At 35.2% G+C, this 71,391-nt stretch overlaps 7 protein-coding genes across 12 annotated transcripts; 2 read left to right on the top strand and 5 right to left on the bottom strand.

Annotated features, from left to right (window-relative positions):
- Positions 1-23,296: 23,296 nt before the first annotated feature.
- Positions 23,297-24,634, top strand: LOC141685190 (diaboline synthase-like). The gene has a single exon (XM_074490308.1). The coding sequence runs from the start codon at positions 23,297-23,299 to the stop codon at positions 24,632-24,634; it is 1,338 nt and encodes a 445-aa protein (XP_074346409.1).
- A 1,348-nt stretch (positions 24,635-25,982) lies between these two features.
- Positions 25,983-31,336, top strand: LOC141706876 (cellulose synthase A catalytic subunit 7 [UDP-forming]). Of its 2 annotated transcripts, XM_074509753.1 has the most exons (12): positions 25,987-26,226; positions 26,316-26,717; positions 26,833-26,935; positions 27,023-27,152; positions 27,337-27,603; positions 27,707-28,052; positions 28,122-28,385; positions 28,628-28,840; positions 29,004-29,217; positions 29,320-29,516; positions 29,753-30,106; positions 30,496-31,336. In XM_074509753.1, the coding sequence occupies exons 1-12, from the start codon at positions 26,152-26,154 to the stop codon at positions 31,075-31,077; spliced, it is 3,147 nt and encodes a 1,048-aa protein (XP_074365854.1). In that variant the 5' UTR covers positions 25,987-26,151; the 3' UTR covers positions 31,078-31,336. The 2 variants fall into 2 exon arrangements, with proteins under 2 accessions (XP_074365853.1, XP_074365854.1); XM_074509752.1 differs by having other exon boundaries at positions 25,983-26,226; positions 29,004-29,516.
- On the bottom strand, positions 28,714-35,767 carry LOC141706877 (pentatricopeptide repeat-containing protein At4g30700). 2 transcript variants are annotated; one of them, XM_074509755.1, is made up of 3 exons: positions 33,378-35,767; positions 31,625-31,691; positions 28,714-28,848 (listed from the first exon to the last, which is right to left on the bottom strand). In XM_074509755.1, exons 1-2 carry the CDS (start codon positions 35,709-35,711, stop codon positions 31,644-31,646), a joined length of 2,382 nt encoding a protein of 793 aa, XP_074365856.1. In that variant the 5' UTR covers positions 35,712-35,767; the 3' UTR covers positions 28,714-28,848; positions 31,625-31,643. The 2 variants fall into 2 exon arrangements, with proteins under 2 accessions (XP_074365856.1, XP_074365857.1); XM_074509756.1 differs by having other exon boundaries at positions 28,794-28,848; positions 33,302-35,767.
- A 564-nt stretch (positions 35,768-36,331) lies between these two features.
- LOC141706874 (AUGMIN subunit 8) lies at positions 36,332-42,533 on the bottom strand. Of its 4 annotated transcripts, none has more exons than XM_074509750.1 (7): positions 42,263-42,533; positions 39,243-40,782; positions 38,851-38,970; positions 38,257-38,373; positions 38,093-38,182; positions 36,906-37,013; positions 36,332-36,662 (listed from the first exon to the last, which is right to left on the bottom strand). In XM_074509750.1, the coding sequence occupies exons 2-7, from the start codon at positions 40,668-40,670 to the stop codon at positions 36,576-36,578; spliced, it is 1,950 nt and encodes a 649-aa protein (XP_074365851.1). In that variant the 5' UTR covers positions 40,671-40,782; positions 42,263-42,533; the 3' UTR covers positions 36,332-36,575. The 4 variants fall into 4 exon arrangements, 3 of the variants coding, with proteins under 3 accessions (XP_074365851.1, XP_074365850.1, XP_074365852.1); XM_074509749.1 differs by lacking the exon at positions 42,263-42,533 and adding an exon at positions 40,881-41,362; XM_074509751.1 differs by lacking the exon at positions 42,263-42,533 and adding an exon at positions 40,955-41,362.
- Positions 42,534-45,734: 3,201 nt separating this feature from the next.
- On the bottom strand, positions 45,735-47,565 carry LOC141706873 (geranylgeranyl diphosphate reductase, chloroplastic-like). Its single transcript, XM_074509748.1, has one exon. The coding sequence runs from the start codon at positions 47,383-47,385 to the stop codon at positions 46,027-46,029; it is 1,359 nt and encodes a 452-aa protein (XP_074365849.1). The 5' UTR covers positions 47,386-47,565; the 3' UTR covers positions 45,735-46,026.
- Positions 47,566-47,701: 136 nt separating this feature from the next.
- LOC141706872 (uncharacterized) lies at positions 47,702-53,443 on the bottom strand. The gene is made up of 13 exons (XM_074509747.1): positions 52,986-53,443; positions 52,464-52,526; positions 51,899-52,342; positions 51,277-51,348; positions 51,062-51,187; positions 50,745-50,957; positions 49,938-49,985; positions 49,592-49,738; positions 49,121-49,282; positions 48,672-48,765; positions 48,485-48,603; positions 48,360-48,404; positions 47,702-48,099 (listed from the first exon to the last, which is right to left on the bottom strand). The coding sequence occupies exons 1-13, from the start codon at positions 53,307-53,309 to the stop codon at positions 47,866-47,868; spliced, it is 2,091 nt and encodes a 696-aa protein (XP_074365848.1). The 5' UTR covers positions 53,310-53,443; the 3' UTR covers positions 47,702-47,865.
- A 554-nt stretch (positions 53,444-53,997) lies between these two features.
- On the bottom strand, positions 53,998-56,901 carry LOC141706871 (uncharacterized). The gene is made up of 4 exons (XM_074509746.1): positions 56,742-56,901; positions 55,273-55,458; positions 55,072-55,111; positions 53,998-54,298 (listed from the first exon to the last, which is right to left on the bottom strand). The coding sequence occupies exons 1-4, from the start codon at positions 56,742-56,744 to the stop codon at positions 54,213-54,215; spliced, it is 315 nt and encodes a 104-aa protein (XP_074365847.1). The 5' UTR covers positions 56,745-56,901; the 3' UTR covers positions 53,998-54,212.
- Between the last annotated feature and the right edge of the window lie 14,490 nt (positions 56,902-71,391).

Below are 71,391 nucleotides of genomic sequence, written 5' to 3'. Positions count from 1 at the left end.
TGTCAGTTCATTGAATAGTATTATTTATGTTAGATGCGCATAGTATGAGGCATTCAAAGCCAGACAGAGATTGTGAAAGTAAAGCCTGATTAATCGTAAGGAGACTAGTGAATTCAGAATAAAGATAAACTTGAAATAGCGATCGTTAAGAAAGGTCAAGTGGCATGTCAATGGAAATACAGACACATAAGGACTGAGTGATATGGAAAATAGTTAAAGATCAGAGGGTCACTAATTGAGGCAAGTATTCCTAACCTTTCTCCTTAAATACTGCAAATATTTATTCGCTCCTATTCTAAGTTCAGAATAGTTAAATGTTTTATATTTCGCTGCAATTACTCTTATTATGCCAGTTCTTTTCATTATTATTCCTATATTATTGATTTCTCTCTTGAGCAAATACCCATTCGTTCGGGTTATTTGCGAACCCTGATTTGGGATGTTTTGAAATCAAAATGATTTGACATCAAAATACTTTACTGGCTGGACGGTTATAATGAGGACCAGTGATGAGCTAAATCCTATGGGTCAGGGATGGACTGGACCCCTTTAGGCCATAGTTGCCTGGGTACCCCATATGTTGGTTGGGTCTATGCAGTTGGGTATAGATCCGCACTATCTCCTGACTGATCAGCAGGTTATAGTGCATATGTTGGTTTCTAGTGTCCAGTATAATTTATTGTTGATCTCCATTAACGGCATTCCTTTCCGAGTAGTTCATAATTACAAACTCACACAAAGATTTAATTCAAAAGGATGAAATATTGAAACGATTACTGTCCTTTACGGAGAAATGTGATTTATGATTAAAGGTCAATGAGGGCCGATGTTTTATTCGCTCAACTATTTAAATATGTAAAGACGTTTTTAAAATCATTCAACAATCGTTTCCAGGAGTTTTCTGATCTGATACCTGGAAACCATTTATGATACTTGCTGGGCATTTTTGGCTCACTCATACTTTGTGAACTCTTATTTCTTTCAGTATCAAATGAGGGCAAAGTGAATAGCTTTTAATAGACAGCAAAAGTGGTGAGATTCCAGCTGAAGAAATTTGGAGATGTTGGAGCGACCAATACAAGGAAATTAGTAGTGAGGTAATGAAATTGTATTTAGAAAAACGTAAATTTTAGAAGGTTAGATTCTTGTTTCATACTATAACTTGTAAGCGATCCTGAATATGAGGGGTTATCTGTATATTTATTTTAATATACAGGTTTTTATTATTATTTAAAGTTGTGTAGTGACACCCAATCCTGACCCCGGATTTGGGGGCGTCACAGTTGGTATCAGAGCTACAGGTTATTGGTCACTGAAATAAGAATAGGTGAGGGTAAGATAGGAGTGATAGATCATATGAGATAGGAAAGACCCTAGGCATACTCATTTTAAGTTCGAATTGAGTGTGAATGAGGATTGGCAGGTCCGATACGGAATTGGTAAGCCAAATTGTTGGGGAAGCGTAAGGCGAATATCGCAACGCTATAGGTATATTGAGTTCTCCGATCATGCAGTGATGAGGAATCAATAGATCGACGGAGACTGGATATGTTACCCTACGTTTCATACAGTTTTGAAGAAGATGCGATTGAGTCTTGTAAGAACTTCGCGTAAGAGAGGCTAGGTGAGTTTTAGGTACAATTTCAGTTAGAATTAGGCAGTAGGACGAGCTTCACGCTGGAGGCAACAAGTTGATGGAAGCTGATGAAGAACCAATGTTGCACGTTTCGAAGGCACCATCGCTACGAGAAGATTCCTATCACTTATCGGGAGCTGCGCAAGGAATGATATCTACCTTACTAGGTATAGGTAAGAATAGCAAGAATATGCGACCCTATCTATCGACCGAACATCGAACCGCCTGCGTGGTTGTAAGCATAGTATCAAAAACGATGGCAAGAATAACAAAGACAGTACTAAATGTCAGTGTTGCGGTAGGATTGCGAATAAAATGATATATGGCGGTAAATGAAGTCTCGTCGACTAATAAGTGCGAGCAGAATCCAATAAAGAGTAGAAGATGTACCAAAATGAAGAAACCCCTATGTGGGCATTCCTTTAATTAGATATTTCATTAGCGGATTAAGAGAATAACAAGTAACTTATATAGTAATGACGACCAAATAATTGATTTTCAAAATTTTGAAATGAGATTTCGGAGAAGATTTTCTTAATCAACTTTCAGAAGATTTTTGTATGAAATGAGTTTTACAAGTTGGTTGTCGAATTACTATTAAAGTTTTTGTCATTATAAACAGAAAATGACCTAAAAAGAAGAATGGATATAGACTCAGTATTGTTAGTTCGAAGTACTAAGTAGACCCCTCCAGAAGGGAGAAATTTTAAAGTTTTCGTGAAAGACGAAAGTAATCTTTATTTAAATAATACCAACAATTGAATGAACATGTTAAAATATTATTTACCCAATTCATAAAATTATTAAAATTTAATGAGATTCATAATTTGAACGGATAGCGGATGACTGAAGGAAATGGAAGAATCTTCCAGATAATTGGAGAATACTAGAATTCCTATCGACGGAGTTGAGACGTTGCGGGATCGACTGTTATCCTACGTGGCATAAAGGAAATCGGAAATAAAAATTATAAATTTCGTAGGAATGCAATTACGATCAAATCATTAAAGCATTTAATGTGGAGGCATTTCCAGACGACATTTCAAAGTTATAATGTGAGCTAAACTGTGAATCTCTTATTCGATGGTTTTTGAAGGCATACGTAGGTGAAGCGTGGAAGGTGATCAACATCAACATTCCTTCTCTTAATACGATAACATATGTTCTTCTTGATTCTTGAATACATATGAGCTTCTTCTATGGATAAATCATATGAGGCGAAGATGAAAGAAAATTTATTGTATTCCTTCTGAATTGTTTCTCTTCTTAAATTACTGATTCCTGATTCAGACAAACAGTGTTGTGGTATGACGCTTTGTCGAAATAATGAAGAGTCGGGTGGGACGCCACCTAATCATGTGTTGTATGCCATATAGTATGAAAGACTGCCATCTTGAGTACGAATATGGTTGTCTCATTCACATCTAAATCTTCACTCATTCTTCTTCCTTCAATTTACTGAATTACAAATTCTCCCAATCGTTTGGTATTGTTATTCTTTATTCAGTTTTTAATCAAAGTCATATTTGCAAACTCTCCTCTTGCGTAGAGTCTGTTCTCTGGCGATTTCAAAAGAAATAAAATAGTGTGGCACGTGGAATCATGTAACAAACATAGATACAACTGCAAACCGATAAATGGTGGACATCTGCGGGTAAGAAAAAAAGGAATTCATCGATAACATGGATGTGGCGAACACATCAATTCAAACAGTTGTTCGTGTTACGAGGATCTCATCAGTATGATAGATTGTGTTAACATGGCGCGCTTCAAATCAGAGGATTTCGACGTGAAATGAATGGTTAGCGAACCGTAACAAATAAGTTAGTTCTAAAATAAGGAAGTAAGGCTGTATGCAAAGCAAACGAGTGTCGGGACAACAATCGGAGATCAAGGGAATTCTGAACACTTACTCAAACAGGAAATTAATACGTGAAGCATCCATTCGTCGTGAAAAGATATTTATCGTGAAGATTCAAGATCAAAGAAATCTTAATCGCAAACAAATTTTGAACGTGTTCTTCAAGAAATTATGAAGTTCTCTACCTTGAGTAAATAAGTCACGGATAATTTAATACCCATAACTGGATCGGTGATGAAAGTTCGATACGGGAGCATAAGTGGAGATAAAGTAATGGTGATTCGACTGCGAGACCTTATAAGAAATGACGAACTGAGGATGGAATTTCCACCCGATTGTGATGATGATAATCAAGACCTTGCGTGGTTATTAAAAGATCAACAGACTCACCAATGAAATTAAGTGTGTATTGTCAAAGAATGAGTATTGGTGTAGTTCGTCGAAGGATGTGGCATAATTTTTAAAGGTAATTATACACAATTAGTAACGACTATAAATAAGTTAAAATACTCGCGAAATAAAATTTTGAGACACGAGATGTATTTTAAAGCTTACTGATAAAATTTTGTAATATTCTGAAAGAGCTGGGAAGGGAGTGGTTATATTAATTGTTGGTATAAGACCTTAAATCTCATTTCAAAAGATATATGTTATGCCAGTTAATCATACCTATACTAATCAGAATGATATAGTTCGAGCTATGGCGGATGGATGAATTTGGTTGATGGAAGTGGATGGATGTGACTGTAGATGATTTGGTAGATTTATGGTGTCGGCTTGAGTCCGACTGGTAGTCGATTGTATAGGGGAGGTGCTGCCCAAATTTTTAGAAATTACCCTACATGTAAGGATAAAGGAGTATATTTTCACTCCCAGTTGTACCCCGAATGGTTGTGATTTCGGTTCTTGAGAAAGAATGTTATATGATCGAACTGACTTTATGTAATTGGTCTTTGATTCTAGTTAGTTAGTCTTCACTTGGTTAAGTGATCAGTTAAAAGAGTTAATTGATTAACTTTACCAACAAAGGGTTAGCTAAATGGAGATCGATTCCAATTAGATTGAGTCAAGTTCTAACATGATTTTCAGATCCAAAAATCAAAACGGTTAGCAAGTTGAAGGAAATGATGGCATTAGCAGGAATCGAAAGTTTAGTAGAATTAGCGTGATGTTACCATAGACATGTGCGAGACTTTATCTAAATGAATACGCTCTTTTCGATAAACAAGAGGAACATAAAGTAATTGGTACATGCTAGTAAGAAGAAAATTTTCCAGAACTGAAGGTTCAAGATAAAGCAAAGAGATTCTATCATCTGTAATAGCATTCCAGGAAGGACTTGAAAGTATACCCATATCGAATGGCGATTGAATAAAAGTATTCGAAAGCTCGCAAATCCAAGTACCGATGTAAGACGAAGACTAACGAAGTACACGTGAACTTGGGAAGAAGAAATGTTGATCAATTGGAAAAAGCCTTTTATTAACTTCAGAAATGGCTTAGCTAATAATGCACATATTAATATTATCAAGAAAAAAGGCATTCCTTATGTTAGAAGAGTTAATGAGTAATGAGAATGAAGAACTAAATAAGAAAAGAAGTGGAATCAAAAGGATGATAAAGAAATGTTATAAACTAATCCAGGATATATGTTGTGAACATCAGATATGCCAGAACTAATAAGGGAATGAAGTAAAACACCGGCAATTGAAGACAAAAAATCATTCAAAGAATGCGCGTAAGCGGGGAAGATTAAACAACAGTATTTTTGGAAAACTATTAGAGAAGAACGATACAATGAATCTCATAGCGGAATTCTCCATAATTAAAGTGAAGTCCCGAAGATTCTAACAAATGATTTACCAAGGTTACCTCGGAAAATGAGGTAAGAATTTTCATCAGTTACTGTATGAGTTGAGCTGTGTCAAAAGCCCTGTATCGTATAACCCAGTAGAAATGAGATATTGAGTGAAGGAAAACTTCAGAAATGTGGAATGCAAGAATAATGAAATAAAGGGGTACTTCGCGTCACACATCGGTTATCAACAATTACAAGTCTGAAGATTAAATGAACATGGTGTATAAGGAGTAATTGGATAGTGTGATTGTATTAGTAACATCCTCGCCCATTCAAGGACTAAGGAAGACCAAGTTGAACACCTGAAGATATGCATGTGAAGGGTGAAAGATTAGCAACTGCGTTCTAAGCTTCAAAGGTGTGTACTCTGGTTATAATTAATTATGAACTATGGAAGTATGGTTTATTACCAACCAAGCAAGATCCATTCAGAGACAGATGTCTAGAGTAGAAAAGAAAAAGTGAATATCACTAAGATTGCTGGGGAGTGGATAAAGGAATTGGAAAAGTTAGAAATTGAGACCAGGTTTTGATCCGACTTTTAGATTATACTGATATTTACTTTGTTGTTAGATATTAAAGGTGGTATTAATATAGATGATTGATGTTGACTTCAATATGAAATGTTGTGAGCATCAAAGTTCATATTGATATCTAATTTGGTATGACAACAAAATAAATATTAGTACCAAGAGTTCGGTTTTGAATAAAATTATGATTCATTCAGTTCTAAACTATTATTTCCTTTCAGATAGTAAAGGATTTTCACTCGATGAATATACTTAATAGTGATTGAAATGAAATTGAAGTATACTACAAAGTGGTAAGTGGAATGCAATTGTCGAGATTTTTTTTTGATTTTTTTTTAGTTTTGAATAGATTTAGAATATTTCGAAGCATCAGACGCCATGAATTCAGTATATCGGGCACAGACGGATGGAAAGTACCAAATACCAGCTAAAGGTTCTCGAATACGATTGAAAATGATCATATGCTAGTCTAACCAAACAAAAGGAGACGCGAGAAGTAAAGTAGAACAGTCGGAAAAAAATGGAAGGTTTATAAACACAAATTATTAGAATTAGAAAGAGAAGTAGATTAGTATAAATTAAGTTGGTCTATTGAGACAATAAGATAGATAGAACGGTTATGAATGGGTTGACCCTGTTGTTACAGGCATAACGAGTTCATAAGATGTTCAAATGTATATGGCTAAGAAAGATAATTTAGCTCCCTGCGTATAAAATGAAGGTTGATTCAGGTTACGTGAGTAATTGAAAGATTTGAGGTCGGTAAGAGACCGTGAGTTGTGATTAAAGTAATGAGACCCGAGGGATTATAGGAAAGATACTGGGAAAATATCATAGTCAACGTTAGAAAGTAAATACGCCCTGGTCTCAGTGCATCATCTACAAATAAAGAAAAAGGATTACAGGGACGGTTAAAGAGCCTCGAGTGCGATGGGAAGCGATTACCAATTAGGTTATTTGAACGAAGAAACATAGGAGGATGAGGTTTAACACCGAGTAGTAGTTGGAAACGCACATAAGCACAAATTACTAAAATTAGAAAGAAAAAGCGAATTAAGATGTGTTATGCTGGTCCCTCCTAGATAGTAAAATAGACAGGATAAATAGAAGTAAGTTGCCTTCACCGCTACCCGTATAGCAGAAAGAGTAAGTTAGCTCCATTATATATAAAAGATGGAGATTTGAATTGAGATATATAAGCAACAAATAGAATATGTTTTAGCGAGAGGCTATTAAGGAAATATTGATATTATGCGTTAAAGTTATAAAAAAATTATAAGGTTGAAAGATTCACCTGAGAGAATGAAAGTGATATACTTAAAAAGTATCAGCCTTATTCCTTAGCGTCATTCTGAGGACATAATCCTTTTAAAGGGGGAAGGATGTAACATCCGGGAAATATCGTATAATTATTTGTATCAATATATGATTATTATGTGAATATTATATGAATTTTTGGTGAATTATATGATGATTGATAATAATATTTGGATGTTTGTATGTAATAAAATGTGAGTATGTTAATTTTAATATGTCCAGAATAAAATATAGATAATTAAGGTATTTTCCTGGTAATTTTTGGAGTGTTAGATGATTTTATAATGAATTATGAATTATTAATTATTTTCTGAATAATTATAAAATTATTTTATAAAGCCGGGAATCGTCCGACTTCAATCAGTTTTACGTTTTAACAACTCGAAATTCTTCCGAAAACTCCTTCCTAACCTAATCTGGAAATTCCGGACATTTTCCGTGTTTTGACTTTTTCGATCTGGATTACGGTTTGACCCGTGCGTGGCCCGGCGCAAGATTTTCGATACGATAATCATTTCGGTGAATCAACGAAACCCGTATTCTCGAAAGAAGAGATATTATTACATTATTTTCGTATAGAGTGTTTTATAAAAAGCCCGGTTGGGATAATTATCCAAAAACTGATATCAAATCGGATCGTTATTGCAGTTACTTAGCGGCTAAACAACTAATTTAACGATCCAAAACGATCCAGAACGAACCAATATTCCGTAAATATAAATAGCATATTTCTTATTTCATTTTATTCGTTTATTCATTTACAACCAGTAAAAAAATACAGTAAATACAGAGAAAAACCCTAAAAATGATACGTTCCTGAGAATTAAACGCACGAACGAGGACGTTACCGAACTCCGATTCAGGCGTGTACTATATCAAAACGAAGCTCTCGAAAAGTACTTTCTGAATCAATCAACCATTTTAGTGCAGCAATTAAGGTAATTTTCTTATTTATTTATTTATATTCGAATTATTTGAGGATTAATATATGAATTTTTGTTCTTGATATTGTTGATATGATTTGATGATTCCATCGTATAGATAATATTTTTCTGGTCAATTTGATATAGTATATGTCAAAAACCGATTTCTATAACATATAGAAATTGAGGTTTGATTTTTTTGAAAATTTAAAATTAGGGTTCTTGAATGTTCTTGAGTTGGAATTTTAGGGATTTTTGATTCTTGAATCGTTTGTTGATATGGATGTTTGAATAAGCTTTATTACATTATTTGCAATCATTTGGCACACTTAATTGACAATTACAACCCCCGGAAGTACTAAGTCGAGTTCCAAGTTTTTATCTAATTTTATCTTTGATTTTTCGACTGGATTATTGATTGTTGCATGTTATGGTTGTGGGGATTAGATTCTACGTGTTCTGAACTTTAATTCCCCGTGTAACTCGTTGATTTCGGTTTGGGTTTTGTTGAAGTCGGAATTTTCCGATTTGTTCATCGGATAAATTCTTGATTTGATCGGAGATCGGGTTCTGCAGTTGTATTGGTGATGTTATGATCGTTTTTGGATTCCTGGGGGCATGTCAGTCAGATGGGCAGTGAAAACGGAGGAGAACCGTACTGTTTTGGCTGCGTTTACGACGCCGAAAAATGACCGGAAATCGACCGGATTTCTGGGTTTCCAGAAACCGGCGACTTGTTCGTCCTTTTTCCGGTTGTCTTCCCCAGAAACACCGCCCTTCAATCTGTTTTTGCTGAGTTACGGAACCACAAATCTGTTTGTGGGAATTTTATTTTAGAAAAATTCAAAAAATTCTGTTTTTAATTTTTAAAATTCATTATTTATTTCTGAAAATTATTTTTAATTCTAAAATAAATCTTAATTATTTAATTAATTAATTTTAGTTGATAATTAATTATTTAATTAGTCAATTAATTTAAATATTAATTGATTAATTCATTTAATTAGTTATTAATTAATTTTAATTGATTATTTAATTAGATTTAATTATTTAAAATTGATTTAAAAATTCGGAAAAATAGTTTCGAGCTTTGAAATATTATTTTAAATTATTTTCAAAGCTCGATAATTATTATAAAATTATTTTAAAGTCATATTCGAGTATTCGAACCCTATCATTTAATTATAAAATGATTAGGAGACCCGTTTAATTCCGAAAAATGTTCAAAAATTCATAATAAATCAACCGTTCGTCCGTTTAATACGAAACGAACGCCTCTAGACTCAGAAAAATATTCTGCTTCTATTAAAAATATTTCCGAGACCTAAATTCCTTTGTATCTAAAGAATGTTTGTTTTATAGATCATTTTGAGTCGGTTATTGATCGATAAAATACTCTTTTTGATCCAATTTCAATTCTAAACGTATCGAGACCTATCTTGTGACGATTCAACTTATATGCTACATGAATTACGTGATTATGTGTTATGTGAATAAAATGATTACATGCCCTATGTGTACGTGTTATATGGATAATGAGTCAGCATGTCTTTTAAACACTATCTGATTGAGATGTGATCTTTATTTGTTATTATCGGGCGGGTAGATAATAAGAATAAACGTATAGACTAGACAATTATATATATATATATATATATTGTCAGTTCATTGAATAGTATTATTTATGTTAGATGCGCATAGTACGAGGCATTCAAAGCCAGATAGAGATCGTGAAAGTAAAGCCTGATTAATCGTAAGGAGACGAGTGAATTCAGAATAGAGATAAACTTGAAATAGCGATCATTAAGAAAGGTCAAGTGGCATGTCAATGGAAATACAGACACATAAGGACTGAGTGATATGGCAAATAGTTAAAGATCAGAGGGTCACCAATTGAGGCAAGTATTCCTAACCTTTCTCCTTAAATACTGCAAATATTTATTCGCTCATATTCCAAGTTCAGAATAGTTAACTGTTTTATATTTCGCTGCAATTACTCTTATTATGCCAGTTCTTTTCATTATTATTCCTATATTACCGATTGCTCTCTTGAAAAAATACCCATTCGTTCGGGTTATTTGCGAACCCTGATTTGGGATATTTTGAAATCAAAATGATTTGATATCAAAATACTCTACGGGCTGGACGATTATTATGAGGACCAGTGATGAGCTGGATCCTATGGGTCAGGGATGGACCGGAACCCTTTAGGCCATAGTTTCCTGGGTACCCCATATGTTGGTTGGGTCTATGCAGTTGGGTATAGATCCGCACTATCTCCTGACTGATCAGCAGGTTATAGTGCATATGTTGGTTTCTAGTGTCCATTCTAATTTATTGTTGATCACCATTAACGACATTCCTTTTCGAGTAGTTCATAATTACAAACTCACACAAAGATTTAATTCAAAAGGATGAAATATTGAAACGATTACTGTCCTTTACGGAGAAATGTGATTTATGATTAAAGGCAAATGTGGGCCGATGTTTTATTCGCTCAACTATTTAAATATGTAAAGACGTTTTTAAAATCATTCAACAATCGTTTCCAGGAGTTTTCTGATCTGATACCTGGAAACCATTTATGATACTTGCTGGGTATTTTTGGCTCACTCTTGCTTTGTGAACTCTTATTTCTTTCAGTATCAAATGAGGGCAAAGTGAATAGCTTTTATTAGACAGGAAAAGTGGTGAGATTCCAGCTGAAGAAATTTGGAGATGTTGGAGCGACCAATACAAGGAAATTAGTAGTGAGGTAATGAAATTGTATTTAGACAAACGTAAATTTTAGAAGGTTAGATTCTTGTTTCATACTATAACTTGTAAGCGATCCTGAATATGAGGGGTTATCTGTATATTTATTTTAATATACAGGTTTTTATTATTATTTAAAGTTGTGTAGTGACACCCAATTTAGAGAGGCTTCCATTGTAGTCAGCCTTGTATCCAGAGAATCCACTTTAGTGGCAAGATTAGAGTTCTTCCTTAGCTGTCTTTTAATGTCAAGCATTGTTGCATCTGGAATTTTAGCATCCAATCTTTCAGAGACATATATTTCTTTACTTGGTCAATCTCTGTCTTGATGGAAGTGATATCTTGGTTATGTTGAAGAACTTGGATTTGATGGAGTTGTAGTGAGTTAAGATGTGCCTGTAGAAGCTTCTTGGTGCTAGCATTGGTAGTGGCGTGAAGAGCATTATGTGTCTGTTGGATGATGTGAAAAAGGGTGGTCTTGAAATGATGTTTATCACACTCTTTAGAAAACACCCAAGAGGGAATGTTTGATCTAGAGTTAGGGCCTGCTTCCCCCCTATGTCCATAAGCTCTTCACTATCACCATCGTCTCCAAAGAAATCTACAGACTCACCAGTGTCATAGTCAACATCATCACCAACTCTAGGTGGCATGGCTGTGATGGCATCATTAGCTCTTTGAATTGATTGAGTGGTATACACCAAGTTTAGCATCTTCTCTGCATTTTCATTGCCCTGTCCAGACAAAAGTTGATATGTTGGAACAGGATGAGTAAATGCCTCAGCATCCAAAGAGATGGAATCTATGACAGCTTGATCATGCTGAGATAGTTTCTCTCTGTCTACATCATTGGCATTCATTGACTCACTAACAATGATGTCCAACCTTATTTCTCATGTACCTGTATTTCTCTCATGATCTATTTGTTCTTGCATCAAGGGCTCCCCTTGGCTTCCCACCCTCACACGATCACCTTCACCATCTAAGGTGGGACTCCCCTCACTCACTTTTGCTAGACCTGAAGAAATGGTCTGCATAGGTTCACTCTTTTTCTCTCCGTTTTCCTGGAAGCAACCCAGCCTCTCATTCAATTCACTCACTGCCCTCATTCCTAAGAGTGATTGTACTACTACTAGATCATCTGTACTTGTGACAATTTTTGGGATTTGAAGTTGTGCAGAGAGTACCGATGGATGTTCTGCAGAGAGTACCGACGGATGAGGAACATCCATCGGGATAGTAGTTTGGCTAGCCGACGGATGACTGCTGTAAGGCACATCCGTCAAGATACAATCACTACTCGACGGATGAATAATATCCATCGGGATAGAAGAAGTGAATGAGTTTAGAGTGGAGACTATTGTAGACTCTGTGCAGATTAATGAAAATTTGGACATAGATGTCTCAATAAAATCAGAAAGAATTGGCAAGTGAGCCAACAAATCATCTAAAAGATGATGCTCACTTGTTTGGATTTTTGGCTTCTCCAAGAGAGTTAAAGATGGAGAATTTGGAAGTGATGTATGAATCATGTCTACATTCAGTGAGTGTGTGGGTGAATTTGGTGTTTCAGGTGCTTCAATTGTCAATGATTTTGGCTGTGACTCCACATTTATTGGAGCCACATCAAGCTGACTTTGAGATGGTGCAGTGACTGAGTCTTTAGCTCCAGTTTGTACTATGTGTGTTCCCTGTGCATCTCCAAGGGTTTTAGATCTTTTCTTTCTGGCATAGGTCTGTGGTGAACTTGTGTCCCTAACCCTCTTGGCCTGTGCTCCTGGTTGGGAGCTTGTTTCAATAGTAACATCCTTTTGGGAGGATGAAACTAGAATTGAGCTTATTTCCTTATTAACAACCATTGTTTGTTGGGAAACTGTGGTGTGTCTAGTCTTGGGTACACTAATCTCACCAGCCTTATCCTTAGGGTTTCTTTGATTTTCACCCTGTCCCTCACCTAGCTCACTCTCCTTCACACTCCCCTCTTTGTGTTTGGTAGATTTTGCAACTGGTTTCTTTTGAGAGAAACCAGAGGGGGCTTTCTTTGTTTTGGGTTTTGAAGTTGTTGTTTTGGTAGCTTGGGTAGGCATCTGTTGGGTCATTAACACAGATGTCATAGCTACACTTGAAGGCAAAGAAATTTGTGAGGTTGGAAGAGTGGAGACAGTGGTGCTTACCTCACTTACCTGAGGGCCCTCCATGATAGGAAAGTAGAAGAGGGGCACCTCTTTGTGGTGACTTGCTCTATTGAGATCTGCAATGATTCTCCTTTTTTCAATAAGATGGTTAGCAAGCATCATAAAGAATCTAGCATAATAGAAACTTTTACATCTCTTATTAAGTTCCCCTAACTTATAACCTAACTCAAACATGATCATGTCACTGAAGTTAAAGTACTTATCAGTTATAAAGCATGTTAAGCATGGAAATGTTAACAAAATCAAAATTACTCACTTTACCAGAAAATACCTTAGTTACCATATCACACAAATAACTTCAATCCTTTCTAAGACCTAGCCTTCTAATCTCACTTAACTTAGAAATAGGAAGTGCATAGCCCATAGAATTTAGCATGGTAACTAAATTAGCATCAGTGTGTGAAACAGTAGTAGTGTTATCTGGAATTTTAAAGCATGCTTTGATAATGTCACTATTGATGCAGAACTGCTTACCTTTGAGAGTGAAAGTTATGACCTTGTCCCGGCTGTACAATATTCAATTTAATGAAAACTCTCTGCATTTGTCAAAAAAAAGGATTAGCACAAGAAATGAATTTTAGGGTAAAAAGTGAGACGATAACGTAATTAACAAACAAGTTCATGAATACAGTTAAACCTCGATGAAGTAATAATCGATAAAGTAATAACCTCGCTAAAATAATATTTTTCACCGGTCCCAACATAATGGACACAGTGTATTTTTACTCCCGGTTAAGTAATAAACTCGCTAAAGTAATATTTTTTTTTGGTCCCGACCCTATTACTTTAAAGAGGTTTAACTGTACATATTTTTCATTCGTAAAACTATGTCACCATTGTACATAACAGTAGTCTAGCATAAGTGATACGTGTATAGTGGTGTAAATATATGCATATTTTATTTCCTTCTTAAAGATGAACTTATAGTAATACTAGTCTCAAATGTGGTAATCACATAAAATTAAACACCTTCCAGAAACAAGCTGAGGTTTCCGATCAAGGGCCCCTATGCTAGATTTTTGTCAGGAACTCCTTGTTCATCAATGTTTTGTTTCTAAGTTTTATGATTATTTAAGGCGCTTTTTGTGTGTTTATAAGGTAGGTTACAGTAAACAAGAGGAATCAGAAATATGTTGGCTTTAGTAATATAGACCATTAATCGGTCACTTACGAGTGAAAGTATCACATAGATAGAAAGACATGTTTTAAGAGTAAGGTAGCAACTATGTTCAAGTGATCTGATAAAGTGACAAATATAGTTCGATTTGGCTATATGGACAGCTTGTTGGGGACTTATTATGGTATATTCTGAACGGTTGGATCGTCGATTTGAGCTTCTGATCGAGAGTTATGGTTGTTCTACTACTGCTGGCAGGTTCTTAATTATTGGTGTTACTTTCTCATTTTGTTGGTGCGTTGTGAACCTTTCTAAGACTGATCTGGGTCACTTTGACCCTCAATTTTATCATAATTAGAGAAGAAGAAAGGGTGGACTCCTCACACGTCCCGTGGTTTTTACTTTTCACACTGAAGAGGTTTTTCACGTATAAAATTGTTGTGTTATTAGGTTTTATGCTTATTAGTTTTCTGTATTGCATCGTTCTTCATTGATAAATATTTGTGGGCATAGAAGTATTATTTTCTTGGTAATCTAACTACTTGAATCCCTATAACGAGCAACAAACTTTAAGACTTTGTAAAGTTTGTGATCGGCAATTGCAGATAAGCTAATTCAACTTAAGAGTAACTCCAATGGTGGGTGTCAAGAGTGGTGCCAATGCCATGTGGCACGACGTGACGTGACACCCTTGTTAGCTCTCCATTGGAGTTGTTGGGATGTCATGAGATGCCAAGTGAGGTGTCAATTTGGGGTGCCAAAAGTTGGCATCCTATAAAATATGATGTCAATTTTATTTGTGGTCCCAATGGTGAAAAAACTATTATGACAATTTCATTTGTGGTTCCAATAATGAATAATTTATTATATTTTTAATTTATTTATATTACACATTTTTTTATAATTTTAGTGAAGTTGACATCTATGGGTGTCAACCATTAGACTGTTTTGTGAAAAAAGAGTGTCAAAATCGATGTGGAAGAAAGAAACGATTAAAAATAATATTTTTTACTATATGGCAGAGTTGGCAGGGTGCCAATAATTGAAGATGCTATAAGGGTGTGTCCATTGCCAAATGCCGATTGGTTTTGTTTTTTTTTTGTTTTCATATATTATCAACCCCTTGATGTTTTAAATAAAACTTGCCATAAGAATTTGACTGTTGCATCAAAAAAATACTGAGATAAATTCGTGAAATGAAAGAAAAAAAGAAAAACTCATTATGTTAATGTAGCAAACAACATTAATCCACCTGATTATATCTAAGACAATGACGATAGTCTAGGCCTACTCTTCCAACCAGGCTCAGGGTGGGATGGATTGAACATGATTGATAACCAATGACTGTCAGGATAACACATAGAATTACAGACGATTGTGGACTATCTAGTTGCACACTGGGCAGCTGTGTCTAGCCAATCAGGAAAACAAGTTTAGTCTCATAATGCTTCCTGGCCATCTGTTGATTCGGACATATCACCAGTAGTATCCTGCTCTTTGAAAAAGAGTTGGATTACTAGAAGGTTTGTGTTCCAAAACTCGAGCTTAGCGAGCATCAAGGCAGTGGTTGTTAAGCAGGGACTCGAGAATCCCACAGGAGTTGAAGTTTTGACAACACTCCTTTACAAATCATCAATAGCTACTTCACATTTTGGTTCTAGTCCCTCGGTGCTAATCCAGGCTCCAACCATCAGATATGCGGTCTAGACTAATGGTCCCAGAAACTGCTATTGGAATTTTCTACTGGCGGTATCTTGTAGAGGTGAATAATGAGAATGTGGCGCAATTGCATTTACTGAACCATCAAATCAAGAAAGGGAAGATGGAATTAAAGAACTCTGGTTGCCTTCATATGAATACTGCCATAGTTTTTTTTCTCAATTTTCATGATAAAATTTCATGTTTTTATATATGAATGCTGAGAAATGAGCTGGTGCCTGTAAAAAGTATATGAAGATATGAATCAATAGATACCATTCTGGTAACTTTCTGTCGGAAAGTACATAGTAACCAATTTTTATAGCAGGTCCATTACTTACTACCAGCAAAAAACACTACTTTGACAATTTTAACGACAAATTGTCGAAACAGCCGTAGTAATTATTCATCATCACTTCAAATGTAAAATTTGCTTTATCTTGTAGTATTTTTATTTTAATTTGATAATATCATAGGCTTGTTCTTGTAATATCATAATAGAGTAAATTATAAAGTGGTGGTCGTACTTTAAATCAATTTTCATGGACAAATTTTCAAATTCCCATTATAGTGGCCAACTTTTCATGCCGCCTTTAAAAATGTGGCTACCGTTAACTCCCGTTAATTCTGTGCCGTTAACTAATATATTTAAAGTGTAAATTACACGATGGTTGTTGTACTTTAAGGTTATTTTCAGAATAGTGGTCAAACTTTCATAAATTGCTAACATCTTTTTTCGTATTTTCGAAAAAATGGTTTTGTAACGTCCGTACCCTTACTCGCACCTTTATTTCCACTAAAAATATATGATATCGTTAAACACACAATTCAAAAAATGATTAATTTTTTCACTTTTTCCAAATTCAATTAAATGCCCGGTTTCCACTTTTTTCAAACCGTCTCAAACAAGATCACGAATCAAAATTTCAGCAAAATTATAGAGAAGTGCATCCACCCATTTTAGAAAAAAATATAACTAGTGTGATCACGGAGACATTTGTTAATCGACGCCTAGTATTAGAAATTAGTCTAAGAAACTAACCTGACAAAAAAATATCTAGGAAACTCTCTGAAAATCTTCCACAATGATGATTTAAAATGTAGACATTGTTAGATATTTTAGTGTAATTGGATTAACTAGTTGACCAATGTGATTGTAATATTTCATCAAACAAGTCGGGAGAGTGCGGAGTGCATGCTTATTTGAGTTTATTATGATTTTCGATATTGGCGGGGGTCGGTGTTTATGTGAAAAGACATGTATTTAGACACAACCGCATACCTTAAAGGACGTGTCTTAGGACATGTCTTTTGGACATGTATTGATGTATCTTAGGACATGTCTTTTGGACATGTATGGATGTGTCTTAGGACATGTCTTTTGGACATGTATGGACGTGTCTTAGGACATGTCTTTTGGACACCTATATAATACTTGCAACAGATTTGGTCATCTATATAGAAAAAAAAACAAAAGGTTGGTTGTTGAATTCACATAAAATACATCATTCTCTGTTCTTATATTCTGATTTTATCCGGTTGAAAAGTTTGGATAACCACCAAATTGTTTCAATCTGAAATTGTTTGTCAGGACTTCAGAATAATTTAAGTTATCCTTATCTACAACAAAGATTGAAACAAGTTTGTTTTCTGAAGATGGCGAACAACGAATCTGTAAAAGACATGACTAGCAAGTTTGCAAAACTAGACAAGTTTGAGGGACATGACTTTAGAAGATGGCAAAAGAAGATGCATTTCTTGTTAACCACATTAAAAGTTGTGTACATTTTGAGTACTCCAATGCCAGAAATGATTGAGGAGGAAACTGTAGAATAGACTAGAAGACGCTGTAAATGGGAGAATGATGACTACATCTGTCGGGGTCACATCTTGAACGGTATGTCTAATTCTCTTTTTGATATATACCAAAATGTTGAGTCTGCAAAAGAATTGTGGGATTCCCTTGAATCAAAGTACATGGCTGAAGATGCTTCTAGCAAAAAGTTTTTGGTTAGTAATTTTATTAACTATAAAATGGTTGATAATAGACCGGTCATGGAACAGTATAATGAACTGTTAAGGATTTTGGGACAGTTTGTTCAACACAACATGAAAATGGATGAATTCATTTCGGTTTCTAGTGTTATAGACAAACTGCCACCCTCATGGAAAGATTTCAAACACACCTTAAAACATAAAAAGGAAGAGATGACTTTGGTTGAACTTGGAAGTCACTTCAGAATTGAAGAGGCTTTAAGGGCTCAAGAAATTGAGAATAATTCTAAGGGAAAGAATCAAGTCGGTAACTCTTCTATAAATATGGTTGAAGATGGTGGATCTTCTAAGAATTCTAACAAAGACAATGGTAAGAAGAGGAAGTTTAAAGGAAATAACAATCCTCTTCCAACAAGAAACCAAAATTGGCATGTCGGAAGTGTGGCAAACCTGGTCATTTTAAGAAGGATTGTCGGGTTGGTAAAGGCAAGCATAACGCTGGTCCAAGTGGATCTAAGGATCCAGGAAAGCAACAAGGTTAGATTTTAGTACAAAATTATAATTCTGGATAGAATTATGTGTCACTAATCTCTGAGGCATTTTATGTGCAGGATGATAATGTTGCATGGTGGATTGATTCTGGAGCAACAAGTCATGTCTGTAAAGATCTTTGTTGGTTGAAGATTTTCAACCAATCGAAGATGGATCTATATTAAAGATGGGAAATGTTACAACTGAACCAATCAAAGGACTAGGAAATGTAAAGCTTGTTTTTACTTCTGGAAAATATGTATTATTAAATAATGTGTTGTATGTTCCTGGAATTCGAAAGAATCTCTTGTCTGGTGTTGTATTGACTAATTGTGGTTACAAACAAGTGTATGAAAGTGACAAGTATATATTGTCAAAGCATGGTACTTTTGTTGGCTTTGGTTATTTATGTAATGGCATGTTTATGTTGAATGTTAATGTCTCATTTGATGATGAATCTACTTGTATGGCTTCTAATAGTGCTAGCAATAATTCGAATAAATCCGAATTGCGGCATGCTAGACTGTGACATGTACATTATAAAAGAATAAAGGATATGTCTAAAATGAGTCTCATACCTGCTATTGATATAAACAATGAGAAATATAAAACATGTATGTTAACTAAGATAACCAGAAAGCCTTTCAAGGACGTAAACAGAATATCTGAAGTGTTGGAACTGATACATAGCGATTCATGTGATTTTCATGCTACACCTTCGTTGGGAAATTAAAAATATGTCATTACATTTATTGACGATGCATCTAGATATTGCTATGTTTATTTGTTGAATACTAAGGATGAAGCTCTTGATAAATTTAAAATCTATAAAGAAGAAGTAGAGCTACATAAAAGTACTATGATTAAAAATCTGCGTACTGATAGAGGAGGTGAGTATTATGATCCAGTATACTTTCAATCTACTGGTATAATACATCAAACCACTGCTCCTTATACACCACAACAAAATGGTGTGGTAGAAAGGAAGAATAGGACTTTGAAAGAGATGGTTAATTCCATGTTATCCTATTTGGGTTTGAATGAAGGTTTTTGGGGTGAGGCTATTTTAACAGCCTATTATTTGTTAAATAGGATTCCTACTAAGAGGAATAAATTTACCCGTTATGAACTTTGGTATAAAGAGCCACCAAAATTGAGTTTTCTGAGAGTTTAGGGATGTAGAGCAGTTGTAAGGCTCACTGAACCCAAAAGGAGAAACTTGGGTGAAAGAGATTTAGATTGTATTTTTGTGGGGTATGTTGAGCATTCCATTGCATATAGGTTCTATGTATTGGAATCTAATGATTATGTATCTGTGAATACGATTATCGAGTCAAGAGATGCTGACTTTGATGAAAATAGATTTACATCTATACCTAGACCAAGATACATGATTCAGAATTCTTTCAGTAGGAACCCGGTTCAAACTGAAGATGTTCATGGACCTTCTGAACCAAGGAGAAGCTTTAGAGCTAGAAAAAACAAATCATTTGGACCTGATTTTCAACTTTATTTGGTTGAGGGTTCAAGAGATGAGGTTGAGATTGAGTCTGAGTACCAATATTGTTTTATTATTGAGGAGGATCCAAAAACATTTAATGAAGCAATGACATCAAGGGATGTTGCATTCTGGAAAGAAGCTATTCAGGATGAGATGGATTCTATCATGAATAATAACACATGGGAATTGAGTGATCTACCTCCTGGCTGTAAAGCATTAGGAAACAGATGGATCTTCAAAAGAAAAATGAAAGTGGACGGTTCCATAGACAAATTTAAAGCCAGATTGGTTATACAAGGCTTTAGGCAAAAAGAAGGGATTGATTACTTTGATACTTATACTCCTGTTGCTAGGATTTCTACTATCAGGTTGTTGATAGCACTTGCATCCATACACAACCTTGTAATTCATCAGATGGATGTAAAAACTGCATTCTTGAATGGTGAATTAGATGAGGAGATTAATATGAAACAACCGGAAGGGTTTGTTATGCCTGGTAGTGAGCACAAGGTGTGTAAGTTGAAGAAATCTTTGTATGGTCTTAAACAAGCACCAAAAGATTGGCATCAAAAATTTGATAGTGTGATTTTGTCTAATGGTTTTCTTCTTAACCAAGCAGACAAATGTGTATATAGCAAGTTTGATGCTTCTGGTAAAGGAGTTATAATTTGTTTATACGTAGATGATATGTTGATTTTTGGTACTGACCAAAATCAAGTGGATAAAACCAAGAAATTTTTGTCATCTAATTTTGACATGAAAGTCTTGGGAGAGGCTGAGGTGATTCTTGGTATAAAGATCAAGCGTACGAAAAATAGTATTTCAATTTCTCAATCTCATTATATTGAGAAGATTTTGAAAAGATTTAACTTTCATAATTGTTCTCCAGTTAGCACTCCTATTGATCCTAGTCTTAATCTAGTTTCTAGTAAAGGAGTTGTAGTATCTCAACTTGAATTCTCAAGAGCGATTGGTAGTCTCATGTATGCCATGATAAGCACTAGGTCAGATATAGCCTATGTTGTTGGTAAGCTTAGTAGGCTTACTAGCAAACCGAGTTCACATCATTGGAAAGCTTTAAGTCGAGTGTTCAAGTACTTAAAAGGAACCATGGACTATGGTTTGACTTATACTGGATTTCCTTCAGTTCTTGAAGGTCATTCGGATGCAAGTTGGATTTGTGATAAAGAAGATCATTCTTTCACGAGTGGTTGGGTATTCCTTCTTGGGGGATGTGTTATTTCTTGGGCATCAAAAAAAACAGAGTTGCATTACTAACTCAACAATGGAATCTGAGTTTGTAGCATTATCAGCTGCTGGTAAAGAAGCTGAATGGCTAAGAAATCTGATTTATGAAATTCCATTGTGGCCTAAACCGATATCTCCCATATCTATCAGATGTGATAGTGAGTCTGCCTTGGCTAATGCTTATAGAGAAGTGTACAAAGGCAAGTCTAGACACTTAGGTGTTAGACACAGCATGATTCGAGAGCTTATCATGCATGGTGTTATATCAGTGGAGTTTATAAGAACTCTACATAATTTAGCCGATCATTTGACCAAAGGGTTGAGAAGAGATCTTGTGTACAAATCGGCTGCAGGGGTGGGATTAAAGTCCATCTAAAATTTCTCATGTTGAGATACCCAATTCCCATCTAATATGACATTAGATGTTGAATTCAAGGCGGAAAAGCTTAACATCTAGAGATTGGAACACATTAATAGTATCATCCCAAGGTATGTGTTCAGACCTGCAAGTTGAGGAGGTTGAAGTTTATTTTCTTAATAGTTCTTTTGAAAAATTGCATATGCAGGTGCAAGAATAAAAGAGCTACCTATGTGAGCATGAAGTTTAGCCGCTTCAAGAAGTTAGGACTTGACTTTATTATGCTTATGAAGGATTAGGACACAAGGCTAGTAAAAGATAGTGTCAAGTGAGAACATTTGAGAATGTAAATTTATGTGTATATTATCTTCATGTATTCATTATGAATAACAGAGGTTCAATCAGTTGTGATACCTTGATATTCGAATATCTGGGATGTGTAATATACTAATATGAAATTCAATCGTCATGATATTTCATTTATGCATAAATTTGGTGTTTGTTGTGATTTTATTTAGTTAATCATGGATTACGCTAAATGGGGGAGGATTGTTAGATATTTTAGTGTAATTGGATTAACTAGTTGACCAATGTGATTGTAATATTTCATCAAACAAGTCGGGAGAGTGCGGAGTGCATGCTTGTTTGAGTTTATTATGATTTTCGGTATTGGAGGGGGTTGGTATTAATGTGAAAAGACATGTATTTTAGACACAACCGCATAACTTAAAGGACGTGTCTTAGGACATGTCTTTTAGACATGTATGGATGTGTCTTAGGACATGTCTTTTGGACATGTATAGACGTGTCTTAGGAAATGTCTTTTGGACACCTATCTAATACTTACAACAGATTGTTTGTCAAGACTTCAAAATAATCCAAGTTATCCTCAACTTCTCTACAACAGACACTATATTGAAAGTAAGTGTAAAGTACAATCATCATTCTGTAATTTACGGTTTAAATATATTAGTTAACGGCTGATACTTATAAGCAGTGTGATCACGGAGAGATTTGTTAATCAGCGCCTAGTATTAGAAATCAGTCTAAGAAACTAACCTGACAAAAAAATATCTAGGAAACTCTGAAAATCTTACACAATGATGATTTAAAATGTAGCCACAATATTGAAAGTAAGTGTAAAGTACAATCATCATTTTGTAATTTACGCTTTAAATATATTAGTTAACGGCTGATACTTAATGGTAGTTGACGGAAGCCATTTTTTGAAAAATAAAATAAAAAGTTGGCTATTGTTTTGAGAATTTGAAAATTAGGCCATTATTTTAAAAAAATCGGTGTAAATTATAGCCACTATTGTGTAATTAGGGGGAGATACTCTATCATAATACGCCAGGCCTTTTGCAGCGTAATTGTCTGCAAAAACCTTTCCTGCCATAACCTGTACATAAAATTTTATCCGTGTTAAAGGCTAATGGCAATTACCCTTATTTTCCTGCTCCATAACCTTGTTATGGTTCCCATACTAGCTATGATATATACAATATTGTAAACAGTTGTGGAGGTAGCTAGTTATTGAGAATGGCTCAGTAATAGCAGCATGGCATCGTTTAATGGTTATGGGATTTATGATTGAATACATAAACCATGAGTATGGTCTATGAGCTTCAAGTTCTATACCAACTTGCATTATGGCTTCATATATTAATAAGACTAGCTAGCCGATTTAACCAAGAAGTTCTGTCTTCCTATAAATTGGACACTTAAAGAGCATTGATCCATAGTTTCAAAGAAAAAAGATTTACCATCTATGATGAAGAGCAGAGTTGCCTTACACTCAGCCACCAGGCAGTTTCGTCCGATATTAACTGCAATCTCACAGACAACCGTTAGACCTGCACTCGCAACCCCTCATGCTCTGAAAACATATAATCTTTCTCCAATAGATGTATATACTCCTAATACTTATACTCCTCTCGTGCTCTTCTTCCCCTCCTCATCAGCCTCTCATCGCGTTCTTGTAAACAAAACGAATCACATTGAGCGTTTAAAACATTCACTGGCTCAATCTCTGACCACATACTATCCGTTTGCAGGAAGAATGTCTAGTTCTGGATCTCGTATCTGTTGCAATGACCACGGTGTGCAATTTTTGGAAGCCCAAGTGAACTGCAGCATGTCTGAGATAATTGAAAATCGAGTTAAATATAACAACAAAGATGATAGCTTTGGCTTCCTCTTTCCACCAGGTACAGTCTGGGATGAACTGAACAACAATTCTAGCCCTTTAATGGTTATTCAGCTCAATCATTTCGACTGTGGTGGAATTGCAATGGCTGTTAGCATGACCCATAAGATCACAGATGGCTATGGTATATGCACTTTCCTCGAACACTGGGCAGCTGTGTCAAGTCAATCAGGAAAACAAGTTCAGCCTTATTTTCTTTCTTGGCAATCCAATGATTTGCCTGAAAATATTCCTCCTCCACCAAAAACAAAGAATGTCACCAGGAGGTTTGAGTTCAAAAACTCGAGCCTAACAAGCATGAGGGCCAAGATTGCTAAGCAGGGACAATTGGAGAATCCCACAAGAGTTGAACTTTTAACAGCACTCCTCTACAGAGCATCAATAGCAGCAGCTTCTGACTGTGATTCGACATTTACTCCCTCAATCTTGATACATTTAGCAAATGTGCGGTCACAATTAATGATCCCCATGACTGCTGTAGGGAATCATTACTGGAGATATATGGTTGAAGTGAAGAACGAGAGTGAGGCAAGTTTGAGTTTGCTGATGACACAAATAAGGAGGGGAAAGATGGAGCTAAGGGCGACGGAAGCTAGTAAAATGAACAATGCAGAAAATTTGATAGCACCTGCATATGAATACACTAAAAAAGGTTACAAGCTATACATATGTAGCAGCTTGTGCAATTTTCCATTTCACAAAGTGGATTTTGGATGGGGAAAGCCAAGTAAAGTGTGCATTGCTGAAGGAGCGTGTGCTAATCACCTAATCTTCACCGATACAGCAGATGGTATTGAAGCAATGGTCTGTCTGGAGGAAGATCAGATGTTAAGTTTCGAAAATAATGAAGAAATCCTTGCTGCTGCATATATTACTGATACTAATACTGCAACTGGTGTCTAGGCATATTCTAGTCTCGTAGGCGGTTCTAGTCTCGTGTTACTTGTGAATTTAGTGATTCTTGTCAATAAATCTATCATTCGAAAATAATGACCCTAATAGATTCTCTTGACAAGCTGCACCAGAATGATACTTGAGACGTTTTAGATGAAATAACAGGGACAAGGAATAAGCAAGTCTTTACAGCTTTACTTGCTGGTGAGAGGTTGCTAATCTCTTGAGACTTGAGAGTGAACTGCCAGCTTATCAACAACCAAAGAAAGAGCTATGTGATTTTCTACTGGTGTTTTAAACGTAACGTTAGGATGAAATTTTCTGATATTACAGTTATTATAATATTAAACTATTATTAATAAAGTTATATAATTCAACCAAATTTATATAGTATTGTCATTACAAAACAAGTAATTTCATGTTGGGCAATTAATATCGGCACATTTCAATTAAATCTCGTTTTTAACAATTTTTTCGTAAAACTAACCGTATAGATAACATATGGAAATATTATGTCAAAATAAGTAGATATACAAAATTTTAAAATTTCCACTGAGAATCTTGTTATTTCTAACATTGTATTTAATATATCATCTATAATATGAATGTGACATGCCTAGATTTTGTATGTTATTTCCGAAATATGAATTATACAAAATGGTACGAATTTCAAGAAAATTAATCTATACAAATTATAGAGAACAAGATTGTTGTGGCTTACAAATTATACAACAAAATTGATCAGAACCCTTACAACAAATTTGGTCAGAACTCTCACGTTATTTGTGAAATCGCTTCGTGTAGCCTACAAGTTACAACTAGCCAAAAATGTCAAACAACACTTGACATGGAAGCCAGAATACTAGAAGTTTAACACCACCAAACTCTAATGTTTCAAAAATCAAAATAAACATCCAATAAGAAAATACTATTGTATTGTCATTTTATCATAACATCCTTCAATAAACTATTTTGCAAGTTTGATCACTACTGTACAGTGATATCCGTATTTTCTCAAAAAAAATGGATACTGAACACAGATGGTAAATAATTTTCTAAAAAATGAGCGTGTTTACTTTTTAATTCGAAATTGAGTTTTAGAGTGAGGGGCAGTGCTTAAATATAAAATAAGATCCAGGTTCGTTTTTAAGATTTTAGATGAGATATTTATTTAATAAATCGAAGGTTTTTCGGCTAATAATAAACAGAACTCTTATATATAATATAATTTCAGTGTTTAGGGGACGGGACATGTTAGTTGGAAAAGGATAGAAATAGTAGTTGAAACAGAAGGACGAAGCTTAACTTCAAGGCAATGGAGACTCCACAACTAATTACAACAACAACGCACCTGTTACATTATTCTGGCGATGATGAGTCCACACAAAGCAATCAGTTTAGTAGCATGCACCTGCATTTCTTTTACCCCGCTTTCATACTTTCATTTATAAAGAAGCCTCCGCGAGCTTACATTTTCACAACACTCCTTGCATTTGTCTATCAAGCTACTCTGAACAAGGGCCTCCATGGAAGCCAGTGCCGGACTCGTTGCAGGGTCTCATAATCGTAATGAACTCGTCGTCATTCATGGTCACGAAGAGGTTTGTCATCAGACGTAGTTGTGTATATATGTTTTGTTTATTTGGTTCTTGATTGACTTCTAAATATGTGCTTGTGTTGTATGTTGCAGCCTAAGGCTTTGAAGGATCTGAATGGCCAAGATTGTGAGATATGCGGAGATGAAATTGGTGTGACCGTGGATGGGGACTTATTCGTGGCATGCAATGAGTGTGGTTTTCCGGTTTGCAGGACTTGTTATGAATATGAGAGGCGAGAAGGGACTCAAGTATGTCCTCAGTGCAAGACTAGATACAAGCGTCTTAAAGGGAGCCCCAGGGTGGAGGGAGATGAAGATGAAGAAGACGTGGATGACATTGAACATGAATTCAACATCGAAAATGAACAGAATAAGAACAAAAATATAGCAGAAGCTTTGCTTCATGGGAAGATGAGTTATGGAAGAGGACTCGAAGATGAGGATGACAATATTAATGCTCAGTACCCTCCGGTCATAGCTGGTCGATCACGCCAGGTTTGTCACAATTGTGTTTGTGCATGCGTGCGTGTGTGTGTGTTCGTCCTTGTCTTTCGATTTAATTGTTACTTCCGATATTGATTCCAAAATTGTAAATATTGCATGCATGCAGGTGAGTGGTGAGTTTCCAATATCAAGCCAGGCATATGGAGATCAGACTTTACCTTCTACTCTTCATAAACGAGTGCATCCATATGATCCAGTTTCGGAACCAGGTCAGTAAGTTTTGAATAGGTTCCTTATTTACTGACATTATATAACAGTTAATGAGCTGATAATCCATCTGATCACTAAACCTACAGGAAGTGCAAGATGGGATGAGAAGAAAGAGAATGGAGGGTGGAAAGACAGAATGGATGATTGGAAAATGCAGCAGCATGGCAATCTCGGGCCACACGAAGCAGATGACTCTGCTGACGCTGACATGGCCATGTATGTAGATGTGTAAATTCTTTTAGCAAGAGTAGATATAATCATTCCAATATATTTACCAGAAAACAGAAGAACAATTTAAACTAGAAAATATTAAATTCAAGCGACATAGTTAGCAAAAAAGAATAGTAAAACATTTAAGTGACATACGTACAGTGTGTTAATATGTGGATGCATACTACAGGTTGGATGAAGCCAGGCAGCCACTCTCAAGGAAAGTTCCGATTGCATCTAGCAAGATCAACCCTTACAGGATGGTGATAGTGACCCGACTTGTTGTTCTAGCTGTTTTCCTCCGTTATAGAATCCTTCATCCAGTGAATGATGCATTTGGACTCTGGCTGACATCAGTCATATGTGAGATCTGGTTTGCAGTCTCGTGGATTCTTGATCAGTTCCCCAAGTGGTTTCCCATTGATCGTGAAACTTATCTGGACCGTCTTTCTCTAAGGTGCATACACTATAATTCAGAAACATCGGTAAAAGTAATTTTCTGGATGCATATCTGAACTCAATCAAGCAATTATAACAAAATTGATAAACTTGTGATGCAGGTATGAGAGGGAAGGTGAACCAAATTTGCTATGTCCAGTAGATATCTTTGTCAGTACTGTGGATCCCTTGAAGGAACCTCCACTTGTTACAGCCAACACAGTTCTATCAATTTTGGCAATGGACTACCCAGTTAACAAAATCTCATGTTACATATCTGATGATGGTGCTTCAATGCTTACCTTCGAAGCACTATCAGAAACGGCAGAATTTGCTCGAAAGTGGGTTCCTTTCTGCAAGAAATTTTCCATAGAGCCTCGAGCACCGGAGATGTACTTCTCACTAAAAATCGATTATCTCAAGGACAAGGTCCAGCCAACATTTGTGAAGGAACGTAGAGCTATGAAGGTTTGACTCTGATTCTTAAAATGTCAATTTTTCTTTCAGTTGGAACTTACTCGGTGGTATTTTTGGCAGCGAGAATATGAAGAATTTAAGATTCGAATTAATGCACAAGTAGCAAAAGCTCTGAAAGCTCCTGCAGAGGGGTGGATCATGAAAGATGGAACGCCTTGGCCAGGAAACAATACAAAGGATCATCCAGGCATGATTCAAGTATTTTTAGGCCAGAGTGGCGGCCCTGATGCAGAAGGAAACGAGCTTCCTCGCCTTGTTTACGTTTCTCGTGAAAAGAGGCCTGGGTTCCAACATCACAAGAAAGCCGGTGCCATGAATGCACTGGTAAGAATCCATGTATAATATATTATTTAGTCTGCAGATGTTACCTTCTCCGGATTTTTCTTATATGTCCATTTGCATCAGCAAGTCTCACACCGGGAGACTTTTTCATGTATCTAGATACTTTTGGATGTGCCGCAGACTATCTAACATGAGCTATTCATGACTGTTCAGTTCCCGTCACATTAAAGCAATCACCTTTCCCAATTCTGATCCAGCCTCACATGTTTGTTTGATCTCTACAGGTACGTGTATCTGCAGTCCTTACAAATGCTCCCTTCATGCTTAACTTGGATTGCGATCATTACCTGAACAACAGCAAGGCTGTTCGAGAGGCAATGTGTTTCTTGATGGATCCACAAATTGGCAGAAAGGTTTGCTATGTCCAATTTCCCCAAAGATTTGATGGGATAGACAGGAGCGATAGATATGCAAACAGAAACACAGTCTTCTTTGATGTAAGTTCCTGCAAATACATTAAACAATAATTAATATACCAAGAACATGTTTCCTGCCCTTGTGACCATTCTTCCAAAATTGACACAAGAAAGTATAAAGAACTTGGTACATCGCATTTATCATAAATGTGCAGCTTTACTAATATGTTATCACCTTTGGTAGATTAACATGAAAGGTCTAGACGGAATACAAGGCCCAGTATATGTCGGAACAGGATGTGTCTTCAGGAGACAAGCTTTATATGGTTATTCACCTCCAAAGGGCCCTAAACGCCCAAAGATGGTTAGCTGTGATTGTTGTCCATGCTTTGGACGTCGCAGAAAGCTTGATAAATATTCAAAAGATGGTGTGAATGGGGATGGTGCAAACATTCAAGGTCTTTTTCAGTGTTTTATATCACAACTAGCTTTTAATGTTAGCCTCTCTTGTAACATAGTATCCCTCAATTACATAAGGGTTTATATTTGTTCTGCAACAGGATTTAATGATGATAAGGAGCTCCTGATGTCTGAAATGAACTTTGAAAAGAAATTTGGGAAATCAGCAATATTTGTAACTTCGACTTTGATGGTCGAAGGTGGTGTTCCACCTTCTTCTAGCCCCGCAGCCCTGCTAAAAGAAGCCATTCATGTGATCAGCTGTGGCTATGAAGATAAAACTGAATGGGGTTTGGAGGTAAATACTACCCCTCTTAAAAAAAAGGCCTTTTAAAATGAAAAGAGGGACAAACACGCTGAAGTCCATGCTTGTCCATGCTTGTAATATGCACTGCACAGTCTTGAATAGATACATAATGCAAAATTATAGTTCAATAACAAGGAAGCTTGACATTATTCACTCGTGTGTTAGATATGCAATAATAATTTAATAAGCATGCTTATATGTATTAATAAACACTCCTCACCATGCAGTTGGGTTGGATCTACGGCTCAATTACTGAGGATATTCTAACTGGTTTCAAGATGCATTGCCGTGGGTGGAGGTCCATCTATTGTATGCCAAAAAGGCCAGCATTTAAAGGATCTGCTCCTATTAACTTGTCTGATCGTCTTAACCAGGTGCTACGTTGGGCTCTAGGGTCTGTTGAGATCTTTTTTAGTCGACATAGCCCTCTATGGTATGGTTACAAAGGTGGAAACCTTAAATGGCTAGAGAGGTTTGCTTATGTCAACACAACTGTCTATCCGTTCACCTCCATACCTCTGCTTGCCTACTGTACCCTCCCTGCTATCTGCCTGCTCACAGGAAAATTCATTATGCCAGAGGTGAGATTTAAAGTTGCTTCACAGTTCACACTAACACTAAATGCATGCATGACTGGAATAGAACAATTTTCTTTGATTAAGGAGCCAAGACATCTTTTATGCTATGTTTGAGAAAATGGTACTGTCAACAAAACAATATGTTTGATAACTAGCACTTGCACGGTTACTCCTAAAGATCATGTTGACTCGTGCACAACATATTTTAGTTTGTCTACAGAAACAAGTGTTTGTAGAAATTTCGAAGGAAAGTGATCTCATTTTTCTCGAAAAATAACTGCACGACTTCAACCTACAAACATTTATGTCAGATACACGTTACTTGTCATACCAACATCAAGAATATTTCTTGCTTTTTATTGTACTTGCTCATCCTCTTGATCTTGATCCAGATAAGCACTCTTGCAAGTCTATTTTTCATAGCTCTGTTTCTCTCAATCTTCACGACTGGAATCCTTGAGCTAAGGTGGAGTGGAGTGAGCATTGAGGAGTGGTGGAGGAATGAACAGTTTTGGGTAATAGGTGGCGTGTCTGCACATCTCTTTGCTGTTGTACAGGGGCTTCTGAAGATACTGGCAGGAATTGATACCAACTTCACTGTTACATCAAAAGCATCTGACGATGAGGATTTTGGGGAGCTATACGCTTTCAAATGGACTACCCTACTTATCCCTCCAACCACTCTTCTAATCATCAACCTTGTTGGGGTTGTAGCTGGAATCTCTGATGCCATAAACAATGGATCCCAGTCATGGGGTCCTTTGTTTGGAAAGCTCTTCTTTGCCTTTTGGGTGATTGTACATCTCTACCCGTTCCTAAAAGGTCTCATGGGTAAACAGAACAGGACACCTACAATTGTCATTATATGGTCTGTGCTATTAGCTTCTATTTTCTCATTGCTTTGGGTCCGTATTGATCCATTTGTGTTAAAGACCAAGGGACCTGATGTTAAGCAATGTGGAATCAATTGCTGATTTATTGGATTTTGTCCTCTTTGAAGATCATGGAATCATTAAAAACAGAGCTGCAGAAGGAATAAATCTTAACTGAAATGTAATGTTTTGATAGATGATTTTTTTGTCAGTTTTGTATGTGAAACATAGGAAAGTTACATTGAGAAATTTGTGAGAGTAACTCTACATGGTATGCAAATTTATTAAACTCTTTGTCTATGGTCCTGCAATTAGTCCCTGGACTATTGGATTATTACTTCTATCATTTTTAATGTTTTTAGCTCATTGCTCACAATATCCTAAAGAATTCAGCAAGCTCACATTCTCTAAGAAGAACAACAATCAGGCAGGGAATCAGAACTATAATTCTCAGTATTTTACACGAAAAAGCAGGCACATGAAGAAAACGTTAGAAAAAGCAGGCACACTAAGAAAACGTTTAAACGTAAACAGACAAGGCCACTACAATAACAAATGATAAACACATGCATAACAAATTCAAAACATGGTAACACTACTGAGTTATTAAGGGTGACAAAAGGGATTGTAAGAATTTAAAACGACATACCTTTCAAATCCCAACTGCACTAAAGGTCTCCTCTACTGCACCAATAGTTTATCCACGAGATGACTGCCTTTGAAACACAAATCAGTGAAGGTAATGTTACAATAGAAAGAATGAACAAAGAAAAAGAAAGACGGTTTCAAACAAATTTAACAATTTTTACATCATCAAAAGTTGAAGAATATAAATTTTCTTCGCTTTGCCTTCAAAAATTACCTACAGTCAAATTTCAAAAGTGCAAGCTATTCACTGTTCTATGAAGTTTAGTTTGTTCAAAACAAATTTTCGCAAAATTGATACATGCATATATGATAAAGGATATATCCTTTTAGGTATGCTTACATTTTATAATCCAGCAGATAGATATATAATATAACTTACAGCAACATTCTAGTATGTAATAGACCTTGTCAGAGAACTCAAAATATATAATTATTTAAAAATATGTTGCAAAAGAGCTCAGCTACCCGACATAAATTTGCAAAACAGATAGATCTGCATGATGATTCTCGATAAATATGAAATCATACACTAAAGTACATAAACAACTGAACAAGCAAACAAGATCAAAGAAATATAAAAAGCAAATGTTATCAAACAGCTGAACAATCTCAAACAACAGCTAAATTTAATTTTCCATGAAAAAAATTTCCCTGATAAAAAATACATCAAGGATCTGGCCTTTAGTACTGAATATTGATCCGGATATTAGTACTGAATACTTATCTTTGTTACCACAACTCAACTTTACAACACCTGCTATTTCAAATTGAGTGGGTAGGGACAAAATGAACCCAATTGAAGCTAAAAGTAGAACTAAAAGGGGAATAAAATTAATATTTTGGCAAGTGCTGGCTTCTTTTTTACAAGTAAACCATTGTAAGTTCCCAGGTAGCGACCAGAAATTCCGTCTCATTCTATATATATATATATATATATATATTAACACATGACATGCGTGTTTGTACAGATGATATGTCCCAATTAAATTCTCCACGAACAGAAAACTATACAAGGACTCAAGGAGCAAACAGCATATGAATCAGTAAATGAAAAAATGCAGCAGTAGACTGCAGAAGAACAAAAACATCATTTAAAAACGATGAAACCCATTCACATCCGCACATCAATTACTCACTCAGTGACCTAGGACTCTAAAACATAAATTTTGCAATTTACATGTAAAACTATAAAAAATAAAAAAACGATATATTGCAACACTTCGTAGTTTGTAATGTTAAATAATAAGTACATGTAGGCACAGTATTCCAAAGATGTTGAATTTTTATTAAAGACAACTGTATATTACACAATAGTCGATTGAAGTGATAGAGCTACCAACGTCTATTGCAGACAGCAGAGAAATGTCCAAATTAATTTTATTTGACATGTTATTTACCTAAGAATGTAAGTTTCACAACTAAACAAATGTATGCTTCCCAGTTGGGGATTCTTTACCCGGAAAGGAAGGAAAGATAAATATACTCTAGAATCATTATCCAGAAACTTTAACACAAGTCTACTTTTGGAAAATTTTATGATCATGGATAAGTTGATGCCTAAAACCTAGCAGAAGATATTCACAAACTAATTCACGTCGTCTCTTTTTTTTGCTAATTATATCATGAAGTATACTCTCAAAATTAAAAAAGAATAAGATTGAAAATAACCATCATGTACCCTAAGCAGATCCCAAGATGCATCCTTTCCCTAACATAAGAAACATGAATCACCAATAGTCTCCACAAGAACATACCCCGTCTCTGAAATGATGAAACCTATTGGCATCCCTCACAACAATAACTCTATTGGTGATCTTGGATGCAAATTTCGTAAAATTGTGGCAGTCTAAACAAACCCGAAGATTTTTGAATATTCTTATCTCTGTTCCTGGTTCAGAAGATATAAGTCCAAAAGCAATAGCCAGTTTTTCACTATGAACATTCACCATTTGCTCCTTCTCTTCTTCTTCAACATCATGAAATGCTGTCACAGTCTCTGTCTGATATCCAGCATTCCTCATCTTACCCATCAATTTTTCAAGCATTGCATAGATTGATTCTGCTTGTGGGTGAGATTGGTCACTAGATGTGAAAACATGCGGTACCCTACCAACCTCAATTAGAGTGCACCCTGGAGTTTTCGCAAGATTTCTTTTCTTGACTGCTCGTCGAACTAAGGCAGCCTGAGGATAGTTCTGTTCAGCTGAATAGATGTTAGAGAGTAGGACACGGTAGCCAACACTATCAGGATCTAACTCAAACAACTTATCAGAAGCCAACCGTGCAAGCTCTGTGTTTTTGTGAATCATGCAAGCACCAAGCAGTGCACCCCAGACAGGAGCACCTGCATCATAAGGCATAGTCTTTATGAATTCCAAAGCCTTTTCTAGCTTACCTGCACGACCAAGCAGGTCTACCATGCAAGCATAATGCTCGGCCAAAGGCTCAAAGCCATGATCATGAACCATTTCATGAAAAATCTCCTCTCCGTCACTCACCAAGCCTGCATGGCTGCATGCATATAAGACAGAAAGAAAGGTGACCCCAGTTGGGGTAGCTCCAGAGGCCACCATTTCTCGAAAGAGTTTCAGAGCTTTGTACCCATGCCCATGGAGGCCATATGCCGAGATCATGGCATTCCAAGTCACTGCATTCTTACTCGGCATCATGTCAATTACCCGCTGAGCATCTTCAAGACTTCCACACTTTGCATACATATCAGCTAATGCAGTTGATACATAAATATTGGACTCAAAATTCTCTTTGTTTATTAATTCATGGACCCATTTTCCAAGACTTAAAGCACCATGTTGAGCACAAGCCGAAAGTATACTTGTAAAAGTTACAGGATTTGGGGAGATTCCAAGTGATTGCATTTCACGGAAAAGAGAGATTGCCATATCCGTTATGCCATTCTGAGCATAACCTGATATCATAGCATTCCAAGATTCTAAGCTTTTAACTGGGGACTCATCAAAAAGCTTTCTTGCACATTCAATCTCATTTAGGCGGGTGTAAACAGTATTTAGAGCAGTCGAAACTGAAGAATTTGTAACCAATCCACATTTATAACTAAAACCATGTATCGACCACGTAAGATCCAGATGACCAAAGGGATGATATACAGGTATCAAACCAACTATCGTACTTGAATTAACCTTCTCCCCTGACAAAACCAATCCACTGAAAAGAGACACCGCAGATGCAATCTCACCATTGCTACAAAATCCAGAAATCATAGCATTATACGACACCAAATCTGGCTGCTCAATCTGATCAAACAACAATTTCACAGGCAACATCTCTCTACACTTCGCATACAAAGAAATCAAACCCGTAACAACATAATCATGACAATCCAAACCATTCTTAATCGAAAGCCCCTGAACCATCATCCCAACTCCCAACTCCTGTAACTCAGCAGCACCCGAAAGAACCACAGACAACGTAGTCGAATCAACCAAACTCCCCTTCCTAACCATATCACCAAACACCCTAATCCCCTCCTCCAAAAACCCCTTCCTCACCAACCCCGAAATCATCGTATTCCACAAAACCGTATCCGGGTCAGGAATCCCATCAAACACCTTACAAGCATACCCCACATTCCCAAAATTCAAGTACATTCCAACCAAACAAGACCCAACAAACAAATCCCTCACAACCCCATCAACAATTCCCTGCCCATGAATCAAAATCCCAACTTTTTCGCAAGAAAATTGCGAAGAAGCCGAGACGGTAAACGCATAAGTATACTCATCAGGCCTAAGACCACCTTTTCTTCTAACATCTAAATACAAAGAAACACATTTTTGAGGTAATTTATTATCACAAAAGCCCTTAATTAGTACATTATACATAAAAAGATCAGGTTTTTTTAATGTAGAACAGAGCAAACTAGCTTTAAGCACAGCATTGAAGTCACAGAGCTTCTGGGTGAGTTTAGTTACAATGATCAAGTCATTGTGAAGTGAGTTGTGTATAATTTGAGCGTGTGTTTGGTTGAGTTGAGACAAGTTTAAAGATTGGTTGAGTTTGTTTAGTAAATGTTTGCGTGTTGCAGAGGTGTTAAGTGCCCTGTTGATCATTAGTTTGTGTTGGTTAGTGTCTCATGTTTTGGCGGAAGCAGAACTTGTTTGAAACTTCGAATACTAGTTTCAATTACCCAAAATCAGAAGATGTTTTTCGTATTTAAATAGTCGGGATTATAAATAATATATTTATATTAGAAGTTCGAATGTTGAAATGAAAATACTTTTTCTTATTTAAAAAAAGTATTTTTTTTTTAATTTAAGTAGTCGGGATTATAAATTGAATTCGTACTGCGATCTTGTGCATCACGGTATACGAATATTTATCGAATTTAAGATTAATTTGTTGATACAAGATTTAGTTTTGCCTTATTAAAAATAATAATCTTTCATATGATGATAGTAGTTTTTAAAATTGACAAACTATTGAAAGTAAAATATTATGAATACAAAATTAATTGTCAAAGTTATTGCAAAATATTACGTGTCATAATTAAATTTGCCAAGTGAAAATAAACTCTGTGTGTTAACACCAATGACATCAATTAAATTATTTCATATTATCATATCAGCGATTTCACATCATTTTATAACAATTTTTTGTAATTTTTATTTTGTCTCTAACATAGCTCCTATTGAAAATGCAATGACATTGACATGTGTATTATGATGCACAATTACTCTATATTTCTTTTCATTGATAACTCAAAAGAATTACAGGATGAGCCAGAGGCTCTTGCCAAGGAACGATGAAGGAATAACACAGATAAAGTTACAAACTTTCCGGCCCGGAAAATTAAATATATTATCGATATTTACTAATTCACAGTGGCCTTTTTGGCTAGTAGGCATGTCATCTTGGTGTTTTGTTGGAGAGGTGTATGTAATATTGTTAGTGTCTGGACAGAAACTGGTAGTGTTTTAGTAGTCATCGTATGTCAGATGTTCATCACCAAACCGGTGTTGTTTTAGCTGTACGAGATGCGTCCGAAGACTGTTTTCTTCCACCTATCAATTACCAGAAGCACATTTCTTTAGCAATGACAAAGAATTCAAGAATCTCGACAGATTATCTAATACGTTGGACATCTTAAATAGAAGAGCAGTAATGATATCATCCGCTTCAGGCTGAGCCATAAAATGTTTCAGACTTTCTATCGTATAAAAGGTTAGAGACGACTAACTATGAAGCTGTGCGATGGCAATTACATTCATCATTCATTATTTTTGTGCCTTTTGAATTGCACATACCTGCATAGCCGTTGTAGTTGCCAATAAAGCCTCACATTCATCAAGCATGGCTCTTTCCTGTGCTGCTACATCAGCAAGTTCGGAAACCAGAGAATTCCTCCCTTCAACCTGCAAGTCCATGACAAGAAAAAAGAGAAGACCATCTTTAGCAACTCGAGTGAGAATGCTGGATTGCCTCATTCAGATGCATCTGGTATATCCTAATTTTTTTACTCATAGTAGGACTGCAATTAGACTATTGATATGCATAACAAAAAAAACTTCATAAGCCAAACAAAAAGCATTCGTAGAAACCAAGTTTAACCCTCCTTAGAATACTGATCTGATAATATTCTATCAATAACACTCTTGCAAAAAATGATTGCAAAATGAATTAAAACCTTTTAAAGCTAAAAGTAAACCAGAAAATATAAATTTATTACCCAAAAGTTAAGAATTATTGTTATAGTTTGCACTTTTCCAGAGGGAGCATCAGGTCGGTGTCTGGCAAATTAGAGAATGAAGTAACAGTGTAACACTACCTAATACTAACGCTCCTCCCAATAGCAACTAGTGATTTTCAAGATCCGACGACTAAAACAACACAAGGGAATGGATTTATCATTCTCGCTCAACATTAAATTAATACCGAGTCAACAATTATCAGGCTATGTAAGAAGCTCGTAAAATTTGGTACAGACTAGCATAGTAGGGTAAGCAGTAATCTCTCCTGATCGTGTGCTTATAAGTCAAGATTTTATGGCTTTCAAAATGCTCAAAAGCCTTCCTAAAATTGTATACCTTTTCTTAGCAGTGTTAAAATAGTCAATCTTACATCATTCTGAAGTTGCAGCTTCTGACAAAAACTAAAATTTCATGTGGTGAAGTAATAAGTGCATACATTAATAAAATTTACTTGAAAAAGCTAAAAAATTTCTACATCGGCTAGTACAAATACCCGGCTAATATTCCTACAGACCACAATTTCCTACATATATATAGTGCCATTATGATGAGTTAACCTAGATCAGATATAAATAAAACATAAAAGATGACTAATTGCAGCTGAGCGTGGGCTGATGCCTGCAAAAGCACTACATCTAAATATTCAAACCATAGAGACTAAACACCAAATTTCACATTTAACTTCATATAGCACATATTTTTCAGATCCACACAAACACGATAAGAAAAGTATCGAATTTTACCCTTGAAAGTACTGAACATATGGAATTTCCAGTCGTCTGCATGACTTCAATGGCTGAGCATAGAGCTGCCTTCACAGTATCAAAATTTGCCTGTAAATAGCGAGTCTAATTAATAGCCTGTATTTCCCTGAATGATTTCACAGAAATTTAGTAAAATGACATACCCTTGCTCCTTCAGTGACCGGAAGACGTAGAGTGCTTGCTTGTAAGTCTTTGATAGCACCAGATAAGGCACAAGAATGTTCTTTTTCAATTATAGGCCATCGGTCAAGATATGCCACCTAAAAACAAATAAACAAAACAAAAACCCAAATGAAACCAGAGAATTACAAGCATTAATGCTAGAAACAAGAAAAAAAACGATATGAAGTAAGCTACACATCACAAAGTAGTACTATGAACAATTTACATATTCATAGAGTATAGTTCCAATTACGTTAGAGTAACAGAAACTAGAAGAACAATGATCAAAAGCTTCTGACATTTTCCAGACAACTGTAAGGTTATGCTAACTTTCCTAGTTCATTATGCTAAAATACCACCTTTCGGTTAATACGGGTCTAAATACTATTTTATATAACTAAAACATGTCCTGGTCAGAATAGGAGTAATCAGCTGAATATGGATAGGTCCTAATACTTCTATTGAAATTTTAAATAATTTAGAACATGCCTAACACTCTGAAATCCAGGAATGTCAGTTAAGAGGTACAAAAATTTGTTTAACCATTATATTGCAGTTCTGAGAAAATGCATTACTTGTTCTTGTAAAATTGAGTCCAGCTTTAGCTTCAGCCTCAAATCTTGGAGCTCGATCCTCTTCTTAGCAACTGAATCCCACAGTTCAGAAGTAGTTCTCCATACATTGTGCAATGCTTTCTGCAGATCAATAATAAAACGGTTATGAAAAACAATGATAGTTCAATTCATGAAAGGATCCTGGACTGGAGTACAACAGAATTTGAAGTGATAACATATCTATACAAAAGAAGTAGCAGTTATAATGCAGCGACACAAATATTATTACACGCTGGTAAGTACGAAACAGAACAAAATATGATATTGCTACGCATGCATTGGCAGCTAAGAATTAGAACGATTATATACAGAACCAAACAGAATATGGTATTCCTATAAGATATAAGCCAAACCTCAGATGTCACTTTCTGAGAATATAGAGCAGCACCTGCTTGGGCATTGACATATTGCCATTGCAACTGCTTATTATACAGTACTCGTAATTGATGAACATTATCAATTTGGCTTGCAACCTTCTTTCCCTTTTTCAAATCCGCAATATAACTTAGTACAGATGTTGAACTGCTAGATTGCCTTGATGGACTGGATGGTCTGGTCCGAGACGGACTTGCTCCTCTGGATGGAGAAGGACTTACTCCCCTAGATGGAGATGGACTTACTCCCCTAGACGGAGACGGACTAACTCCTCTAGATGGTACTGGACTGACTCCTCTAGATGGAGCTGGACTAACCCCTCTAGATGAATTAGGAGTGAAGGTCTTTGTTCGAGATGGACTGAGACCTCTTGTACAAGAGGTCGATGACATGTTGGTCCTATTTGGTGATGCAGGGCGTGCCGCTGAAGTGGGCAAAGACTGAGTCCGGCCAGAGGGAGTAACTAATTTGGTTCTTTCTGATGATCTCATTGAAACAACATTGGGTACCTTAGGTGCATTATCTTCAGCAGAGCACGGCTCCAGCTCTATCTTTGCACTTCCATCAGATGATATTAGCCTCATTGCATCGCCAGGAGAATTTTGTAAAGGTTTGCTCAAAACAGTAGGTAGGGACATTCTCCTCATAGAAGATACTGCCAATCCTGGTGGTATTGAAGATTTAGTTGTTCTATCACCAATATCAGTCTGTTTTGTTGAAGCAGTGGACGATACTTTTCCACCTGTTGTGCTAGGCCATCGATGCTGATCACCTGGTCGACCATGTAAACTATCAAGTGGTCTAGAATTTTCTGATTGATCATTAGAATTCCTTCCTTTGAGAGGGCTTCTCTTTCTCTCTGGTGTAGACTTCCGTGAGACAGGTGCTGTCATAGACTGTTTATGTGCTACATTAGATGATGGTCTTAAAGTGCGGTCTGACAGGGTATGAGGAGCTGGTTTTTCTCTCTTACTAACAGGTAGAGAAAAGGAGTCTGACTGGAAAGAAACACTGAGACTTCGCATCGTTGAAGGCCATAAAGCCTCTGGCAACCTATGATTCATTAACTTTTTGGATGCCAATTGTATAACTGCTGTTGTATCATTGGCTGGTGTGGATGGACTTGGTGGTGATGGTGGTGTTGCAGGCCGCCTCCTTTCCGCTGATATAGCCCTCTTTGGGGCAGACACTGATGACACCACACTTGTTCTTGTAGTACTCGGTGAAGGACAGCGCCTAGGACCAGAACCTGCAGATGGACTAGGCGACCTGTACCTAGAAGGAACTTCTCGTGTCCTGGACCGCCGCGTGGTTTCATTGTTCCTTTCTGCCACACCTGCCTGTGATCTCAAGTTCTCAGTTGTAGAATGCCTCTGTGATCCTCGATCTCGCTCACATGCATCCATCCAAATTCTCTCAACTAAACCACAATGTTATCGAATTCCATACATTCGATGCCTTCTCATTGCTCCCCACATTCAACAATTACAATTGTCCATTACTTTCTCCCCTATAAATCTGCCACAAAATTTACAACCAAAAGTAAGAACTACAGAGAGGAAAAAGCAAAAAGGCCCATGCGGAATAAGAAAAGCAAAAAGAAACTAAAAGCATACATCTTTACAGATCCAAAATAGCACAATTCAACAGCCAATGCACACAGATTCTTTCAAATACAATGATAACTCACATAGTCACATTCAAACATATCAGATTAAGACCAATGGCAGACAATAGTCACAATATATTGAAGAAAAAAAGTCTAAAGCTTGAAGCTACATAGAGTATCCTTGTGGTCAGGGCACTAACAAACTACTAACAATGTATATTTAGTTGTTTACTTATAAATGAACAATGACCACTAGAAATGCCAATAATGCTTAAGGGTACTTGTACAAAGTGAAAAAAGATGAAAATCAAAATAGGGTGAGTCCCCCCCTCCCACAAAATCAAGAAATGGGGGATTTTGGAAGATAAGACAGAAGGAAGTGCTTAAGATAAGAGGGTACTGTCACTCCAGTTTTGTAACTAATTTTATTTATATGGTCACTACACTTTTGTCACTCTCACGGGAGTGCCATGGTCGGCTGGACTATAAACATACATACATACAATCTCTCTCTCTCTCTCTCTCTCTCTCTCTCTCATACAATCTCTCTCTTTCTCTCTCTCCCTCTCTCATACAATCTCTCTCTCTCTCTCTCTCCCTCTCTCATATACTCTCTCTCTCTCTCTCTCACACACACACACACAAACAATTACCTCTTCTTCTTCCTCTGCTGAACTCTACAAAACAGAACAAGGATCGCTTAAATGACCCACATTCAAAAGATTCAAATTTCAGTTAAATTACAGTTCCCAACCATGCAGTACAAGCTAAACTGATAAAATATTACATCATCATGAATTAGCTTAACCTGTGACTTGTTAATAAATTTATAATCCCATGAAGAAGATTTCAAACAAAAAACTATGTTTAAAATACAAATTCACAGACATGAACATGGAGACCACGTGTAGAGAGAGATCATTGTCTCCATCCTCATTAATACAAATTGCATTTTACAATAACCTAAATACATTAAAAAACAAAAAATTATGAACAAAATAATATAAATATTTATATTCTGTCCCTAATCTCAATGACAAATCAAGAATCAATCTAAAATCAAGAATCAATCTATCACCCAGATACAGAAGCTTCACATATTATTCATAATTGAGGTATTAAAAAATTTTAATTTGAAATTCAATTAATGCAACACTCGCATCAAAACCTGGAAACAATTAAAGAAACCTTCAAACTTTAAAATTTAAAGTTGCATTTTTTTTACATCAAGGGTAAAAAAAAATAAACCCTAGCAAGCACACCAACCTCACAATATATAACTAAATCTTTAAATACAGAAACGTCAAGATCAATTAATATAATTAATACACATCCACATTTGCATACAAAAAAACCAACAAAATATTAAACAAGAATTAATTATCTAACCTGAAATAATAAATGAAGGTTGACGATGATCCTGTACAATTTTTTCCGGTGAAAAATATGACCCTCAAAAATCTTGATCAAGACTGTAAAAGAAGAACATGTAACGTTCTTTTATATATATTTTTGTAACAACGTAAAATTTGTGTGTGTGTGTGTGAAATTATGCATGTAGAAGTGTGTGTAAAAATGGTGGGAGGAGAGAATGGATAGAGGGGGAGGAGGGGGGAAGGTTGCAGTTGAGGTACGTTGAGAACTGGACGTTGTTTTCGCGCCACCTACTACTAATACTAATTATTAATTATTGTACTACTAGCTTCTTTGATTATTATTAATTTTCCCGAAAGAAATAACCGCTTTAAGCTTCTTTTGTTGGTTGGTAACAACCATTTTCTACGTATATTTTTGGGATGCACGTCCGTGATGTTGTCCTTAGGGTTGTGTTTGAGGTTAAAAGATTTTCTTATATAATAGTAGGCCTATTTTTGTAAATACAGGAGGTTGACTTTAAATTACAAAATTACCCATTAAAAATTGTACTCAAAATTCTTATAAATTTATGCTAGATCCTGAAAAGCGAGATGAGATAACTCAAATGATTAAGGGTTTATCTCTTGTCATTCTGTAATCTGAGTTCGATTCTCGCTCACCCAAAAAATATGCTAGATCCCTGAATACAACCTCAGATCCAGTTTTCTCTACATTTTTTTGTCACATAAGTTTATGTTTGAGCCTATCTTAATATCGATATTTCCGTTCCTAATGATAATATTTGTTTAATGATAATATTGGTTTAACATTTTGTCAAAAAATATTGCTTTACCATAAAGAAAGTATTTTATTATGTTTTTTCTTAATTAACAATAACAATTATACCATTTCAAACATATACACCAAATAAAAGTGGGGCACCGAACTGAAAAAATAGAGTAAATTCGGGTTCATGTCAACTTTACAGTGTAAAGTATCAGAAAAATATAAAATAATTTGGGGATCAATTTTTTTAATATTCTTTCGTTCCATCTCACCTAATTGTTAACATTTAAGTTGGGTATAGAGAAATTAAAAAAATATATAAATATGAGAGAAAAAGTAAGTAATTTGTTGAGGTGAAAAGTAAGTAAATTAGGGGAATGTATTATTTTAAAAAATGTTTGAAAAGAAAAGTGTTATACCGTGAAGCCCTTAGACACAATTTTGGTACCTATATACTCCTTCGCTACCTGTAGGTTTTTAATATTTAAAATGAAAAGTTTGACACTTATATTAAGGCCTGTTTGGTATTACTGTTACAAACAGTTACAACAGTTTTTGCTGAAAAATTGTCAGAAATGTATTTGATAAATTCTAAAAGTTGTTTTTGAAAAAGTGTTTTTGGTCTAAAACTATCATTGGCAAAAAAATGTCCCTCATGCTTTTGGAAAAGGATATTTTTAGCTTTTACAAGAAGTAGTTATTATTTTCACTATCAAACCATCTCAAAAACATTATTTTTATATATTATATTTCGAAATATGCATAAATTAAAAAAAAATTACCAAATATTCATCTAATTTTTCTGACAACATTTTTTTCACCAGCACTTTTTCTCAACAGCGCTCCTAAATGAAGCCTAAGGCTCTTATTTAATATAGTTTCATGACTTATTTTTAAGATTTTATTTTTTTAAATAAAAAATTGAAAATTTATTTTTTTTCCAATTAAAAAAGTTTCTAAAATAATTTATGTAATTATAGTAGATAAAAGTCTTAAAATGCGTCACAAACGCTATATTTCAAATATTAAGAATTTAATAAGATGGATGGAGTATTAACTTACATTCGTGTCGGAAATTGTTTCACATTATTTGGGGATGACAAGTTACTGATATGAGATTTTCTGTAATAAGCCTAAAAATAAAACTGTGAGTGAACATATCATACTAATCTTGAGTTAGGGTTTGCTTTAACAAATCCAATAAGTGATATGAGAGGTACAGTTTCATAATAATTTCAGACGGACTCCAAGAGAGATTTAGGAAGTGGCAGATAAGCTAATTTCATGATGATTGAAGGAGGAGGCTAACAGATTTTCTATTATGGACCTAGGGAGAGGCAAATAGTTAGATAGACTTTCAATATAAGTGGGGAGCAGATCACACAATCAGGTAACAGATTCAACAGATGTCAAGTCCAATACGTGAAGGGTAGAATCTTGGGAATTGAGATTTGTCCCACATCATTTATGAAGGGGCAAATTACTAATATAAGCTTTAAGCGACCGATTACTTTTAAATATTGAACCCTTTTGAAATATGCCCAAAAATAAAATTGTACAACTAGTTAGCCCAATAATAATCACCATTAACAAATGAATAATGAGGAGAAAAGACAAGGGGGCAAGAGAAACAAAGAACAACCATGTATGTTGTACAATGAAAGCGTGTTTGGGAGAGCAACATAACCCACATAAGCATCTAAGAAAAAAGGAGCAGTGGGACAATAGAAAATCAAGTAGAACATGCAACATCAAATCACTCTTAAACTTTTTATAAAGCATCTCTCACTTTCTTCTTCGTCGTGGCGGAGCCTAGCCTTGCCTAGCTAAAACACACTTTTCACATATACCCCCTCTTTTGCCTCTTACCTTGGAGTTTATTATTGGATTACAAGTTACTTCTGATTACAATTCATAAGTACGATTTCTTTTTTATTTTATTCTAGAGTTGCATGTAAAATGTTCGCATTCGTGTTTAATATAAATTACGAAAAAGCTAGGATGATTGCTCAGTTTTTGTACACACATTATTTGCATCCATGATCGACATCAAAAATACAAATAAAATGAGAGATTGGTCAATTTTTTGTTTTCAGTTGCATGGTTTTCTTGCAACAATGATAACGACTTAACGACAGATATCAAATTATCATTTGATTTGTAATAATATTTAGTGTAGCTCATTAATCATTGTAATTGACGTTTCCAGATTCAATCAAAAGAAATTTATGCATTTTCAAAAATATGTTTAATTTTTTTATTCCAAAGTGTTCCGTCATGACCCACTACATAAATCTGTCCATACATTCACCTGAAATTGAATCTAGATTTTTGAATGCTAAACCCCTAAAGTCGTAGTCTCAACCAGTTGAGTTATTCAACGTGGGTACGTTATTGTTTTCTTCATCCGATTTGAATTAAATTATTATAAAAAAATTATGCTAATTTTGTTTTGCTCTAAACATTTTCAACTCAGTTGTAAACTTGTAAGGTCCTGACAACATCTAGAAATATCTGTAAAATTATTATAAATGATGAATAGAGAATGAATTTAGTGCCGGACCATTTTGTCTAGTGAGAAGTTATATTAGACACTAGTATATGATTGATATTATGGTTGGCTGGGGAAAAGGCTAGAATGAGGCATGTAGTTGAATTATTACCCATTTTCCTTAAGTTCAGGTGGTCCAAACTTGGTCATCATTTGTATTCACAATTTTTAAAAAAGAAAGTCCGTTCACTTGAGACTACTATTAGTGGTTCCATATGGGCCTCATCATTATGGTTGGGACCATTGTGCTGTCAGAAACTCAAGCCTCAAGGCCCTCAACACTATTTCTTAACTTTACACTCCTACATTTCAAAGCATGACAATAATGAGTTATGATCGAAGACTGTGTTTGACGCGATAGTCAAGTGTGTTCCCGTGATCAAACTCGACGATCAAGTGTTATTAACGGTAGGTTACGGCTTCAAATCTCCGGGAGTACAAACATTTTACAACAAGAAGATTAAAAAGTTGAGGCTAACTTAGCAAGGTCAAGACCCTGCATTTGAGTACCTACAATCTTACACCTTATCAAACTCCCAATTGTATTGCTAAGCATCTTAACATCTTCCCATCTATTCCCATTTGCCAATGTCTTGTACAAATAGCTCTCAAATGTCATTCTTTGCACATACTCATCTCCACACAATTCAACCAATGCTTCTCTTGCTGCATTACTTCCATAAAACACTTTCTGCAACAAATCTAGAAACCTGAATGTCAATATGTACTTCCCATCCCATTCCTTCAAGTACTCCCTCTTCAAATCTTCTTCTCCTATCATTCTTTCACCCCCTTCCGAAGCTCGTACTATCCCTTCCCCGCACATTCTCCCACTTTTCGCTGCAAAATAGATCCCTTCTCCCGAGCATTTCGTCACGTACCCTGCTGCATCTCCCACCAATGCTACCCGGCCTCGTACCCTTATTGGCCTAGGGTGCTCAGGTATCGGATGAGCTTCCACTTTAATTACTTCACCGCCCTGAATCTTCGGGGTTACCCTGCTTCTAATACCATTTTGAAACAATTTTATGTTCTGTTTCGAACACACTGTCCCTGTTCCAACCGCTACATGGTCACATTTAGGAAACACCCAACCATAAAAATCAGGGGAAACATCACTCCCCACATACATTTCCGCGAGATTTTCATAATACTTCATTTTATGATCAGGCAACCTGATCCGTTCCTGGAACGCAATCGCACAAGCATAATCCCCTGCATCAATACATTTCGCTACTTTACTATTAGCACCATCAGCACCTATCACAACATCCACCGCCAGTGACTTCCGTGCATTATCCGCAATATAATTAACTACATACGGCTCATTTGACGTTCTCGGAACTTCAAGATTCGTGACAAGCGCTTTGACTATGGTAGCACCCTTAGATTCAGCGCGTGTTCGGAGATACGAATCAAGAACTTCACGTCTAAGCATAGAAATGAACTCATGGGGCTTAAGTGTTTTACCAAAATCAACTGTGAGATTACTTGGTGAGATTATCTTCATGTGAGTAACTTTCCGGTCAACGAGTTCGATAGGAATATCGAACTCGTGGAGCATGCAAAGTGGAATGGCGCCGCCGCATGGCTTGGCGCCAGACGGGCTTCTTTCAAACAGGAAAGTCTCGATGCCGCCGCTAGCAAGAGACTCAGCGGCAGAGGATCCAGCAGGGCCGCCTCCAATGACAGCAGCACGTAGTTTCCTGCCAGAAATGTTGTAGGATGCATGCGTAATGAATCGGCTTCTTCTCGGCTTAATGTGAGAGTGTGTGAAAGGTAGTGAGTGGAGTAAGTAGGTCTGAGTAGAGGCCGCCATTGTTGAGTTGTGATGATATTTGTGTTTTGTATAGATAAACTAATAATGTGATGAACAGCATCAGGTCAATCAGTGTGGTTTGCTAGGTTTAACTAGTGGATTCATCTGCAGATGGCATTATAAAATTATTACAATGCAGTATATAATATTATCAGTCCCTGTTTATGTCTTTACCTGACTTGGCTTGGGCACACCGCCCAAAACCTGATTCAAAAGAATCTTTATTTACATCAGTATATGTAGATTTATAAATTCCAATTTATTATTATCAAAATATAATTTCTAATGAATCTTATGAGGGCCCAAAATTTTATTGTAATGCATAAAAGAATATATAGACTTCCCTACAAATATATTATCAGATTAATAAATACATCACTTTTTTTAAACTAAAAGAGAATCTTTCCTTTCTTTTAAACTAATTTAAACTTCCTAACCTGCCTAACTTCTTTTTTCCTAGAGCTGTATTTGCATAGGGGTTTAATAATTTGCAACTCCAGCATTCTGAGCCTTGCCCAAAACTGACTCCATGCTGCCCTGGTACAGACCTAAATTTTTTGCCAGTGCAAAACCAGCAAACATGCCATCAACAGCTGCACTGACAATCCCACCCGCATAACCTGCACCTTCACCAACCGGGTAAAGACCTTTTAATGACATGCACTCGTAAGTCTCGCCACTCCGGGGGATCTGGACTGGAGAACTGGTTCTTGTCTGAACCAAGAAAGTATTTCAATCCAAAGTTGTTTTTTTTTAATATGTTCAATCCAAAATATTGTGAGTTTTTTTAGTAAGACAATGATTTCACATTATTAACTTTTTTAGATAAACAAGTTCAAACAAATCCTATACCAGGTGAACTAGTTCAAACGAAAAGATGTTTTAAATGTTCGGATTGTACAGCCCCATATAATTTTGAAGGCAAAAAGTAAATGAGCGATGAGAGGAAGCAGAAAGAGGGAAGACAAGACTACCTCTACTCCATGAAGAAGGGCATCATTGGAAATGAATCCAGGTAACTGAAATTTATCAGTTGAGAAATGTAAGGATTACTGTAAAAATCATCAAGGAGATAAACTGGAAGCAGATAAGTAGTAACCTCTTGGTCGAACATTGCAATGGAGTGCTGCAATGCCTCTGTAATATGAGAAGGGAACAATTCATGAAGTTTTGCTGCCTTCACTCCTAGGCGATAACTAGACGACGGCAATGTACTTGCTGACAAAATGATACCATCAACATTGTATTTAATGATCGAAGAACTGAAAACAGTAATAGGTCCCTACCTGATAACTTTTTACCCAGAAAATCAGGAACTGTTTGCACGGGGACTACGAAATTGCCCCCTCCCAGTAAAGCTGCTCTTTGCTCGAGTTCCCTCTGTAAAATAATGATACAAATTGTAACTAATGGTCTAAACAACCATTAAAGAAATTAGAAAAACTGCTAACGTCAAGAAAATTAAGTATAAATATTTACAATCCATCAATGCTACAAAATAAACTGATAAAGATTTCGCCTAAGATCAAGCTTTATATATACAATTTCTAAATACTTTTAGATTCCGCCACAAAATATAATCTGCAACTAATAAAGATAGGAATTTTTTAAATGTCGCTAGTAGATGGTGCTTTAGGAAACGTTAAAGTTGACTTGTCCCAGCATTGAAACAATTTACTAGCAAACAGCTCACAATTATAAACCCTAGGAGTTGAACCAAAGACCCAAATAGTACCTGAAAGTCAACCCCTGCAAGAGGTCCCTGAAAATTAAGGGAACTGAAATCCTCAGCTGAGACAGTAACCACAAGAGCAGAGTTCGCCCATTTAGATGAACGCCGAGAAAAAGACATGCCATTAACACAGAGTTCCGATGGCTTAGTACTGGTGAGAACAACCTGCAAATAACCATTCAAATAACTTAGAAACGAAATTTTCAGTAATATCCTTCAGCTTCTTCTGATGTCAATTCACTAATTCAACATCTTAATATTTATAGAAAGTATACTTTCTTTTTTTAATTGTTTCTAGTAGATATACAGTTATACTATACATAACATACAAAGTAAAGAACTTAATCATAAACTCAGACATCCTGTCAACTTTGACTATTGCAGTTAATAATAATGTAAATGCAACATAATGTAATTGCAGGCTTTGAATATTGTTAAGTATGAATTCTGGGCTACCAGAAAAGAAAATTTTACCTGCCCGCCAGGACACATGCAGAATGAATAACAACTACGCTTAACTGCTCTTGAGCTATTATTTTCATCAACATAATCAACAATTTTGTAATCAGCAACTGGTACTTTTCCACGCCCTTTGCGAACCTCGTCAGACAATTCAGAGTACTGCACATTAAGTCACTGAGTTTAACCCAAAATCTGTCTGATGCCCACGACACGCATATACACACATTTACAGACAGATTCATATTGTTTGTATTTAACAAGAGAAAAATGCTAATACAAATATAATCAGCAAACACAGGCACCAATATCGCTACAAAAAGAAAAAAATTCCTGAAAAATTTATAGATAATTTACAAACCTGAATGCTGTTTATTAGTTCCTGAGGATGCTCGACCCGCAGACCAACCTGCTCATCACAAATTGAAATGAGAGAACTGTAATCACAAAGTTAACATCAAGAAACTACTTATATTACCTTAAACAAATATAATTGTTCAATTTAAGGTGCAAGACAATATAAATGCACAAGACCGTGTAACGTAACTGAGAGGTTCTCGAGAAACAAAGTTGTACTATCATCAACTAAAAACCACACACAATTCATTCATCAACTGAGGCTTGTGAACTTAATAGTAAGTCTAATAAGTAGATTTATAATTTATTCACAATCCAGAATGTAGTGATATTTTCTATTAAGACCTAGGATTTTATTTATTTTCCAACCTTATCTTATAAAAGTTCTCTCTCAGCAAAACAAGAATATATATTCAATTAGACAACAAAACATATTCACTGAGGTGGGATGACTCTCTTCACACATTGTTTCCTTACTGTTACATCAGTGCAGAAATGAAGTAAACAAAAGCCAATCTTTCTAGGTTAAGTTAAGCAAACAATGACTCTCCAAAACCTCATGGAACGAAGTTCGCATTATAAGAGAAATTTGAACCAAATTACCCCTGCTGCTGCAGTCATGTAGCAGTGCCAGTACAGGAGTAACCAGACTATGGATTCATGAAGCACCCGATTATGAGTTGTCTTAAGTAAAGCCTAGTCACTCAAACTACTCACCTTATTCTGTTTTAGTTGAAAGCACACATAATTGGAGCACAAAATAAGTAGATAGAACCAATTAGTACTGATTAACCAAATCAACAGAACTTACTGAAAAATCTTTTGGAACCAAGTCCACTTCATGGGTAAGAAGGATTTGGTATATGTCACGTGCTGAATGGCCCACCGCAAGAACAACTGCATCGTAATTCAACTTCTGGTTATCAATCTGTAATCTTTCTTTTGAATCAGAGATCTTGACTCCCACAACACGCTCATTTTCTACAAGCAGATCATCCACCCTCGTTCCAAACCGGATAGAGACCTGAGTATGCAGATATATATATATATATATATAATATTCATATATCTGTAAAAGAACCACGGTTAAATCAAAATAATTCTGACATATATGGAGAGATTACTTACCCCCAATTCCTGTAGATGCTGGCGAAAATTGCGAAGTAGTGGAATCAATCTGTCGGTTCCCAAGTGTGGTTTTCCATCAACTAAGATACTTTCAGGAGCTCCAAATCGAACTAAAGTTTTCATAACCTGAGAAGGGTAATAACTTAACCACTTAGAACATTACTCTATGCATAAGATAGGAAACAAGATATTTTTCAAGTCATAAGGATGCTCACCGCCTGGACGCTACTACTGTTCCTGCCAATTCTAGTGACTAGTTTCCCATCACTCCAAGTACCTGCACCACCCTGTAACCCATAAGTCCTTCATAAATAATGATAACTAATGAAGGTGAAGATCATGAAAGTAAGTGACTGTGAGGGTGTGTGTGTGTGTGTGTGTGTGTGTGTGTGTGTGTGTGTGTGTGTGAGAGAGAGAGAGAGAGAGAAGAGAGAGAGGGAAGAGAAGAGAGTAAACCATTATATACAATTAATAAATTAATTCAAATTTTGGTGATGCTTCTTAGATTTTTTTTTTCACTAATACTTCATAAAACTGCATGCAAGAACTGTCAGCTCGAGTATTCAATTGCTTGGTAATATACTAATATATATAGTTAGTTACAATTGTCTATGCAAGAGTTTTTCACGTTTATATAAGAAAGCAAACAATTATTGACTTGTACTTCATCGCTCTTAATGGCTTCCTGTATTGCGATATGATTCTACAAAAAGTGATTATGCTGCTTGTTGGTACACTATGAAAGTTACATTCCTTCCAGAGATGACCACTACAACTACAAGGATCTAAGAGAAAAGATTAAAACACATTGATCTAGAAAGAAAATTAAGATATAACCTCCCCAAAGCAAAAATTGCTGTCCAGTTGTAAAATTCGCCGAACTATCAATGCACCGATATCACGACCTCTCTGTTCAACTGCTTGACCCCTTTCTAGTATGGTTACATCAGCACCAAATTCTCCAAGTACCAGAGCTGCAAACAAGCCTGATGGCCCACTACCAACAATGGCAATTTTTGGCTTCTCAACAGTTAGAACCTTGTGTGACCCTCCTGGGGAACTGTGATTGGCACCTTCTACAGAAGCTGTAGCTTCACTGGTCTTTCTACTGTCATTTATAATACTTATTAAATCACCAGAAGCTTTTTCATAAGGCATATGATCGATTAGTCCCCTTCTTGGTTCCAACTCAGCAATGAAGTCCCAAGTACGTGGTTCTAGTTTTAGGAGTTTGCTAACATCCATCTCCACTGTATACACAAAGGTTGGTTCCTTCTGCATCTGAGAACCATCACAAAACAAATAAGTATATAAATCTTTTTATCTGATTATAAACAAAACATTTGTGTGCATATCTAGGCGTGTATAGAAAAATCATAGCATGACTTGCTTAAGTACCAACCTTTCTCGCATCAAAAGATTTCCGAATGACACTAAAGGCTTCTGGTGGCAACATGGAGGCCACCTACATCCCAAAAAAGAAACTATATAAGTTTGAAACACAACAATGCAGTAGCAATCAAGGAACACTACATAACTAAAATACATACAAAGCTAAACATTTTGAGTCATTAATTTAATTTCTTCAAGTTTCTTCAAGTTCTCTAGTAAAAAACTGAAAACTAAAAATAATAAGGTTCCTCATTGATACAAACTATTAATACTCAAATTACTCATATAGCCAGAAAGAAAGAAAGAAGAATCTCTCTCTCTCTCTCTCTCTCTCTCTCTCTCACTCCCTATCTATCTATCTCTATCTCTCCCCTCTCTCTCTCTCTCCCTCTCCCTCTCTCTCTCCCCTTCTCTCTCTCTCTCCCCCCTCTCTCTCTCACACACAAATAAACTATAGACACTGATACACATAAGAAATGGCATAAAAACATAAAATTCAAGCACAATCTGTAGCAATGTATCAAGAAATTACCGGAAATTTAATAACTTTAGCAATTTCTTGAAGCAAAGCATCAGAAAGGCCAAGAAAATCTTTGCCAGGATCATCAGAAACTGAAACTTGGAGCTTAGACAACCTCCAAAACCCATCAAGTTTGGTATCAACACTTAATGGGTCAGCTGTTTTTAGCTTGAGCTTCCTTTTCTCAGATGGGTATCTTTGTTTTCCAGTCCTTTTGGTCCGTTTAGCACATTGAATAGTGAGGGGCTTGTAGCTTGAAAATGGGAATTTTGGGCAAGAATTTGGTGGGTTTAAGGTGAAGTGAAGAGGGTTTATAAGCTTTGAAACAATTGACATTTTTGGAGTTTGAGTTTTGTAATAAAATGTCTGGGAGTGTTTTAAGGTTGAAGATAAGGGGAGTTCTTGTGTTTTGTCTAAACGGTGTCACTTCTTGTCATTTGCAACTCTGCAAGCAACTTCACTTTGTTCAGGTTTGAGATTTCAATTCTTTTTTCTCACTTTCTGATTTAAAAATACTGTAAATCAGAATAAATAGGAATATATTTAACAGGACGATAACCAGAATTATCACATTTTTTTAAATTGATGACCTTAATATCAAATTTAAGATATGCGGACAAAAATATCATTGAGATACGCTTTATCAAACCGGGTATTTGAAATACTTTATCTCGAAATGAATTGTATAATTCTTTTGTATTTAACAAATAGTAAGTACTAATTTCCACTAAAATGAGGTTTTTGAGCCGAATCTTATGTGATATTTTAAGGTTTCTTGTACTGTGATGTTTTGGTTAGAAATTTTTGGGACTATGAGGTATACGGAACTAGCTAAACTGTTTGACAGTATACAGACTTCAAAACATTTTAGAAGAAACGCAGTACAAGATACCCTAAATTCTTGATGAGTTTGAAATTCATCTTGGCAAATAGATAAATTGGCTATGGCATGATACATGCTCATCCCATATGTATAGCTTCACATAGTCACCAAGATATAACTGAATGCCTGAAAACTGAAAAGTAATAAAACTACGGTGAAGATAGATTGACAAGCAACTACTTCCTCTCAACAACATGCCACATACATTGCAAAAACAAGTACGGTACAGTACATTATTGGAACTTCGTTATACACCTCTAATCTGTAGCACAAAATGTCTAGTATCATAAAGGCAATCCAGACAACTCAAATATGTAGCCATAGGCCAATATTATCAATTATTGTCTGTTTTCCGGCTACCAATTCCCAGCACCCTCTGCATCGCTGGATTTGTAAAAATCATCTGGCCTCACAATGTTAATCTCCTCAAATTCATTATCATCTGAAAAAAAAACAAAGAATCCAGGTAAATTGATAGTAGCTAAGAATCCAGGTAAACACTATTGTAGCACGAACTGGTTTCAAATATCAGAAACAAAAAATAAAATCTTACAAAATAATCATGCAACCCAATACTGTGGGAAAATGATCATAAACATGTAAAAACTCGGACATAGCCTTGGCTATGTATGCAAGGCTATGTATGCAAGTTGCAAGTATTGAAACTAAGTCACAAATATAGAAATTTACTCCTGCTTCTATCTATAAATATATGATCTTGTACATGCCCCACAATATATTTTGAATACAACGCTTGCCTAATTGAAAGGACAACGCAAACCTCCAACATAGCAACCCCTTGTAGAGCCATATTCCCAGAACAAACCAAAGATTCAGTCATAAGTATTAAAAACAGTGAAAATGGATTCGTAAACATTAATCATTTTCAGAGGTGTGGAAAATAAAATGAAAAGAGATGTCAGGTGCGTGGGGGGGGGGGAGCTAGGCACATCTCAATTTTTTCTTAGGTGTAAATGAGTATAAGAGTCAAGATATGCACCATATTGCAATGGAAAGTCCCAGACCACACATCAGTAGCCTACGATTCTTACAATCTAGTGCTTTAGGACAACCCGCATTTAAGTTCCAAGTAAATTTAGTATCAGACATCTCATTAGCAGAGCTTTAATATTTTTTCATTAAAAAAAATTGTAAAATATTAAATGCAATATGTATAATATTAAATACCAATGAAACAGGTACGAGGTAACCAACCTTTTCTCAAGGTCAGTGCCACAACAGCATCATTTTCAACCTGAGAGGAGTAAAAAGAGGAACCAAACATATAAGTTGGAATAATTATTTAATTTTAAAAAAGAAACAATAAGAGGAAATCTTGGTTATCAAAATAAATTTTGCGGCATTTTAAGCAAAATGTAGATTATTTCCAAATTTTCGAGGTTAAATACTTAATACCTTTTGATCTGCCAAAGTCTTGGAATCATCTAGCACCTCTCCAGTTGCCATTAGAGTCAGACGCTGATCATTGACTGGTTGATCAATAAGAGCATACACCTTTTGCTTAATGTCCATGATAGTCTCAGTTGGATCACACTGCAGAAAATAGGTTGTCTTGCTACGCTTGACACGGATATACATAGCCTGTATCAAGGAAAACATGTTACAATTAAATACATAGTCATAACCTTCAATGATTTGACAAAGAAAGCTATATACTGAAACAGCAATGAAGCAAAATGCTTTCTACAACCTATCAACTAGGAACACGTTTCTAACAAAGGGTAACAGAAAACCCATAGACGGCGATACTGCCAACTACCACCATCCGCCTTGTACACAGTCAATAATAATCTTTCTTAAATATCTAGCAGGCAAAAAATATTTGAGCTGAAAATGGGCCAATGACAATTAACAAAAACCGAAAGCCTTAGTATGAAACCTTCTTTTGTCACCCAATAAACTACCTACATTTAAGAATGCTCTAGTTAGAAAATGTTAAGAGGTCTTGACCAAGAATATCAAAATATCCGTAGGCCTAAAATCTACAAGGCAGTATGACACAGGGTAAAAGTAAACTCTGTTGACTAAGGTCTAAGATACTTCCAACATACGCGCAGACCCAAAATACGACAAACACACACATAAGTAATGAATAAAAGACTAAGATACTTCCAACTACTACCATCAGCCTTGTACATATTCGGTACTAATCTTTCTTCAAATCATACCGACAAAATATATTTTAAGCTGAAGGTGGGCCAGTGAACATAAATTAACAAAAAGCTCAAGTAAGAAACCTGCCATTATCATCAAATAAACTACCTACATTATCGGAGAACTATGAAAACACTGGATAGAAAATCCGAAAACATTTAACCGAATATACCAAAATAAACTCGGGCCCAAAACACGACAAACACACATACAAGAGCCTGCATCTAATAAAAAGGAAAAAAAACCACCACACGCATTTCAAAACTACACATATATAAACTGTGTGTCACCTTACAAGTCAATACAGTAAAATCTCGATCAATTAATAATCGATCTATTTATAATCCACTATAAATTAATATTTTCAACATTGATTTATGGTCCAGCATAACACCAACAGTACATATTAACATCGATTAATTAATAAACTCGACAAATAAATAGAATTTACCGATCCCGACATTATTAATTTATCGAGGTTTTACTATACTTCAAATTATGCTATTTCGGCCCGAATTTCGTAAATTTTCATCCAAACCCCATTTTCTAAAAACTAATATTAATGAATCATAAGTCCACGTATACAAATCAAACCCCAGTTATGCATACAATTGAGATCAATAATTGCTTAATAAACAAACAATCACAGCTTAATTCAATTAAGATAAAGAAAAATATAATTAGGTCGATAAATAAAACGAGAAAGGTACCATTTGAAGAGTGAATTTGATGGTTCGGCCGGTCGGAGAAATTCGCCGTTGACCGCCGGACAGTCGCTGAGAGTTGCGGTTGTGCTTGTGTATATAAACAAGTCTGTTTTTACGTGTCTTTGTAGCTTGTGTTTGTGCCCAAAATTAAAATTGTAACTTTTTGCTTCTCTATTCTATACAGAAATATCGATTTTAATTTCGGGAAAATAATTTTATCAGACAATAATAATATTATAATAATCTGATTAAATTAAATATAAATATATTAGTTCAGAGTATCTCCATAGATAATATTTAACTAAAAATCATTAATACATATTATAAATAAAAAATATAGAGAAGTAAAAAAATTCATCTCCAATAATATATTTCTCTTATTTATAAATATAGTATACCTCTTGATGTTGGCTATATTTGATAAACCATTATATACCTGTAAAAAATTTGTAAAAAGATTTCTAATCATTTATTATCATATTAAAGTAATATATTTTATATATAACAACATAAAATTTTAATAATATATTATTTTTAAAATATAGCTAACCAGTATGATAAATACCATCGAAATACAGTATATTACAAGTTCAACAAATTTTACATATTATCCGGTTAATTTTAGCCGGCCAATTATAGCCAACATCATTGGGGATACTATTATATATACACATTTTGTAATTGAGTATTTTAGTTTTTAAAATAAATATGTTCAAAATTTTTTACATATTATCCGGTTAATTTTAGCGGGCCAATTATAGCCAACATCATTGGAGATACTATTATATATACACATTTTGTAATTGAGTATTTTAGTTTTTAAAATAAATATGTTCACTATTTCCTATCTATTGCATATAGTTATGGATATCAAAATTATAAAAGTTTATACTTATTATGTGTCCATAAACACATCACATTAAAACCGTAGGGTCATATGTTTACTAAGTTAGTGACACCGAAAAAAAGTGTACACATTCGGAACGTATGAAGCAATCTCAGGTCAAAAAATAATTTGACAAAATTTGAGGTTTTTTCACTTATAATATTGGTTTAAATTTGCACAATTTCCTTTAAATGAAATTAAATTTTACAATTGTAAAAGAACACGAAAAATATTTAGAACTTATAACCTACGTTAGAAGATTTAACAAAGCTGTTTTTCAAATAATTTAAGAACAAGTCTGGAAAGAAATAAGTGATGAAAAGAAAAATGTATCTCGAAAATACTAAAGAGAAGTTCCACTTGGTCGTTAGCCCAAAATCAATCATATGTAGTGTTTTAAAATTTTAGCTGGTGTCTTAAAAATTATAAATTCAAATTTCAAAAATTTTTGGGGTGGTTAAAAAGGTAATGAAAGGAAATTAGCGCTTATGAGTTGGCAAAACTTGTGTAAGTTCTGCAAAGAATCGTTAGAAATGGAAGAAAAGTTCGTTTCTAGAAGGACGTTTGGGTTCAGACTTCAGAGCATGTCAGACCCAGATGATTGTATTTCTTTTCGGCACATTTTTCAATTTTCATCTAATTATCTAATTAACAGTATGTGGAACAATATATGGTCTGAGTGAAATTTTGACCTCACATGAGACTAACGAAGGTCAGTCTTACAAATCTTCTACTTCCAACCAAAATTTGCAACTAGCCAACTAAGACCTGACCTCTCACTTCCTCCCTTCATGTTATAAATTAGCATCTTACTCCCGAATTTAAAAGAAAAAAAAAAACAAGTGAAAAGTAATTAAAATAGTTTCACTTCCCTCTATAGTCGTGTTTCCGAGTATTTAAAATGAGCGAAAATAGTAAATGCAAATTTGTCAATCTTTCTCTCCAAAACTTTCACTCCAATAATGGAATGAAACTATTTTACCTCCTAATTACTTCCTTCCCATTAAAAAATTCTGCAGCAAGCCCCCAGTCATTTTTGTAAAAAAGGAGGAAACATACTATAGAAAAATATCAGCAATCTACTAATTTGAATTTTAACGTGAAAATAAAATCCAAAACCCAACCCAAAACAAAATATTAAAAATAGGGTTGGGTTTGATAAATATTTTTGAATTGATGGATTATATATTTTGTAAACTGATTATATTGGATTGAGTCGTTTTTTACCTAAAAACCTCCAATCCTATTCATGTTCACCCTACCAACTATCATTGCGAAGCTTGTAAATAATGAATTCCGATGCTGTTACAATTTATGAAATCAAGGGTGGTTGGGTCTTAATATGGTGGTTCGTGATAGTATGAGAGATCTTATGATATCTGCGGGGTGTTCAGTCTCTGTTTCTTGGACTTAAATATGCTTATGATGTGGGCCTGAGATCAGTGCAAGTTGAAAGTGATTGTTTCAACCTAGTAATTTTCTCCGGTCAAAAAACTGTCACAAGAAAGGCCATACAAATAGTAGTTTGTGACGTGACATATTGAATATTGTTAAAATGTGATTATTGTAATTTCAGCTATTGTATCTTGTTGAGTTTGCGTACAATAATAGTTGGCCCGCGAGTATTGGTATGCCACCATTTGAGGCTTTGTATGGTAGGAGGTGTAGGGCACCATCTTGTTGGGATGAGGTTGGTGAGAGAGTCATCGAAGGGCCGGAGTTAGTTAGAATTACTAATGAGAAGGTAGAGAAAGTTAAAGAAAGTCTGAAGGAAGCTCGATCTCATCAAAAGAGTTACGCGGACCAACATAGGAAGTTTGGGGGATTTGAGCCAGGTGATCATGTGTTCTTAAAGGTGTCGCCTTGTAAGGGTGTGAAGCGTTTTGGTATGAAGGGAAAGCTTAGTCCGAGATATGTTGGCCCTTTTGACGTTATGGAGAAAGTAGGGGAAGTATCTTATAGAGTTGCGTTGCCACCACAACTATCTCATGTGCATAATGTGTTTCATGTGTCGGTTTTGAGGGGCTACAAATATCATCCATTACATGTAGTTCAGTATCCATTACATAAGATTAAAGAGGATCTTTCTTGTGAGGAGGAAGCTGAGGCTATCTTAGCTCGAGAGGAGCGAGTTTTGAGGAAGAACACCATTCCGTTTGTGAAAGTTTTGTGGAAAAATCATTCGGAAAGAGAGGCTACTTGGGAATTAGAAGAATCTATTCGTGAGAAATATCCGCATTTGTTCGATTCAGGTACGAGTTTTAGTTTCGTTCGATTCCGGGGACGGAATCCTTTTTAAGGGGGTATATATGTAATATCCGTATTTTTATTTTAATTATTATCTATTTAATATTTGTATTAGTTAGAAATAGATTAGAATTAGTAATAATAGTAATTTTTAATACAATTTGATTTGGAATAGAATTAGTAATTATATTATTAATTAGATTAGGGATAGGATTCTATTAATTGTGGGCTTGTGGGCCTATAAATATATATATATACAAGTTATGTCCTATTCTATGTCTTTTTAATTGGAGCCGCTCTTAGAGGCTAGGGTTTGAGAAGACAAGAAGATCTTAGAAGTTTATTCTTGTGTTATTCGATTGATCAAGGTACGAGAATCGATCTTTTCTTCTTCATAATCATATCATGTTCATCTTCTTATTTGTTTGTGCTGAAATTCGTATGTGATAAAATCAGCATCTCGTATCTGTTGTAAAATCCATAACTTATTCGTTTGTACACGGAATTCATTGATTCTTGATTTTCTGGAAAGCTTGTTTCGATACCTACAACTTCCATGTTTACATATTTTGTGGAATCAGCCTCTAACTATGTGCAAATATCCATTCTTTGTGACCCTTCAGATTTATGACGTGAACAGTTTTTCATACCTTCTAAAATTCGTTATAAATCGATCTTATGTCGGAAAATTACTCATGATATCAATCTGGAAAGCTTATGAAATTCTCTTTCATTATATGGTATACCCATTATATATTTAAATCTTTTAAATTGCCTAAATTGCCTTACAAATATTCTGGTCTGTTTATACTTATCAGCATAGTTGTTTCATGTTCAAAAATTCATATCTTCTTCATTATTCGTCATAAAATTATGATCTTTATAAATTATGAAACCTCTGAGAATTCTCTTTCATTGTCTAGTTATAGTCGAAGTGAGATCAGATTGTCTTTATTGTCTAAATTTGCCTTCTTTGTAATCTGTTCCTGAATAATTTCTGCTGTGATACCTGAACTTCAAAAATTCATAACTAATTCGTTATCAGTGCGTTTTTGATGAATCTTATCATTTTGGAATCCTTGTTAAATCTACTTTATTTCTCCAGTTGACCATTATTTCAAATCCTTAACTTATCTGCTGTTAAAATTCGAATTAGTATAAGTTGTTCACTTTCAATCGTATTTCAACAATCCGATTTAATGGTCCATCAGATGAGGTACGGATTTCGTCCCCTTTCTTTCAGTGCTACTCCTTTTATTATTAAATATATCTGATTCTTTCCCTTCATATTTTTATTCATTCCGTTCTTATTCGTTTGATCTCTGAAAATTATTTTAAATCTGTTCTGGAAGTTTTAAATATTTAATCTTGCGAGCTTTAAAATTATGTTTGTTAAATATCTGTTTAGAATATTTGAAATATCTGCTGCAAGTGATTCTTAAAATTGTGAAAATTATTTTATTTGAACCCTTAGAGTGAAATAGGGTATACCGAGTTAACCAGCTGTAGGGTTACTACAGCCATGTCATTGCGGCACCATTGGCATGACACTTCCATGGCAGTGTGATTGGTCATGACGTATCCTTTTGATAGCTCAGGAGGAGAGCTTTGGCCATTGTGATATTTGTTTCAGGATACGTGGGTGCACCCAGAGTTTGATTTGTGATTTGATTCGACAGTGACGTTGTATATGCCGTACTCGTTAACTGGTTTGTTGCACACATTAGGTACCCTATGATGTGTGTATTTGTTATTTGTTTTGCTCTCGGTATGAAATATCTTAGCCCTCGTTGTTTCAGCCTGTTTTATTTAAACTTGCTGTTTTATATTAAACTGTCAAATGTTCATCTTGTTTTATGTTTTATAAATTTATTCCAATCCGTACTGGGCATTTGGCTCATGCCGTATTCTTCTTCTGGCAGGTACTTAGGGGGACTTTTGGGGCTGTGTGATGGAGAGCTACCCTTTATTTCGTTTTTAGGATTTCAGACTTCTATCATTATTTAGACTTAATTTCTTATTAGAGATTTCAGCATTTATATTTTTGGTTTAGATATTTTGAAGATTTAATATTATTTTTTTTTGAGATTTTAGACTGTTTAATTATTGTTAGAAATATATTAGTGCTCTGTTTGCAGGTTTTGGATTTTAAGTAATATTTCCCTTCTATTTTAAGAAGGGGGTGTTACAGCTATACTGGCAGAGATTGTAGTGGAGTAACACGCGCAGTAGCTGAGCTCTCCATTTTTCCGTCAAAAACTCCTGTATGGATGGAAAAGTACCCATGACTAGGGGAGAGGTTCGGCTAAGTAAAACCCGAACTGTAATTATATATTTTCCGTTTTTAAAATTAAAAATCGCAACCGCTGGTTGAGATTTAATTTCGATTTTTAAAATCCCGATTCGGTGATAATCGGCTCGATTGCAATTATAAAATCGATAAATATAAAAAAAAAAACAAGATATAAACAATACAGTTTGAAGCGCGTAATCAATTTCTGATTTTAAATCAAGGACATACGAACAATTAATAAGGTATGATTTACTCTGCACTCATTCAGCCTAAATGGATCAAGCAGCTAATTAATAAAAAGGACAAAATAATAAACATAAATTGTTTTTATTAATTTTGAAATACCTTCCAGGTGATTAAAGAGAGAACGGAAGAAGTTGGTGTTTTAAAGTCTCCTTGGTGCAAACAGGTTCAGATTTGCAGAGTAAGGGCTATGCCCGTATTATAACTCTCTAAAAATTATACACTGATTTCGCAATACGAGAGTCTAGGTATAAATTCTTAAAAATTCCTAAATATTATATAAAATATATATCAAAAATAATTCAAAATATTTACTTATTGATATTAGTAACCGGATTGGTTCGATTTTAATTGGTTCGATTGGAACGTATAGCCGGAACCGAGCCTTTTGAAGCTATTCGACTTTTTATTTTTCAGTTTCGATTTCGGATCAATTTTTCTCAGTTTGCTTTTCTCCAGTTTTGGATTGGTTTTGATTTTAATTCGATTTCTTGCTTAATCCTATCTATGATATATTTTCTCTTGTGCTAACAAATTAACATCTTAACGGGGGATGAAGACACTTCTTCTTGATAAAAAAAATAAATACACATTTGCAAACACTTCTTCCTGGCAAAAAATTAATTACATATATAAATTATAAATAGTTTTTTAAAAAATTAATAGCTAAATATTTTATGACGTATCTTGCGAATCCATTTATTTTAGTAAAGTATCCAAATTCGTGACATTGGCATTTTTAATGAATTGACATTTGTGTTCATTTAGTTCCAACATTCGGGATTGTTATAAGTAATATGCTATTTTTCGTTATATATATTATTTAGGTGATAGAATAATTTTAGTCTTCTCCTTCGGATGTATTTATAGACAGAACAATGATTGGTTGGAGCCCAGTCCAATCTTTTATAGAAAGATGTGATAGTTATTTTGTTTATAGTTCTCGTCTAATGAAACTTGCTAGGTTCACTTTTTATATCATTTTATTAATAAATTTTATAACATTATTAACTACTTTTTTGTTTGACAAAAGAAAAAGAAGTTTTCATTAATCTAAACATAATATAGTCAGAACAAATCTTCGATTGTCAATATAATTATATTGAAAAATAAATAACATATTAAAACAATTAGATAATTTATTTTCTGATCGCTTAACACACAGAATTTAAAAATTTTTGAACTTAAAAACGAAATTAAAGACATTCCAAACGATCGAAACTGCACCAACATTCCTGAAAACAGCAAAATCACAATTGACCACATCACATGCAAACCATTATTAACGCACTGTTTAGAAATACTAAACACATGGACTGAGATTGGAGAAACGGTATCTCACGCTGAATACCAACTATAAACATATCGAATGTACCCAAATTATATCTATATGCCGGAAACTATTACAATAATCACCGCCCTAAATTCGAACGCTAATAGTTTAAATCCTTGAAGGATAAACATCTTTAATTATGAAAGGAAACTATTACAATAATCACCGCCCTAAATTCGATTCAGACTTTTTAAATTACCAAAAATGTCAATAAAACCATTCTCAACGGATCCAACACCAATAAACTCAACTATAACTAAACAAAAATATAACAAAACATCTTTTGAAGTAGAGACAAAATACATATATAAACAAGAAGGATACACAAACACCACAAAAAAATTAAATTTTATTAGAAAAAGTTAACGAAAATAAAGAAAAATAAAGGGACTAAAATTTTTCATCGAAAAAATCAGTATAATCTCTCGATTAACTTCGAAAAGGACAAAATCTCATAAAGGAGAGACGAAGGTGGCTGATGTTAATAGCTACTTCCTCGTCCTAAAAACGTGTCATATTTGTGTTGTACATGTTTACCAATGTACACTTTTAATTGTTAATATCTTTAATTTCGTATTAGTATTAAATATAAAAAGTTTATTATATTAAAATACTTATAAGTAAGAATTCAATAAGATCACTCATAACTATATTTATCTTATAAATTAAATTAGACGTAAATTAAGAGTCAATTATTTATCATAAATAGTGTGAGACGTTGAAATAGGAAATGTATAATGGAGGGAGGGAGTAACATCGTTAACTATGATGTCACTACAAATGATATGTTTAGTTTTGACCGAGTTTTCAAATCAGAGTGTTTGCTTTGTTCTAGCAACTTTATAGTTCTAAGTTCTAACCACCTGCAATTTTCTTACTTCGGTCAAATAAAATGTAGAATGTTAATAATTCAATTTTATATACTGTGTATTTTACTTTTTTTAATCTATATATTACTTTCATATTTTGTTACACTAATATGTTCTCACATCATTTTAAAATAAGAAAAAATTATTAACACGCACGGTCGAAAGGATCATATTGGGGATGAATTCTCTTAAAAAGGGTGCCCCATAAATTTTTAATCAAAAGATCATATGGGATGATTTCTACTTAGAAAGGGCCTCCCTTGTACTTTTAATGTGAAATCCTGGAGATATTATTGATTTTCCATTTCATTGTCCCTCGAGCAGTATTTTAAAAAATTTCGATTTAACTGATTAATTTTCAATTAATTTTCTGAAAAGTATTTGACTGATTCGATTTTTGAAATCCAATTAATTCTTTAGATTTTTTTATTGGAGTATATATAATTATTTATTAAAACTAAAATACTATATAATTTAAATATAAATAATTATAGAAATTATGATAAATATATATATTTGTTAAAAAATAATTACAATAACCATAATAATATATTAAATATAATTTAATCTTATAATATATTCAATTTTAAATTCGATTAATCGTTCCGATTAATCTCCGATTTTCAATTATCTCAAATTGATAATTGAACAATTTAGGGAGAGCAGGGGCAAGGTTTTTACACGAGACTCGAGAGGGTCGAGAGGTAGGGCTGAGTATTCGGTTATTCGGTAACCGAACCGAAATATAATTCGGTTACCGAATACCGAATAAGGGTAAAAATCAGAACCGAATAGTGAACCGAAATAATTTCGGTTATTTACCGAACCGAAATAATTATTTCGGTTAAAACCGAAAATCGAATTAAAAAACCGAATTAGGAATTTTTTTTAAAATTTTAATAATAAAATATTTAATAAATTACAACAAAGATTAATGATCGTACAACAGTTAACTTACACTCTTAACTCCACTTTTATGCACCTGAATATTATGGTTTGGTGTCCTGATTACAATAAAAGTACTTCTAATTAACTTAGTTTATTTTTTTATTTTAGCAACTGTTAGGAATATGTGTATTAGTTTGATGATAAGTTCAGCAAAACACTTAAGTAGAAATCTAGTGTTTGTAGCCTCAACGGATAAGACTATCTTGGCTATCCGTTGAAGGAGTAGCCTTACTTAGCAATAAGTTTGGTATTGTAGCACATCTCACTCTCTGGTTTCAAGCTGTAATTCTTAGATGTTGTTAGGAGATAATCAGTCATGTTGACTACTAATGGATGTACAAGTAGGAGGGCTAATTGTAAATATTTCATGCCTTGTAATTTTGTATAAGTGAAGAAGTGTCAACTGATATTGAAGACCTTCAACGGATAAGAAACTAAGCTTCAACGGATGTCTCTAACGCTTCAACGGATAAGTGCTTCAACGGATAAAGCTTCAACTGCTAGAGCATCAACGGATAAAGTCATCAACGGATGAAAGCTTCAAAGGATGCACTGCTAGAGCATCAACGGATAAAGCCATCAACGGATGAAAGCTTCAACGGATGCTCAGTCTCATAACAGTTGATAGTGACAGTTAACAAAGCTGACAGAGGCACATGGATTGACAGAGATGTGGTAGCCTATTTCAGGAACAGCAGAAAAAGCAGCCGTTTTTAGTCTGGTTCAAAATGGAAAGTCAACTGATAATTCCATATTACACTGGATAAAAATGGAACAGAAACAAGTGGAGAACTATTGTCTTATTGTACTTTATCTTTGTCTTCACTTGTAAACTTGGTGTTATATAAACCAAGTAGTAGCTAGTAATTAGGTGTGAATTTTTCCTGAGCTGTTTAGAAATATCAAGAGAGAAAATCATCTAGTTTGTACTAGGAAGCAGCTGTGATTTAATTTTGAATCACAGATTTTCTGAAATAACACATCTCTGGTGGAACAACAAATCCACCAGAAAAGTTTTTAAGTTCTTTGTGTTCATTACATTTGTGTTTAAATATATATCTGTCTGCATCAGCTCCAAGCAATTTACACACATTTGATCACTCAAACACTTAGTCTTACAAATTGCTCAAAACTTGAAAAAGTTTTGAGATTTACATTCAACCTCCCCCCCCCCCTTCTGTAAATCTCATTGTTAGTCCACTGGGAATAACAATTGGTATCAGAGCAAGCTCTTAACATACAAAGAGTTTAAAGATCTATTCTGCTAACAGCATGAGTAAGAAGGATATTGGTGTAAAGATTCCAATTCTGGAAAGAGATAACTATCATCACTGGAAGGTGAAGATGCATTTACATCTTCTCTCTCAAGATGAAAGCTACATCAACTGCATTGAGAATGGTCCTCACATCCCACACAAGGTGGCCACAGCTGCTACTACTACAGTTGCTGTTGGACAGTCTATTCCCAAGCCAAAGGCAGAATGGACTGTTGAAGATATTGAAGAGGTCCACAAGGACAAGAAAGCCATGAACATTTTGTTTAATGGCCTGGATCAAGATATGTTTGACAATGTCATCAATAGCCAAACTACTAAGGAAATTTGGGATACTGTGCAGCTTATATGTGATGGCACTGAGCAAGTTAGAGAAAACAAAATGCAGCTTCTCATTCAACAATATGAATATTTTCATTTTGAAGAAGGAGAATCATTGAATGATACATTCAACAGATTTCAGAAACTATTGAATGGATTAAAGCTGTATGGGAGAGTGTACCAAGTCAAGGACTCCAATTTAAAATTTCTAAGGTCTCTACCAAAGGAATGGAAGCCTATGACTGTTTCTCTAAGAAATTCTCAAGATTATAAGGACTTCACACTTGAAAGGTTATATGGAATTTTGAAGACTTATAAACTTGAGATGGAGCAAGATGAGCTGTTGGAAAAGGGAAAGAGAAAAGGAGGATCAGTTGCACTTGTAGCTGACAGTGAAAAAGTTGAAGCTAGAAATGAGGAAAAGACAATGCCAAGTCTCAAAATTGGCACAAGCAAATCAGAATCAAGCAAGGGTAAAAAGCAAGTTGCTGAGGATGAAGACAATTCCAGTCAGGATGAATCTGATGATATTGATGAACATCTGGCATTTCTGTCCAGGAGGTTTGCAAAGATGAAGTTCAGGAAAAACACAAAGTTCACTAAGCCAAACAAAAACATGGTGGACAAATCAAAGTTCAAATGTTACAACTGTGGCATTAGTGGACACTTTGCAAGTGAGTGTAGGAAGCCAAATTCTGAGAAAAAGAAATTTGAGCAAGTTGATTACAAAAGGAAGTATTTTGATTTGCTCAAACAAAAGGAAAGAGCTTTTCACACTCAAGATGATTGGGCAGCAGATGGGGTAAATGAAGATGATGATGTGGAATATGTCAACCTAGCCCTGATGGCTAATTCTGATGAAAATGAAACTAGTTCATCAAGCAACCAGGTAATTACTATTGATCTCTCTCAGCTTTCTAAACATGAATGCAATGAAGCCATAAATGATATGTCCAATGAATTATATCATTTGCGTGTTTCTCTTAAATCACTAGCTAAAGAAAACACTAGGATCAAAGAAAATAATGTGTTTTTAAGTGATAGGAATGCTGTGTTAGAGAGTCAGATAATTGAGCTTGAAAAGATTAAACTTAAATGCTTGACTGTCGAGAGTGAACTAGAAGAAGCTGTTAAGAAAGTAGAAATTCTTTCTAAACAGTTAGAAAGTGAGCAAGATGTAATCAAGGCCTGGAAAACATCTAGGGATGTTGGTGTTCAAATTGCCAAGGTTCAGGGAATTGAATCATTCTGTGAGGATGTCTGGAAGAAAAACAAAAAGAAGTTAGAATTAATTGATGGATTGTCAACAGATGTGGAATCAACGGATGATTAAAGTTATTCGTTGAAGGAAGAAAAGGAGCATCCGTTGAAGGCTCATCAATTAAAACAGGCAAGTTCTTTTAAAAATAAAAAGAATGATTCAACTCTCAAGAACTTTGTCAAAGAAGGAGCTAGTACATCCAGAGATGTCATTAAGGTGAATATAGGACACATGACTTTAGATCAGTTGAAAGATAGGCTTAAGTTGGTTGAGGATAAGAAGGAAACTAAAAGAAAATCTAAAAGAAATGGGAATGTAGGGATTAATAAACATAACAATTACACACCTGATAGGTATGCTCCTAGAAAAAGCTATGTACATTGTAAAAGTGTTAATCACCTATCTGATAATTGCAAATCTGTTAAAAATGCTCCCATGCCTTCAAATCCCTCCATGCCTAACATGTCTATGTCATCTCTGCATGTTATGCTTGTTATGTCTCACCAGAATCCTCATGCACATTTTGCAAACATGCCATACATTAACAATCCTGATTTTACTGCATTTAGTATGCCTCAAATGCCATACAATATGCCTATGTGGAATAACATGTTTGCACAACCTATGCCTTATCAAATTCAATCAAATGTGTTAAATGATTCTGTGACTAACCCTACACTTCAACCAACCACATCTGAGACCAAGGTTGACCCAAGGTTACCTAAGTCAAAAGATGCAGGAGGAATGATGTCTAGGAAAAAGACTAACAAGGCTGGACCCAAGGAAACTTGGGTACCAAAATCAACTTGATTGATTTTGTTGTGTGCAGGGACAAAGAATGAATCTATGGTACTTGGACAGTGGTTGTTCAAGACACATGACAGGAGATTTCACCCTGCTCACAGAATTTAAGGAGAGAGCTGGCCCTAGCATAACCTTTGGAGATGACAGCAAAGGATTCACTATGGGATATGGCTTGATTTCAAAAGAAAATGTCATCATTGATGAAGTTGCATTGGTTGATGGTCTCAAACACAATTTATTGAGCATCAGTCAACTATGTGATAAAGGAAATACTGTTTCCTTCAATTCTGAAACCTGTATTGTCACAAATAAAAAGGACAATAAAGTGGTTCTAACTGGAGTTATAAAAGGAAATGTGTACTTAGCTGATTTCAACTCTTCAGATTCAGAATCCATTACTTGTCTTCTCAGCAAAGCAAGTCCAGTTGAAAGTTGGCTATGGCACAAGAAGCTGTCCCATTTGAATTTCAAGACAATGAATGATCTAGTCAAAAAGGACTTAGTTAGAGGAATGCCTCTAGTGGAATTCACAAGGGATGGACTGTGTGATGCTTGTCAGAAAGGAAAGCAAAAGAAAGTATCATTCAGTAAGAAGCTTGAATCTGCAATTGATGAACCACTGCAACTTCTACACATGGATCTTTTTGGACCAGTCAATGTATTGTCAATTTCAAGGAAAAGATACTGCCTAGTGATTGTAGATGATTTCTCAAAGTTTTCATGGGTTTATTTTCTTGGATCAAAGGATGAAGCTAGTGAAATCATCATCAATCATATCAAGTAAGTCAACAATCATCCTGATTTCAAAGTAAGGAATATTAGGAGTGACAATGGAACTGAGTTCAAGAATTCAACCATGAAGATGTTCTGTGGAGTAAATGGGATCATGCATGAGTTCTCAGCTCCAAGAACTCCACAACAAAATGGTGTGGTGGAAAGGAAGAACAGATCACTAATTGAAGCTGCAAGGACAATGCTTGAGGAGTCAAAGCTCCCAACTTATTTTTGGGCCGAGGCTGTTAACTGTGCATGTTACACTCAGAATATTTCTCTAATCAATCAAGCAAAATGCATGACTCCCTATCAATTATTCAAGAGAAGAAAACCAACTTTAAACTTTCTACATGTCTTTGGTTGCAAATGTTACATCTTAAGGAATCTATCTGATCACAAAGGAAAGTTTGATGCAAAGGCTGATGAAGGAATATTTGTTGGTTATTCTGCTGGAAAATCATATAGGGTCTACAATCTAAGAACCAACATTGTCATGGAATCTGTACATGTTGTATTTGATGATAAAAAGATTGATGGACTAACAGATGAGGGACATCATGAAGGACTCAAATTTGACAATATTGAGATATATTGTGATGATAGTGAAGATGAGAATGATGAAGAAGGCATCTCAAGAAGAAACCAGAGTCTGCCTTTGGATAATGCACAGAATGTTGCATCCGTTGAAAGTCAAAATTCAGCTTCCGTTGAAAGAAGCAATGCAGCATCCGTTGAAAGACAAAGTGCATCATCCGTTGAAGTTCATAACGAAGCATCCGTTGATCACAGTCTGTCAACGGATAATCACTTCACCTCATCAGTTGATAGAACTCCCATTTCCTTTCAAAGGATCAGCAACTCAGGGGGAGTTTCAACAAATCAACATTCTATCTCACATCATGACAATACTGAGGCAACCTCATCAAGGGCTAATCTACCACCTCAAAGGAAATGGACCAAGAATCACCCTTTTGAACTGATCATTGATGATGCTACATCTAAAGTACAAACTAGAAGGGCTACTCAAGATGAATGTCTGTATAGTAGCTTTCTATCACAGGAGGAACCTAAGCGAGTGGAAGAAGCTCTTTTGGATCCAGATTGGATTTTAGCTATGCAAGAGGAGCTAAACCAATTTGAGAGGAACAAAGTGTGGAAGCTGGTACCCAAGCCAAAGAACAAGAGTTCTATTGACACAAAATGGGTATTCAGAAATAAGATAGATGAAAATGGCATTGTCATAAGGAATAAAGCCAGATTGGTTGCCAAAGGCTATTCTCAACAAGAGGGAATAGATTTTGATGAAACATTTGCTCCAGTTGCAAGACTTGAAGCCATCAGAATCTTTCTAGCCTATGCAGCTAATGCCAATTTCAAAGTCTATCAGATGGATGTCAAGA

This window comes from Apium graveolens, chromosome 2 (assembly GCF_009905375.1).
Source record: "Apium graveolens cultivar Ventura chromosome 2, ASM990537v1, whole genome shotgun sequence".
Lineage (NCBI taxonomy): Eukaryota > Viridiplantae > Streptophyta > Magnoliopsida > Apiales > Apiaceae > Apium > Apium graveolens.
This window is presented reverse-complemented; position numbering and strand designations above follow the sequence as displayed.

Excerpts from the sequence above, each read along its gene's own strand:
- LOC141685190 (XM_074490308.1), top strand. The coding sequence starts at position 23,297 with ATGAAGAGCAGAGTTGCCTTACACTCAGCCACCAGGCAGTTTCGTCCG.
- LOC141706872 (XM_074509747.1), bottom strand. The coding sequence starts at position 53,309 with ATGTCAATTGTTTCAAAGCTTATAAACCCTCTTCACTTCACCTTAAAC. Across the intron at positions 51,349-51,898 it reads GCAATTTTTGCTTTGGGGAG|GGTGGTGCAGGTACTTGGAG; the intron begins GTTATATCTTAA and ends TATGGGTTACAG. Across the intron at positions 49,283-49,591 it reads GCATGTGTCCTGGCGGGCAG|GTTGTTCTCACCAGTACTAA; the intron begins GTAAAATTTTCT and ends GGTTATTTGCAG.
- LOC141706877 (XM_074509755.1), bottom strand. The coding sequence starts at position 35,711 with ATGATCAACAGGGCACTTAACACCTCTGCAACACGCAAACATTTACTA. Across the intron at positions 31,692-33,377 it reads TTCATCATTTCAGAGACGGG|GCAGTCATCTCGTGGATAAA; the intron begins GTATGTTCTTGT and ends TGTGTTTCAAAG.
- LOC141706871 (XM_074509746.1), bottom strand. Across the intron at positions 55,112-55,272 it reads AGACTTTGGCAGATCAAAAG|GTTGAAAATGATGCTGTTGT; the intron begins GTATTAAGTATT and ends TACTCCTCTCAG. Across the intron at positions 54,299-55,071 it reads GGCACTGACCTTGAGAAAAG|ATGATAATGAATTTGAGGAG; the intron begins GTTGGTTACCTC and ends TTTTTTTTTCAG.
- LOC141706876 (XM_074509752.1), top strand. The coding sequence starts at position 26,152 with ATGGAAGCCAGTGCCGGACTCGTTGCAGGGTCTCATAATCGTAATGAA. Across the intron at positions 26,936-27,022 it reads TGATCCAGTTTCGGAACCAG|GAAGTGCAAGATGGGATGAG; the intron begins GTCAGTAAGTTT and ends CTAAACCTACAG. Across the intron at positions 28,841-29,003 it reads GAAACACAGTCTTCTTTGAT|ATTAACATGAAAGGTCTAGA; the intron begins GTAAGTTCCTGC and ends CACCTTTGGTAG.
- LOC141706874 (XM_074509750.1), bottom strand. The coding sequence starts at position 40,670 with ATGGATGCATGTGAGCGAGATCGAGGATCACAGAGGCATTCTACAACT. Across the intron at positions 38,183-38,256 it reads CGGTCACTGAAGGAGCAAGG|GCAAATTTTGATACTGTGAA; the intron begins GTATGTCATTTT and ends CGCTATTTACAG. Across the intron at positions 36,663-36,905 it reads CAACTACAACGGCTATGCAG|GTGGAAGAAAACAGTCTTCG; the intron begins GTATGTGCAATT and ends GGTAATTGATAG.
- LOC141706873 (XM_074509748.1), bottom strand. The coding sequence starts at position 47,385 with ATGGCGGCCTCTACTCAGACCTACTTACTCCACTCACTACCTTTCACA.